General features: G+C 34.1%; 1 protein-coding gene and 1 long non-coding RNA gene across 3 annotated transcripts; both read right to left on the bottom strand.

Annotated features, from left to right (window-relative positions):
* Positions 1–20,984: 20,984 nt before the first annotated feature.
* On the bottom strand, positions 20,985–29,586 carry LOC128556434 (uncharacterized). Its single transcript, XR_008370659.1, has 3 exons — positions 29,088–29,586; positions 28,252–28,338; positions 20,985–25,650 (listed from the first exon to the last, which is right to left on the bottom strand). It is a non-coding gene; the product is annotated as an uncharacterized LOC128556434 (long non-coding RNA).
* Positions 29,587–59,637: 30,051 nt separating this feature from the next.
* Positions 59,638–67,782, bottom strand: LOC123553469 (uncharacterized). 2 transcript variants are annotated; one of them, XM_053541612.1, is made up of 2 exons: positions 67,662–67,782; positions 59,638–60,361 (listed from the first exon to the last, which is right to left on the bottom strand). In XM_053541612.1, the coding sequence occupies exons 1-2, from the start codon at positions 67,670–67,672 to the stop codon at positions 59,776–59,778; spliced, it is 597 nt and encodes a 198-aa protein (XP_053397587.1). In that variant the 5' UTR covers positions 67,673–67,782; the 3' UTR covers positions 59,638–59,775. The 2 variants fall into 2 exon arrangements, with proteins under 2 accessions (XP_053397587.1, XP_053397586.1); XM_053541611.1 differs by lacking the exon at positions 67,662–67,782 and adding an exon at positions 65,712–65,864.
* Positions 67,783–68,793: the final 1,011 nt, after the last annotated feature.

Here is a 68,793-nt window from a genome sequence, read left to right as displayed (position 1 = left end):
GCCTCATTGAAATTTGGCGTTATTTTATTCCTAACGCTTTTAATTGTTGTGAAATGTAGTAAATCTACATGTACTCTGACCGACAAACACAGTGAACAAAAACTCGCGCGATTTCATCCAGCCATTTGTTCACTTCATGTACCTGGTCATGATTTCCTCGTGCAGTCCGTGCATGTAAACCATGTGGTTTGATTGAACGATTTTTGCACATGTACATGTGTAATACGACACACAACCATATTTTCAGCTATTCTCTGAAAAAAACATTAGTTTTCGTAATGCCGAGGCTGAATTCTGAAGAGAGGGCTCAGGTTTTGGCTATGCTTGAATGTGGGCGAACGCAGGAACAAGTTGCTAGACGTTTTAACGTCTCTCATTCGACAATTGTGCGTCTTATTCGACGTGTTAGAGACACGGGAACGTCTATCGATAGACCACGTTCAGGTAGACCGCGTGTAACGTCAATACGACAGGATAATTATATACGTCAACATCATTTACGTGACAGATTTGTGACGGCGCAATCTACGTCACGTATAGTTGTAGGTAACCGTGGACGTCCAATTAGTCGACATACAGTGAGAAATCGACTCAGAGAACGCGGAATTACCTGCCGTAGGCCCTACCGCGGTCTAATTCTAACGTAACGCCACCGTCAACAACGTCTTATTTGGGCCCGCAACCATCGCGGCCAGCGTTGGCAGAACGTAGAGTTCAGTGACGAGTCGCGTTTCAACTTGTGGAACGCCGACGGACGTATCCGTGTCTATAGACGACGCCATGAACGCTACGCAAACAATTGCGTTTTGGAGCACAATCGTTACGGTGGAGGTGGAGTAATGGTGTGGGCAGCAATCAGCCATAGGTTTAAGTCCAAACTCGTCGTTTGCCAAGGTAATCTCACAGCCAGGCGTTACATCGACCAGATATTACGTCATGTAGTTGTCCCTTTATTCCGTCAACGTCAAGGATTAGTCTATCAGCACGACAACGCGCGACCTCACGTTGCACGCGTCACCAGGGACTTTCTACAGGCTAGAAACATTAATGTTTTACCTTGGCCGGCGTGTTCACCGGACTGCAATCCGATTGAACGGTATCTGTTACGCAACTGGTGCGGCTCTATGAGGCGTCGCCTTGCTGCTGTGGTTACTAGCAGAGGTGGCCACACGCGCTACTGATTTTTCTAATGCAATTTCTCCGACCGGGCTATTAAAATTCAAGATTTAAGCATAATGCGACAATGAAATGATTTCTTATTGACCATAAATTCTTGTAAAGCATCTAATTTGCGAATGGAATTGTTCTTTTCTAATTTTGAATCACGGTTAACGAAAAATTGTATACCGAGTTTGAATGAGGCGTTTCTTTATCTCGTCAGTGTATATTCAATGTATCCTCGAGATCCAGTTAATTTTCAGAGAGAGAAAATATAGCTTCTCTGGTCCCAATCAGTTATATCGACTAAAAAGTCACTACTGATTTGTGAGACATGAAAACAGAGATTTGAGTATATATATGCAAATGTTGAACCAGTACGAATGTGTAGTACAATTCGGGCTCGTATATAAAGCAGTATCGAAACTAATCTTATTGGGTTAGTGGACTTGCTGTGGCATGTGCGTGTTCGTTTGTACTGCTAGGCGCTTTGCCGTAATTGGTCTGGTATATTGTGGTGGTGATTTAGTTCGTATTAATTAATTCTCTCTACTATATAATAATTTATAATGCGAACTTGTATCCTAGCGGATCTCACGTATGGGAAAGTCAACTGTTCTGAATATAATTATATCCCTTAACGCAAATTTTCTATATATATTCAATGTATCCTCGAGATCCAGTTAACTTTCAGAGAGAGAAAATATAGCTTCTCTGGTCCCAATCAGTTATATAGACTAAAAAGTCACTACTGATTTGTGAGACATGAAAACAGAGATTTGAGTATATATATGCAAATGTTGAACCAGTACGAATGTGTAGTACAATTCGGGCTCGTATATAAAGCAGTATCGAAACTAATCTTATTGGGTTAGTGGACTTGCTGTGGCATGTGCGTGTTCGTTTGTACTGCTAGGCGCTTTGCCGTAATTGGTCTGGTATATTGTGGTGGTGATTTAGTTCGTATTAATTAATTCTCTCTACTATATATATATATATATATATATATATATCCCATTAAATGTAGCCTGGGGTACATCCCCATCCAAATAGGGGAAATTTACATTACTAAAATTAAAATCATTCCTCTTGTCATAAATTTTGGTATGTATAAAATTGTCGGAAATAGAGAGATGTAAATCTAGAAATGAAGCAGTAGTATCTGAGTTGTTAGTTTACTAACAAAGACTAAACCACCTCCAAAGCTACATATAACTCAGGCTAAGGCATACACATAACGTTAAGAAAGCATTTCTTTTATTGGAAAAACTCTAAGAACTGTTGAGAAAACACGAGCTTTCACCATTAGTGACGAATGCCCCCGAAGCGTGCTCAAGAATGCTACAGTTGTCTGCGCAAAATAAAACCTGATATGTCAAACTGTGACCTTGTCCTTGACCCAAAAGATCCGAGTCATTGACACGACATACCCTTCGGATTAGATGAAAATTTTTGCAAACTTATTTTAAAATCCCTCCATGTGCCAAAAAGATATGGACCGGAAACGAAAATAAATCACACATCGTTTTGTAACATTGACTTTGATCTAAAAACCATTGGTCTTAAGCGTGACACATCTCAATATGGTTAACGTTTATGTCAAATTATTTTCAAATCCCCTTATGAATGTTGAAGCTACAGCCCGGACAAAAATTTACATAGTCGCACGCGCACACACGCATACACGCACGCAAACACAGACAGACGGACAATGCGATTTTAATATGACCACCTTCGGGGACATAACAAAAAGATTGTAAAGGCAGAATTTCATGTTGTCAAGGCTGGTGTTTCATTGCTGTCACATCAAACTTCTGTAGATTTGAGCACTGTATCTGTAATATAGTAACATTCGCGATACATGTACATGTAGAACTATGGAGATACAAGAAATGAAACTATGGTGTATCTGCGAAGGCAAAAATATTTCGGAATAAAATTATACAAGCTCTGCTCATGCATGGTTTGGAAAATGTCATAAACATTGCAGGTGGTATAATGGTGTATGGAAAGGACGAGCAAAGTCACGACAAGTACCTTCTGTGAGGTTAATAGAGAAAAACCTTACACTGATTAAAAAAAATGAGTGTTCGAGGCAAGTCAGATCAACTTCTACGGATAAATACTCTCTGACAAAGGAAAACTAGCGAATCATCGAAAGTCGAAGTAATTAAATGGCTTCAACACCAACAAACGTGTCTAAAGTGCGATACTTCTTGGCACGACAAACTATGTCCCCAGGTTTAAATTAACTCCATGAGATGCAAAATTTGAATAAACAGAATCGTAAGAAATCGTATTTCAACAACTGAAACAAGCCCTTACAAATGCGCTGATGCCTTATTACGAACCAAAAAGAAGAAATGGAACTATCGGTAGATACATCTGGCGTAAGGGTTGCAGCCATTCTTAGTAAAGCAAATAGATCATCGCATATTCGAGTTGACCTTAAAGACCAGTGGAACAGAGATAGAAGCAAACTGAACATTTTGAAAGTTTTCAGTATTGTTGTGAGACGCTATCTTTCTGGAAAATCTTTCAAACTTATTACAGATCACAAGCCGTTATGAGCAATATTTAACAATCCAAAGGACAACCAACCATTTAGATAAGGAAGATTGAAACTGTGTCTTGGTTGATATGATTTGCACGTGTAATACTAACAAAACTGAGCAGAAACGTACAAAAAATTCAAATACCGCTGACTACATGTCGCGTTATCCTTTAGAAAACACAGACACTGAATGTATTCAATCAATTCTCACGGTGCCGAAGCCATGAAATTACAAGAAATAGCCTCAGCAACTCGTGATGACAAATTACTGTAGAAAGTAATGCAATATGTCAATTCAAACACCTGGGATAAAGTATTACGTAAAAAAATGAATTTTACAACTGTGACTGACAATAAGATGAGAACCTCCTATAATGTATGGTCATATGTTACTTGGAAACGTTGTAATTGATTCGTTTGCAATTTCAAATAGGGTAAAGTTAAGATTCCTTTTCTGATAAATATATCCATCAAATCTATTTCTCAAAACTTTGAGCATCATTTTTTGTGTTTCATTTTAATTGTTGCTTTCTTATATTATGCAATCAAAACAATAGATAAATTGATTTGATATCAGATAAATTTAATTATCGTTCAAGCAATATCAGTCAGACCAAGAAGATGATCGATACTATATTACTATACTTGTGACTTTGTCTTTTCATAGTTAACAGGAGTTTGATACAAATAGGTTTAGTAATTGATCATTAGATTTCTGTAAGCATTCTGGGCTTTGAATTTAAATGGCCATATGATAGCGTATGTTACAATAATAATAGTCATGCATTAAGTTGAAATACCTTGTTTTTCTTAACGAACCGAGAAAGACAACATCTCTTTTTCTGTGCGCACTATTATGTGAAGGCAGTAATCCCCACCGTGAAGAAAGAGAAATAACACGAATGTCATGACTTCATACGCAATAAAAGAATAATGTAACAATAGTGATAACGTGTAAAAGTATATATATTTAAGCTATTAAGCTAGTGAATACAAATTTGCATATAAATATATTGTTCTAAAGGAGCACAAAGAATATCATCTTTATAGATAACTATCATTAACAAATTTACTTTGACCCGATGATCTTCTCTATAAACTAAGCAATAATCAAAACTTGCAATGAGACCAGAACAAAAGCACACTCATCAGAAATTAATTTGCATAACATTCTATATTCATGCAATACCTTACCCCATGAAATTATATTGCGACAAGATAAAACGGGGCAAAAACAAGTATTCCAGTTCGACCGCTCGTTTCTTAATAAAAACACCAAATAAAGTATATAAAAATGTTCACATTAGCTTGATGGAAATTTCATATTGATATATATATCGTAGTTAAATTTCCTTTGAACATAATATTAGCATAATTTTAATTAATGAGAATAACTTTGTTATAGCAGTCTAATATATGGTCCTTTAAACTAAAATCATGTATTACCTCACTCTTCTACATCGTGACTAACATAGTAAAAAGCTTTTTAAATGTTCCAAAACATAAAGTAGAATGACAGTTTAAGTACTCCCTCCCTCTCCCACCCCCACCCCCGAATATAAAATATTTGTCCATATATACTTGTTATCTAAGCGTGTATTGCAGTTTAAGGTAACTTAACATGGACAACCAAGATGGCGTCACGAAATTGGGGTTGGTCACATTATTTACTCGTATAGACGATATGCTGCTACAAAGGTCTAAAGATGCATTTTAATCATTTAATACACACATATACAATTGTAAAAATGCATATAATTTATGAAATTATAAAATTAATATTTTTGTGCGCATTTTTCGGAAAAGTTATGTATCCCAACTGAAAATAACTTATATCCTTATATCTTTGTATAAGTCCTTCAGATGCTCCACCTATTAACAAAAGAACTTATCCATTGAGTTTTATGCTAATTGCCCTGGAATTTCGTTGGTAAATTATAAATCTCTATATTTTACACCCTAAAAGGTTGAAACCTGCCTGCAGTATGAGGGTCATTTAAAAAAAATTCAAAGTACATGTAAGTTTACTTTGTCCTTATTTTTGAGACTTTACATCCTCACATATTTAGAGTTTTGAGTGCTGTGTTCATTTCTTAGTGATTCTACATTGTTTGTATTTTAATTTTACAAGATTTAGCTTACCAAAAGGTTCCTTCTAGCGCATATTAAATATTCTTTTAAGGGATCTTTAATAAAATAATTATGAACTATGTGTTTTGTTAGTTTACGTGAATTCTTATCTATTCATTATAAGAATACTTAAAGTTATTTCACACAAACATTTATTTAACTTAAAAAAAACAAACACCTTTTGATGAGCGATCCTACCGGACAATAATAACTACCATATCTCTGTCAAAATTTCGGGAATCAATGTCGGCAGCTGTGCTAGTGGCACAGATCAGAATTTAGTCGTATGTTTCCCTGTTTTAATTAGCAATACAATGGAAGAAAAGATCTGCCATATGCCAGTAATATGCCAGTAATTGCATTGCATGAATGGATACAGCTCCAGAACCACTAAACCAGCAGAAAAAAAGGGTTTTTTATGTAAGTCGGCACCAACAAACTGATGGATTTGAAAAAAGTGCGTACAAAAAGTTCACAACTTAAAAATTAGAAAACAATTAATCAAAATGCATGAAATTACAAAGTTCGAAATATTTATAGCTCAGTAAAGTGAAGAAATGCATTATACAGTTCTAGATAAAAACAAGGGAAGTAATTGAAATGTTGTTATCCGTTGATGGTACGTATCGTGCAATAGCATTCACAGACAAGTAAAAAATCTCGAATAACTTTATTAGTACAGTATGTTTTGATGGTTATACTTAAAATGTCAAAATAATAAAGTTGGTATGAAATAAAATCGTAAAATAAAAACCTCTGGAAGCAGCAAAGAATGCAACCGAGGAGAATGATAGTAGACGATATTTTTGGGCGGGAGTCTATTTTTAGATGATGAATATTCGTTTAGTTAATCTCGATTCTACAATATGACATGTAAGATTTATGAGTTAGATAGTTTAAACTAAATTATTGTTTTTTGTAGGTCTGTTTATTACGTAGTTGTATTTCACTAAAGATTGACTTAAAGATGCGTAAAAACACATTGGCAAAGAGGCTATTTCTAATGAATATGCATGAGTACAAAATGGCGGCGCCTACTGGAATTCGGATGCCTTTGATGATACTCTTGTATTCATTACCTGCTCAGTCAAGTGTGACATGTTCACCATAAGTGTTCCTTCTCATGAGAAGGAACAATAAAACCGTTACAATCTTTTCAATATGTGTCCTAGTTCAAATGTGCTTGCTACTGTTTGATTAACCTTCAATTTCAAAACTTCACTGAGAGTGGGTCTTTGGCCACACTAAATTAATGTATGTTTAATGTAATTGATAAGTACATTTTCTTGATTTTCTGTTGCCCCCCCCCCCCCCCCCCAAAAAAAAAAAAAAAAAACACCAAAAAACAGGTTCAAGTAAAGTCTTTTGAAACCACCCCTCGGGTGAATTTTTGTTTTAGTTTTTTTACGCCGCATAGGCCTTGGTCTATCATAAAGAATACACCAAATTGTTCATAATAAATAGAAGAAACTATTAAGACAGGTTATTCCCTTTTGGACAACACATTTTGTCTTATATCACATGTGGTCTGACTGTTCATGTTCTATTTTGTAAAAGATATCAAACTTCTTTTCCAAAAGTATTTTGTCATTACTTTTCTTATCATTGTGCGTCTAACATGTTTGTACAGGTACTCCCGATGTTGAAAGTGTTACAAACCATGTACATTTTAAAAAAATGCAAACATTGCAAAATGAAAGTTAAAGTAGAGCTGTCAAATTGACAAAAAACTGTAGTATTTCAACAAATATAAAAGTAAACTATTTTTCATTTCCCGGAGTACCTAGATAAGTATGTAAGACACACAACAAAAACAAATTTAGAGAAAAAATATGTTTAAAAAAGAAGTTTGATATTTTGTACAAAATATAATGTGGACAGTTGAAGTACATGTTTAGTAAGACAAAATACATATTACCAAACAAGGTGACTTCTATATAAAGAATTTGCTACTTCTTCTGAACAACTCCGTATATATATGTTATGAATATTATGGATCTGTCGGGTATAATTTCCAAAATGAAAATTTACCCAACGGGTGGTCTCAAACACTTTACATGAACCTTAAATGCAGTTTTACAATTGTATATGTGTGTATTAAATGATTAAAATACATCTTTAGACCTCTGTAACGACGTATCGTCTATACGAGTAAATAATATGACCAACCCCAATTTCGTGACGCCATCTTGGTTGTCCATGTCAAGTTACCTTAAGGCATTACAGTTCAAATAACATGAAGTGTTCTTATATAAAGCCGACTGACCCTTTGTAATATTGACCTTAGAGATTGAGTAAAAAACATAGGGCTGTGACATATAACTGTTAAAAATGACTTACAAAATAAAAACAGTAACAAGAGAGTATAATACCTTTACGCATTTCGGTCCTATGTGACTTTGAGAATATATAGCCGAACACAAGACTAGTATACCTCAACATCATGCCTAATGTTAGTACTCACTTTGACCTTCGGATAAAGTGAACAAAGCTAAGAAAAGTACAGTATTTACGAACTGTTAGACACCTTGTGACCTAGCTCTTGAAAAAATTGGAAATGTTATGTGCAAAATAAACATCCAGTTTGTGATAAATTCCTCAAAAAAATACATACCACAAATGGGGCATAGTGCTACCGAGAACAAGAAATTGTAATACGTAAAGAGCTCTTTGAGTCCTCCTTGCTTCCGCCTGGCCCTGACCTTGATGAAAGGTCTACAAATTTTCTGCAATGCACATAACGTCACAATGTTGCGATATATAATTCTAACACAAGTTTTGTGATATTATATTTAAACCAAGTTTGAATAGGTTAAGAGAACGTATAACAGTTATTGCCCAAACAAAAGCAGTACTGCTTTCAAGAAACATTTGGACCATTTCTAACCTTAGGAGTGGAGAAACTGACAAGGTTTTACACTGCACTAAACAACTTTATACCATCTTATTATGAAATCAAAAATGCTGAAAAGAAAAATGCTGAAATTGACCATAAAGTTTAAATACGAATTCTTTGCACGACAGAAGAGTACTTGTACAAAATTTGATAGAGATTGTATTTGGGTAAACAATTAAGAAGTAAGTTTATGACCCATTTGATCTCTCCAACCATTTACTGTGAAGGTAGGCCGACGTTGTCGGCTTGTGTAAAGTTTAGAATATATCGACATAGGGGTTACATTTATGGCCTAGAAAAGGTAGTGTCGGGACACGGACATATTTTTGATGCATTGTCCAATCATGAACATTATCTTGAAGATAAAATTAGGGAAACCATATACTGCAGTCCGCATTGTTGCTATATGTATTCATTCAAAGAATAGGTCAGTTTGGAATAGGTTTTAAAAAGGCCCGGATTAAAAGGTGTCTAGATACGGACAGACAAACTGACTAACGGGCAGACAAATAGAGAGAGAGAGAGAGATAGAGAGAGAGAGGTCTAGAATTTACTTACTCACGATGTGATCATGATTAGAGTTACACGTTATTACAAAAGCCAAGTACGTTCTTATATGAGAACCGAACGACTGAAATGGAATGCGTCAGGGTCATGTTTGACCAGGGCGACATATGATACATAGATGTAAGGTATGACATGTGCATAAAAATATCTTCTTTTATTGTTCTTTGTATGGCGTATAAACCTAGTCGGTCTCGAGAAACTAACAAAATCCATATATTTCTTACTGTTGTAAAATAACAAACATATTTAACACCTACAAATTAAATTTCATTATCAGACAAAAATTGTTGCAACGTTATGACTTGTTTCAACATTTGCCAGCAAAAATATTGTTTTCCTGTCTATATTACATGTTCTTAGATACATAAAATAGTTTCGGTTATGAGGAGCTCCCAATCTGACTGAAGTACTTGATCTTCTAAACGAAGATCTGAGAACGACCCATTCACATACGTCTTCTGTATATTTTGGATTTCCAGTATTGCTATTTTTATTTTAACCAATCAGACGACTTGTTCGAATGCCAAAGAGTAAGAAAAATATGCGGTTATTTCAGGGCTCGAACCCGGGACCCTTCGCTTACAAAGCAAGTGGCCTACCGACTGAGCTAACCGGTCATCTGACACAATATGACATCAGAATTGTAAATATTAAAAGTCAAGGCTACAGGTAGATTTGCAAAATGTTGTAAGCTAGGCTCTGATTGGCTAGCGAAAGGGTCGTCAGAACGAGGCCATGAATAGGTCGTTCTCAGATCCTATGCGTAGCGTAATAGGATATGTACTTTAGTCAGATTGGAGGAGCTCCTTTAAAACAAATGTACATGAGACAGTAGAATATATCATAACAGCTTATATGAAAAAACAAAAACATTACAGAAGACCTGTATGAGTGATAATTGTCTTTGTAAAGTCCCATAATGTCTCTGGTATTTCTTCAAAGAGAAGAAATAACAATACAAATATCACGACTGTTTGATCTAGACTAGATTGTAAAGTTATTCCGAAATGCTGAAATAAAGTATTACTGGCAATTAAAACTAGTACAGTATGTCTACCACTGCTTAATTATGAAAAAAAGCTTGTAGAATATATAACTTTTGTGTCTTGTCAAATAAAATTTTATGATCAATTCAAAATGAGTATTTTCCAATTCTGTTTATTCTGTTAAAATATGATATTAAAATATTTAAAAATGTATACATAATAGCCACACTAAGAAGGCCGTGTCAAAAACTTTAATTACAATTCAGTGTTGCATTTGCTAAACAAAGATATTATGATGCTATATCATATCAGTACCCAAACTGGTTTAGTTACTTTATACATGTATTTTGAGTACGTTATCCTTTGACCAACGAGAATTACAAAATGATTCTATAAAACTTGGAAATGAAGGTAAAAGACAATTTTGTTAAATGCGTAAGAAAAGTATTTTCAAAGTCCTCTCAGAACTCACTGGTTTATCTTCGTTGACTAAAAAAGGGAATTCACTTCATTTTCAAGTACTGCGTCTGAATTATCTCTACATATACACCATCGATCAAAAAAGATACATTCTAGAAACTAATATTTCAGTAGTTTATATTTTGACTTATCTTTGCACATACTTGGGGAAAACATGATCGTATCAAGAAATGTAAATAAGGAAGAAAATACAAATTTGTACCTACTACTAAACACATCTTCGGTTAATAACTTTTAATAATCACTTATTAATAATTGCAAAAATATTAGCTGAGCAGAACATGAGTTGATATAGCTGAAATATTACATGAAAATGGAAGTAAACCTCAAGAAAATTTAACTTCAGCTTTGTAATATTTCTTCCACATATGATATAGTTATAACCAATATGCAAATACTATAAAATGATAGAAGGATTGTACTCAAAATACAGATTATATTTATAACTTAAACAACTGTAGATAATAATATAATTAAGACTTTTACCACTCATACAGGTATGAATGTCCCTATAAATGTGTAAATAACATTTTATCTCACAGGTTATTCTCCTTGACAAAAAATATACCGTTCTTTGCTATAAAATATAATAAATTCAAAAGTTTTAAGAATAACAAAATTTTTCCTTTATTTGATGATTATTTGATAGAACTTTATAACACTTACATAAATCTAACAAGAATAGCAACAGTAACAAATAAAACATTCCATTCCGAAAAGAGATGACGTTTCAATATACTCTAACAACTATTTAACAGAGTGTGAGAAAAGGTTTCGATCGAATGGTTTTCAACGAGATTATCAAAACTGATTGGCATTAGCAATAAATGTTATCTATATCCTACTTAGCATTTAAAAACAACTAGAACAAAATTCAAGTATCTTTATGATAGACTAATTTAGAAATATTTCAGATATATTAACTTTTACTGTACATAAAGTTAAACTCAGTTAAAAACAGAGCCAATTATTATAATGAACATAATTAAATGTTACCTAAATATAATATAAATCACCTGGACAGTTAAAATGCATTAAATACTTTTGAAAGCTTTGACTTGACAACAAAAATCTTTTTAGTATTCCAAAAATATATCGTACGCCCTAAACTAGCACAAATAGGTATTAAGTGACAAAAGTTAAACTTGGAAATTATTTATCTGACATGTGCTTTTTAAAAGCTTTAGGTAGCGGAAAGTAAAATATTAAACATTTTACATGAAAGATAGCTACAGATATTTTTTTCAAAAACTAAATGTATTGATCATTTCTACATGATTAAAAAACGATCATCATGAAGAAAATATAAGGAATCATATCACACAATATAGGGACATTCCTGCATATAAAACAAAATAAATAGACTAAGTAATAAAACAAATATATACAGCATGATATGTCGCTTAAAAAGTACATAATTGATAAATCCCACTATAAAAATATAGATTGTAAATGAAGTAATATTTGATCCACATGAAAATGAATGTTTAGTAAATTATATTGCTGTTTACTTAACCTAGTGTCATAATTATAAGTGAAAGTTATTAGTACATCTTTATCTATTAGTAAGGGAAACTTCCATTCGGGAAGACAACCACTTGGCTTTTCCCTACTTCCTGAACAGGAAACTTGATACTAAATATAGTAACTTGCTTCCCTTTCGAGAAGTAAAATCACCAATCACCCTTTTTTCACTTGTTTTATTCAAAAGACCCTCTGCAAAAGAATATAAATGAGATACACCATTGTAAAGTTGAGAAATATGTCTAAATTTTTACCGTTTAATTGTTTCGGAAATATCCTAATAAAAATTATATTCAAGATTAAAATTATCCAATTTCAAAATTTCCTTCATTGGAAACTTAACTTTCCGATAGATTTATATTGAATTGCCTGTCTTTGATAGAGTATTTAAGTTACACAAATGAGTCTAATAGTTTTTAAATACCTTTCACCATTGCCCTGCTTGATGATTTCAAACAATATGATATTTCAGGATGCTTCAACACTTACTCTTGATAAATACACTGTTTATACTGGTACACTTGCAGTTTTTGTTTTAAATTTTATGTTACTTAAAATTATACTGGCAAGAAATGATTTAATGCAATAGTATGCATCATTAAAAGCTTCATACGGACAAAATATGAATTTTCTGAGTGAAAAGGGGGTCATCAATTTAACTGTATGCAATTCAATGCAAGTATTCATGACTGTGTTTCCCCACTAGGATAGTATCATTTCCCGTTTGTGAGGCTTTGAAATAAAAAAAAATATATAAAAGTTAAATGATTTAGGGATTTAGGACAATAAAAAAATCTGAACGGTAGAAATTTAGATAATGTATCTAAGTTTACATTGGCATATTTCATTTAATGACTGCATGTATACTCTTATGCACCGTACCTTTTGGTGGAAACAAGTCAAAATAATGATGATTTTGCTTCCCGAACGGAAAAAAACAAGTAACTATGTTTAGTGACAAGTTTCCCATTCGGGAAGTAGGAAAAAAACGTAAATTGATTTCCCGAACGGGAAGTATCCCCTACTGTTTATTCAACACTTCTCATGAAGATCCTTTTATATATATAAGACACTTTTATCTTTCGCTACACTTCACAAATCGCATAATGCTATACAATCATTCGATCTATATTAAGAAGATTCCTTGGAAGCACAGAATGCAACCAAGCATCATGTTTTTTTACGAATATCGTATTAAATTTTCTGGAATTTGGAATACATTTAGTCTAATATATTGTAAATACAATAAAGAAAGTTAATAAATGGTTTGAGCAATTTTAAACTATACCAATTGTACGACCCACCCTCGCTGCTTTAAAAAATCACACAAGTGATCATGATATGTGCAAAACATTATTTGTTTGTAAAATGGAAGAAGCAAAGTACTTTGTATCATTTTATAAACTTTTAACGGTTCTCTAATTTGAAGCTACCCGCATATACTTTCAGATACCATAATTGTAAAACTTTCCATATTCAATAGTTCGGTATCAAAAGTATCTCCAACATTAAAGATAACGAAACAAATGAAATCCGTTAAAAGTAATCGCCATATTTTTATCTTTATTTGCTTATCACTTGAAAAATGTTTTGGGATGAGTAACCTCCATTTCGAAATACCTAGATTTGGTCAACGTCTAAATATATCATGACGGTAGTTATCATGTCACTTTCAAACATGCAGCTACAAAAATGTGTAAGATAACTCCAATTAACGATAAAATATCTAACGACTACTTAGATCAATGCAATTTACTTATTTCGATTGGTATTTACTGACTTTTCCCAAATAAGGTTAAGTTTTAAAATAGATAGGATCAAGGGATTGCATTTTTCGATTTTGTTGTAATGTTAACGCATTATTTACAAAAAAAAAATTCTAAATGTCTGTACAATTTCAAAAGTGTTAATAACTTCATTTGAGTTATGATCGCAAAAAAAAGCAGTATGACGTGTCTCTAACTTTGTGTAATTCTGTTTTACACACATTGCTCTTTATTCATTAGATATCTTGACTTAATGCATAATAATAGTTCTTATGTCAAATTTGTCTGTTTTAGTCTGCGTAAAAAGCAGCATTTAAAACTTACGTCTATACTGTGTAAGCTTCATTAACGCATAGTAAGCGTATCACAAACTTCAAAAGAAAGATACTTTAGATAAAATCTACACAACAAATAATAATAAAAAAAAACAAGAGGACCATGATGGTCCTGAATCGCTCACCTCTTCCCACATGACCAAGTTTTGAGTATGACGTCGTTTTTTCTATTATTTGACATAGTGACCTAGTTTTTGAGCTCATGTGACCCAGTTTTGAACTTGACCTAGATATTATCAAGATAAACATTCTGACCAATTTTCAAGAAGATCCATTGAAAAATATGGTCTCTAGAGAGGTCACAAGGTTTTATTATTATTTGACCTATTGACCTAGTTATCGAAGGTACGTAACCCTGTTTTAAATTTTGACTAGATATCATCAAGGTGAACATTCTCACTAATTTTCATGAAGATCTCATGAAAAATATGGCCTCTAGAGAGGTCACAAGGTTTTTCTATTTTTATATCTACTGGCCTAGTTTTTGACCGCACGTGACCCAGTTTCGAAACTGACCTATATATCATCAAGGTGAACATTCAGATCCATTTTCATGAAGATCTATTGAAAAATATGGCCTCTAGAGAAGTCAAAAGATTTTAATAATTTTAGACCTACTGACCTAGATTTTGACCGCAGTTGACCCAGTTTCAAACTTGACCTAAATATCATCAAGATGACTATTCAGACCAACTTTCATACAGATCCCATGAAAAGTATGGTCTCTAGAGAGGTCACAAGGTTTTTTAATTATTTGATCTACTGACCTAGCTTTTTAAGACACATGACCCAGTTTCAAACTTGACCTAGATATCATCAAGGTGAACATTCTGACCAATTTTTATGGAGATCCATTCACAAGTATGGCCTCTACAGAGGTCACAAGGTTTTTCTATTTTTAGACCTACTGTCCTAGTTTTTGACTGCACATGACCCTGTTTCGAACTTGACCTAGATATCATCAAGATGAACATTCAGACCAACTTTCATACAGATCCCATGAAAAATATGGCCTCTAGAGAGGTCACAAGGTTTTTCTATTTTTAGACCTACTGACCTAGTTTTTGAAGGCACGTGACCCACTTTCGAACTTGTCCTAGATATCATCAAGGTGAACATTCTGACCAATTTTCATGAAGATCTCATGAAATATATAGCCTCTAGAGAGGTCACAAGGTTGTTCTATTTTTAGACCTACTGACCTAGTTTTTGACCGCACGTGATCCAGTTTCGAACTTGTCCTAGATATCATCAAGATGAACATTCAGACCAACATTCATACAGATCCCATGAACATTGTAGCCTTTAGAGAGGTCACAAGGTTTTTCTATTATTAGACCTACTGACCTATTTTTTGACCGCAGGTGACCCAGTTTCGAACTTGACCTAGATATCATCAAGTTGAACGTTCTGACCAATTTTCATGAAGATCTTGTGAAATATATGGCCTCTAGAGAGGTCACAAGGTTTTTCTATTTTTAGACCTACTGACCTAGTTTTTGATAACACGTAACCCAGTTTCAAACTTGACCTAGATATCATCAAGGTAAACATCCTGACTAATTTTCATGAAGATCTTGTGAAATATATGGCCTCTAGAGAGGTCACAAGGTTTTTCTATTTTTAGACCTACTGACCTAGTTTTTAAAGGCACGTGACCCAGTTTCGAACTTGACCTAGATATCATCAAGATGAACATTCTGACCAACTTTCATAAAGATGCCATGAAAAATGTGACCTATAGAGTGGTCACAAGCAAAAGTTTACGGACGGACGCACGCACGCACGCACGCACGGACGCACGCACGGACGACGGACGACGGACACCGCGCGATCACAAAAGCTCACCTTGTCACTTTGTGACAGGTGAGCTAAAAACTAAAAAAAAACCGATGACCTCTTGTGAATTTTGCGAAGTTTTCTTGTTGTATTAACCCTTATCTTAAAACAAATAATTATTTATAATCATGCGTTAACAATTGAAGAAAATGAAGCTAACGACTTATACATTTCCAATTATAATTGCCCAAACCATAATTAACGAAAAATGAGCCAGAGAATTAGCATATTTTTCAGATATTGTGTCGTATCTTTCCAATATGTTTTAATAATGAAACATACTCGTGCGCTCGTAAAACATTATTCCATTTCAAAATTAAAATTCCACATTCAAAGGAAAACGTTCTGATCATGCCGCAGAATGAAACTGTTATCAATAGCCTTGCGGATTTCCATTTTTCTTTCCACTTAACACGAAGTAAACAAGCCGTTAAAGGAAAAAAGATATTGCCATCCCAGATTTGCAAAATTACCATACACTTTATGCTTTGACTATTACATTGTGTTATATGTTACCAAAATTATTAGCTGCTTAAACAAAGTCAAAATTGAATGTTACTATAAATAGCTACGTAGCAATCATTATTGAAACGGAAGAGAACCTAGTTGTTAAATGTTGAATGTAATTTGCCATAATTTCAAATGTACTGACCTTTTATAAAACGAAAAGAAAGGACAGCGTAAAAGCTACAGACATCGAATGATTCAGTAAACGAACCAAACATGGTACCATGTCTTAATTCATAATGGTCAGTCACAATCTACTAGTCTTTCCTAAATCAAACAAAAATAAAGAACCATGTCTTATTTCATAACATAGCATCACGATGTACAAACCTTCAATAAAACAAAACTTAAGGTTAAAACAAAGACTAAATATATAATACCTTTAAAATCAAACCGCGATCTGTTAACTGTATACAATGTACTAACATTCAACATAAACAAAAACAAATGCAAGAACAACGGTTTCACGAAATTATTGCTTTAGAATTATCTTTACGATTGTCACGGTGTTTAATGTTATATAATTATTATTGTTCCAAATGCACTAACCTTAAATAAAAACGGATATAGTTAATTACATTAATGACCTAGAAAACGTACACAGTCGCCACGTCTATATATATTTTCAAGTTAGAACCTAAAACAAACTATGTTTAACAGTCAGTACACCGGCATTGTAGTTTTTCAAACTTTGAAAACAAAAACATGCTGGAAGGTTGTTCTGCATGTCTTAGGAAGTTTTCTCTATTGTACACGCCTGGTAAACAACAGAGCTACCTCTTCCAGAGGTATACGGTAAATCGCTCTGTCGAAACTTCCAAGCTAATGCATGTCGCGATAAAAGTACGCCAACAAAGGTGTCACCTTATGTTTTGCAGCTTTACAATCATTGTATTGAATATCAAAAATCTGCGAATGGTAGGCGATGATGACTTGATTTAACTTTACAGAGAACTTAAAGTCTGCTTATTTATTCTTGATTTGTGGTTGTGGCGATATTTATCAGCATGCTGATTTAGAGGTGAACTGGGCCGTTTCGTTATGAAAGCACTTTCATTGTCTGAGGTTTGTATTTAAACTGATATCAAGAAGAAGCAAACCGAGTAGGCGTGAGATAGCTGTAAGGTTTGCAATGCATTATGCATTTGGAAAAAAAATGCATAAAAACGGGAGATCCGATGTTAACTTTCTTACTGCTTAAGCATGGCTGAACAACTTTGTAAAGGACACGGAAACGAGGTGATTGCTAACTTGGCTACTGGAAAGCAAAGAACAAAACGAAAATTAGATCAGAAAACTTTAGAAACAAACTATAACGCCATCATCGAATGTGAAAAAGGTCTGAAATCAAGAAAAAAAGATGACCGCGTTGGGAATCGAACCACGGACCGCCGCGGCAATAAAGACATTTTCCCGTCCTCGTACCCAAAAGCGCTATAGCAGAGGTAGTGAATAATGACTTCAAAATTACCTAGAGTAAAAGCGTGACAAACGATTTTCGATTTTCATCGTAAAAAGTAGTAAAAACAGCAAATTCTCATGTGTTTCCGTAACAAAAAGTTTGTCAGTAATCAAGTTTTAAAGCCTTCTTAAGGGGACGCATATTGCTACATTCACAGTTCATACAGAAATGCGGAAGGGGTGCATATTCAAGAAATCGATGGTGGGAAAATAAAAAACATATTCCTAAACTGATATAATACTGATGGACACCTGTAATATTCAGTATTTTGTGGATAAGGATGTGGTACTATGAATGTAATAGGAAAACAGAGGTCTTTGTGAATGTACATTCAACACAAAATATTAAGCTTTTGTATAAGGAAAAAACAGGTTTTTTACAATAACAGTGTCCCAAATAATGTTGAAGGGATGAGATTTTCTTTCCAACACACCAGGTTTGCTTAAACATGTAAAAATTTAACGCCACGTCATTTCAGCTCGGGATGGACGCCATATTTCTCATTGATAAAAATGTAAACAAAAAAAATCAGAGTGGGATTAGCATTGCAAGGGCATAACATGACATTCTACACAATGAATACCTTAGAACAGATATCTAAGATGCTACACAGGTCAGGCGGGTTAAATGCATAATGGCGATCACTTGAAATTCATCTTGAAAAGGTGGTTAATTTTAGTTTACTTACATGGTTTTTAATTTTCTCACGACTTCTCGGCGATTCACTGCAAATGTATTACTGCGCCGGACGAAAGGTAACTCTAATAAACAACGGGAGACAACTTAGGTGTCAGCACGTGTACGATTTTTAAAAAAACATGTCGATGATTATAATTTCTTATCAAATAATGAATCCTATTCAGATATTCGTCTATAATATTAGAAAATTATTTTATTTCTGTGGACATTTGTCAAAAAATATTACTTACATTGGACTACTTTGCGCATCAAACTGGTTTCCGGCTTCAGTTTGAGGCACTTCCGTTATACTTTTTGACAACAATAACAAAACACAGTCACTTATAAACCGACTGCTACTTAAATCAGTGTAAGTAAAATTGTTGTTACAACGTTATACATGTTCGGTACGTTATGAGATAAAGTTTATCTTGAACTGCATAATCCATTAATTACGTTTAGATGATATTGCATTTACAACTTATTTGACCCCATCTTTTACGTGAATGACAGCATTCTCCTGCAACTCGTGCAAACAGAGTTATGAAAAGTATGGTGGAGAATTCAAGGACAAATTATAAAAGACATTAAAGTGAGGATAACTGTATATTCGTCCAGTTTTGATCATTGACATGCCTGCTGTGTATTAGTAACTTTTGTGAACAAGATTAGAATGTTACTTTTGCACATATACACATTGATTGGACCTGTCAACCAAATTTCATACCTTATTTTAGGGATTTTTAAGACAATACGTTTTCAAAAGTTTGTTGAATGTGTTTTGATATTTAAGTGCATTGTAGTTCATGAATACCAAGTTAAAAATTAATAATGGCAACATTTCTAGGCCCTTATTGTAAGCCACTAGACTTCTGTAACGAAACATGTTTAATGTATTAAGGGGAATATACTCTTTTAGTTTTGGAATGTGGCATTCCTTGACCACCGTATCTTTTCTTATGCACTACTTTGTAAACAAACTAAATAATGTGTTTTAGCTTACATATGCGAAATGAAAAGCAAGACAGTGACCATATTTCACATTCTTTCTTTAAATTAGAATCTGTAGGACATTGATAAATGTTTGGACAAGGTGAAGCACTATTATTTTCGCACCAAAAAGTCTTAATTGTTGACTTTGAATGTACACAATAAGTCTTATGTAATTCAACAATAACTTTCTTGTTTCAGTTTTCTCATTTTTATTTTAGTGAGCAATCCCTTATGTACTTATAACAGTTGAAACAATATCCATTTCATGTACCAAAACCTTGTACTTTTTTGCAGGTAAATTTTATCATACCCCATCCACTTTTTTCTAATTTCAAAGTATGCGTCCCCTTAAGAAATATAGCATTTATTTCAAGATATCCTAAAAACATATTTTTTTTTGTTGTCGAACGATTTGGAGGCACGCCGCTTTGAAAATTTCTGTGTACATGTCTGTGAATTAATTGTTTGTGTTTTAACGTGTTTATATTTAATAATATTTGTACTGGATTATGATTCATAATGGTTTGCTATTCATGTCTTTCTATTTGATGCTGTCTTCACCAAATTCTAGTAATTATAGTTGTGTTTTTCAGCGTTCGTTTTTTATTTATCATCGTATCATACACACATTTAGGTAAATATGCTAATATATTACGATGTAAGGTCTATAACACATCATGCCCTCGAATCATCATGTTCAAAATGGCCGCCATTTGGATGGCTCGAACAACGGAAAAGTCGAACTAATTTCCACGGGACCCTCGAGTTCGAGCCATCGAAGTTCAGCTGTATGAGACTAAACGTATTCATTTTTAATTTCAAGTCAAATGGTTTATCGCGGCCAGAAATTTGTACAAACCGGACAGAAGTTGCGAAATTGTCATTTGTGCAGGAAAGAAGCGTTTACCATAATGTCCAGTACTGGACAGGTATAGTTACCATGCACGGACACAGCCAATTTTCTCAGAGGGGGTCCGATCACCTGCCCCCCCCCCCCCCGACCCTGGAAATTTTGAGATTTAGCACTTCATTTTTTGCATTCTGGGACAGTTTTATGGACTAACCTGTTAAATTCGGGAAAAAATGATAAACATACGATAAAGCCCGAAACGCGTGAAAATGTTCCGAATGTAAATCGGGTGAAGTAAGCGCTCTATGTATGCGTCTAGATTGATTAAACTGGGCGAGTCTACTTACTTATTACTTGAGGATGAAAAAAAAAACGTGTTTTTAAATGTTGCTCTTAAACAAGGGTGGCGGTTGAACTACTATAAGTACAACAACAGTTAATTCACAACAAATCGTACGGTATGTTTTATAATCAGTAGAAGCTAGTCGTATTTACGCTTATGAGACCTGTTTCACCCACAAGTAAAGAATTCACAGGTCCATCATGAAATATTTTCCCCAGCACGCATATACTTGTCCTATTCAAAATGATCGCGGCCTCATCGGCCTCGATCAATAAGAGACAGCTCTGTCGTGAAGGAGATAGTCATGTCGCCAAGAAGATAGCTCTGTTTTCATAAGACAGCTCTGTGTTCATAATTTTAATATTATATTAAAAAGATTTACGACATTTACGTTAGGCTATCCTCTTTTGAAATAATATGCAATCACTGTTCAATTGGATATACATTTGTATGCAGCTGCCAATTATTGTTTTGATAAAGATTTTCCATAAGGCTATAATTGTAAATTTTGATTAGTTGCACATTCTGTTAACTTTTTCCCAGGTGACTTTTGTGATAGTTCGATAATCGGCGCCCGTCGTCTGTCGCTGTCTGTCTGTCAACATTGATCTTGTGTATGCCACAGAGGCTGTATGATTCAATTGATCTTCATAAAACTTGTTCAGCATGGTTTTCTTGATAAAATCTAGGTCACTTTCGAAAGCGGGTTTTCTGGAGTCAAAAACTAGGTCCCTAATTACAGTTGCGCTGTTATATTGAATTTTTAACAAGGTCATAAACGGTCCGCTTTTATTGACAGGCGGTACATAATAGTGACACATGCGATGCTGGTGATTTATGGTAAAGAAAGCTTTTTCAAATTGAAAAAGCGCGAATTAAAGCCCGCGCGTAACTGTCTTTTTGCCGTTTGCGAGAAATTTCATGCTAACGAACTTAAATGACTTCAATCAAATGCATCTAATTGGTTCAGATAAAAGATAGATTGATAGAAATGAAAATAGAATTCCAATTATACAGAAAGTCCGTAAATTTAGAATTCGATCACTCTAGTCATTGTGTCAGTTGTTGTATATGTAATCGAGATTGCTAATTTAATGCGTATGTTGTCGACACACGAAATGCATGAGGATTTGCTTCTGTCCTATAAATTTTATTTAGCTAGTAAATCAGCATGACTGTTTAAAACTTCAGATTTTGTATTCACAAGTGCATATGAACGTGCTAGTACAATGATGAAGTCACAACGACTCTGATATTTGTACAAAGTACACTTTATTAGCTCGCCTGTCACGTAGTGACAGGGTGAGGTTTTGTGATCACCCTTCGTGCGTCGTCCGTCCGTCCGTCCACAATTTCCTTGTGAACACGATAGAGACCACATTTTTGTATTTGATTTTAATCAAACTTGCACAAAACTTGTATAGGCACGATATCCCGGTTTCTTTCGAAAACTGGCCAGATTTCATCTTTGGTTCCAGAGTTGTGGCCCCTTAAAGGGTCAAAATTTGCCATCTTTGGCTTGTGAACATGATAGAGACCTCATTTTGCAATCAGCTTTAATGAAACTTGTACACAACTTGTAATGGCGTAATGTCTCGGTTCCTTTCGAGAACTGGCCTTATCCTATCATGGGTTTCAGAGTTATAGCCCCTTGAAGGGCCAAAATTTGCTGTTTTCAGCTTGTGAACATAATAGAGACAACATTTTGCAATAAACTTTAATAAAACTCGCAAACAAGTTGTATTTGTATAATACCTCAGTTCTTTTCAAAAACTGGCCTAATCCCATCTTGGATTCCAGAGTTGTGGCCCCTTAAATGGTCATTATTTGCCATCTTTGGCTTGTGAACATGATAGAGACCTCATTTTGCAATCAACTTTAATAAAACTTGCACACAATTTGTAATGGCATAATGTCTCGGTTCCTTTCGAGAACTGGCCTAATCCTATCATGGGTCCTGAGTTACAGCCCCTTAAAGGGCCAAAATTTGCTATATTTTGCTTGTGAACATGATAGGGATAATATTTTGCAATCAACTTTAATCAAACTTGCACACAACTTGTACTGGTACAATATCTCGGTTCCTTTTGAAAACTGGCCAGATCCCATCGTGGGTTCCTGACTTATGGCCCCTTAATTGTCCAATATTTGCTTTTCTAATATATTGTTGTAACGGCCTGTACTCTGTATCTTCTGCATGCATAAACTGATGCATGATTACCTCCCTTGTGTTTATTAAAATGGATTTATCTCAGTAAGTATTTATAGGACTCATTTGAAATTTCGTTATTGTTATTAGTTAGACTGAGCCAATCAGGGTAGACAACTATGGAATGATTTTATATCAAATTTCCTCCCTTTGTTTCAAACTAAAATGGGTGTATCTCAGTAACCAATAAAGATACTGATTTGAAATGTCATTTATGCCATCAGATGGACTCGGACAATAAGGGTAGATAACTTTTGGCTGAATTAATGACAAATTATCTCACTTTATTTTATGTAAATAAATATACCTCAGCAGCATCAAATGAGATTGGCTTTAAATGTCATTTAAGTCTCCCAGGGTAAGGAATAGTCATGCTAGTACAAAAATGCACTATTTAAGCCAAGGACCCTCAAACTTGGTATGGCAATTGGATATGACTAGTATGTGACCCATAGGTCAAAAGGGACTGTTACAAGAAACTATTTATCTATGCCAAAACTTGATCTTATCATTAAGAGCAATGGTACTCAGGTAAGCGATATAGGGCAATCATGGCCCTCTTGTTAACCGGTACGTTCAAACAAACTGGCCGTGTCCTCAACGAAAAGTAATTATGCCATAATTATATTAAGATTTGATTTTACAAGTGTAATACGTAGTGTAAACAAGTTTTAGAGCATCTGGCCTTAAGGTTGGCGTCTTAAAAAGTACAGTTAACCATTGCTTTTCACAAGATAATTTCACGAATTGCATTTTCTGTAACTGAGTTATAGAGAAAATAGCACATGCCGATTCTAAGAAATACAGTTCTGGTTAAAACGGCACTAAATACAAAACAAGCAAAATAAATATAAGAAAATATTAAGCAATATGTATTATACAAATGCTGTATAAATACAAAAACGTGATAACTGAATTGTATCTCGTAACTGGACATAACTACTCTCTTGTAACATGCAAAACTGCTCAAAACTGTTAATGCAGCACAGAGCTATCACCTTCACGACAGAACCGTCTCCCACAATAAAAAAATGACTATTTTTACTCCCAAACCATTTTTGGTACATTATTTAGTTCCAAATGCATTGTATACTTTACAGCTATTTTACGCCTACTCGGTTTGCTTCCTAATATCAATTAAATAGCATATATTTCACAATGAAAGTGTTTTCATGACGGAACGGCCAAATTCACTGCTAAGTCAGCTTGCTGGTAAATATCGCCACGACCACCAATTAAGAATAAATTAGCAAACTTTAAGTTCTCTGTAAAGTTACATCATATCTACATCGCCTACCATTCCCCGATTTTTGATATTCGAGTACTGTATTGTAAAAATGCAAAAACTATGATGACACTCACCTTTGTCGCGACATGTACTAGCTCGGAAGATGCGACACAGCGATTTAGCGTATACCTCTGAAAATGGTAGTTCTGTTGTTAACAAGGAGTGTTGTAGTCAGTTTTGAAACATTAGGAAGAACTCCAAAAATTCAGTGAAAAGATGTAGCTGTAAATGTATCAAGTGATATACATGTTTTATCATGACAGACAGAATGTCAAGTGGTCAATAGAAATAGAAATTGTAAACTTAAAATAGAAACTTCTAGAAAATTTCCCTCGCTACAATATAATTGTCTGTCCGTTTAACAGTATGTTAAGGCAATCTCATGAGTTGCAATATTTTTGTTCTTTAAAAGGTAGCATAGTACAGAGTAATAAATTTGATCTAAACCAACATAAAGAATACAAATAAAATCAATTTGAAAGCAAGTTTTGTTATGAGAAGTTTTTGCCATATGACTTTTTTATCTTTTGTTTAGTATGGGCTTGCGGGTACATAGGATTGTAATAACGCATTTTGTATTTACTCGGTCGTTTGTCATCCTGGTGAAGTTCCTTAAGCTCCTTCTGCTGGCGGGCTGCCATGTTACCGTCATGTGTGCTTTCCACGGCTACACTTTGTTCTTCTACAGTTTCATTGACCATATTAGTAACTTTACTCCCGGTTGAATATTTTGAATGTGCCATTTTTATTTCACCTTTGAAAGTAACTGGTAGATTGTATCACTCAGGGCTTTATAATCGCTTAAGATGTAACGCTATTTAGTCAGATGATATATAATGTAAGTTTAAACATTACAGCTGAGAATGAACCTTTTCGAAATAGTTTGCCTTTGTTTTGCTATCAAAGACAACTTTCTTAGAACTATGTATTTCAAGTCGGAGATGATGTTAATAAGGAATCTATATTTCTATCTATGGTCGGTAGGAGTTCGAATCCTGGCTGCGGGCTTTTAAGCTAAAAATACAATATTAATTTGTTGGCATATTAATTTACTGTTCAGTTGCTTTTGCCAATCCGTCAAACACCTGAAACGAATAAAAAACGTAAACATAATTTTTTTCACCTTTAGCCATACTATCATAAATCTAATATAAATGCACAATTGTTTTCTTTTTCAGGTAGATTAAATGTTTAATTTCCTTCCAGTTAGAGCAATTATAGATTTCTGCTATAAAACATAATCAGTGGTGTCAAAATGAATTTTATTTTCATAACAAATTTACATATTTTGTGTTTCGTTGAAAGTGATTACCGCAAATGAACATCAGCAGCTTGCAACAAATATAAATACTTTATACATTTACTATTACAAATTAATTAGATCTACTGTAAACTGAATTATAAAAGCAAAGTAACTCATCTTTTATATTTCATTACATAAATAATTGCCTTATGCTAATATTCAACGAGAATAGCCTATTAATTTGACTTCTGTGTATTTTTGCTAATGTAAAATACTGCTGCCAATCAGAAGTAGTCAAACATACACCACGTGTGCAACAATTTTGTCTAATCATTTACACGTAAGAGCAGACTAAAACACTGATTATTGTCAAAATTTTACATATATATTCATGTCCGTTTAGGCAGTCCTGCACGTTTATAAACCGGAAGTATTGGCGAAACGTATTTATATGGAATTGGCGGAACGTATTTATATGGAAAACAAAACAAAATGCCTGGTCCTTGCACAGGGAAATGAAAATTGGTTTATAACATGTGAGTGAATTTATTAAAGCGGCAACGTTAGACAAAATATGCTATTAAAATGTTTGACACATTAAGTACTTCTAAATGATAATTAACAATAAGCGTTTCATGTGCGGAGCTCTTTAATCATGGATAAATATCTCAGAAACAAACACATGGACAAATACATTTTATTTCACCATTTTTATGGACCATATGTTTATTTAAGACTGTGCGAAGATTAATTAAAATCTACATTTTAGAAAAAAATCCAGCTAGCGAAAATGTCAAAACTTTTCAAATCAGTCTGGCAAAAAAAAAAACAACAAAGAAAAAAAACACAATCTATAATTTGTATTTTTCTAAGTGCATTCTGAAGTTTTAAAAATCAGGATTTAATCAAGTTGTACATTGTAGACAAACATCAGAACGTGCAGAACTACCTTAAATAATGTTATATTTATTTATGGCCCCCACTCTCTCCAACATATGTAGGCTAAGACAATTTCCCTCCAAAAAGATACATGTATGTTAAAACGGGCAGCTTGTTGTTCCTTCTCAAGGGAAGGAACACTTATGGTGAACATGTCACACTTGACTGAGCATATAATAGATGCAAGGTTACCGTCAAAGGAATCCGATTTCCCGTAGGGCGCCACCATCTTGGACTCATGCATATTCATTACAATTAGCCTCTAGCCCAGTATGTGTTTACGCATAATCAAAATTTATTTCAGTCTTTAGTGCAATACAACTACCAAAAATAACAGAACAACAAGACACAATAATAAACTTTAAATCATGTAACTCCTCAATTGAATATATCATAGTAAAGAAACGAGATTAATGAAATGAATATGCATCATCTAAAAATAGACTCCAGCCAAACAATTTTACGTAATGAAATTGTCCCTGGTCACGTGATTTTTTTAGCTTCTAACGTGTCAGATGTGCAAGTGATTTCTTTTGCGTACTTTCTTACTCTTCCTGATTTTGTTTCGACTCGTAAATACATGTATGAATTTCTTTACAGGTACCGGAATTGAAATACAGACTGCAAGACATATGCTTCCAAATTGCATAATATGTACTGCACTTACTTATAGATCTTGGATTATGATAAAATTGTTAATACTTAGATTAGTTCTTAAATAGTTAAGTTTGCACCAAAAATGACAGAACATATTTTTTTTCATTGCATTATTAAACATTTGTAACATTATGCTAAAACAATATTCCTTAAAAAGAATATTTCATATGCGCTAGAAGGAACCTTTTGGTAAGCTAAATCTTGTAAAACACAAATGATGAACCGTCTAAATTAACCGAGTGGGTAATTTTCTGTAAAATTCATAATGTGGCCTATACAGTGATCGTGTATTGTTCGTTTTTTTTCAATCAAGGCAGAGGGAAGCATTCTCAGAATTATTGAACTAAAACTACTGTCATCTTACTGTTACCTTGACATTTGACTTACGGACCATCAGTACTTCGGGAGTCAATTGATAACCACAAGAAATTGTCACATGAAGTTTGGAAGTCCATGGATAAAGATATTTTTAAGTCATTAATACGACATCATTCTCACTGCCACGGTCATTATGACCTTTACCTTTGATCTATAAAATTAAAACCATTCAGTGACCAACAGGATCACCATTATGAAGTTCCAAGTGTATTCCAGTTATTCCTGGAAACCATTTTAAATCTCAGGATCAGCGTTACCTTGCCCTTAAATCCACTAATGCTCAAAACATTGAGGGTTATTTAGTGACCACAGGCAATCATTCTATGAAGTTTGACTTCTCTGTTTAAGGTCGAAGGGTTTTCTAGTTACTGGTGTAGAGCCGAACGGATAAAGCGGTAGAAAGACCGACAAGAGCAAACCTGTTTACACACTCATCTCTAAAGTGGGTATACGTATTGAATAGACTTACCTTGAATGTTATAATAAACTATATACTAGACATTCACCAGAACTTTGCAGATATTTTTACAAGGGCACTTCTTTAACGAGCTTGTTTCTGCAAAATGCAAAAAAAAAAAAAAAAAAAAAAAACATAATAGATTTTGTTGTTCGATTTCTAGTTTAAGGTATTTGATCCCTAATAGTAAGATTTAAGAAATGGCATTTGCTTGGTACTTTTCTAAAGCTGACCGTGTTTGCTATTGTGTTGCAAATTTTTAACAACTTTGACCGTGCCGTTTTTTATTGATTTTGTATAATTTATGGAATTTCCTCAAGCTCAAATAGAAACAAATTTCAAAGTGATGGCCACTATTCAAAACGTTTGCAGATAATTCGTTTTACAATTAAGAAATATCAACCTATTGTTAAAACACAAAATAAAATTGCCGATATCAATTTTTCAAGTAAACGCATTTAATGAGACAAATTTCTAACTCTAACTTTGAAAAATTAAGGTTGAATCCTGCAAGTCTGTTTTGAATTTTGCTCACTTCATTTAGAAATAACATTGGGGCAGAAGTAAAACCTACCTACATTTCTTCCATAATATTTGATCTTAAGAGCGAGAGCAAAATAGAGAACTTTTACCGCATGTAACTCAGTATTTTTAAAGATGTCTAACTCTTCCCCTCCTGTTTTAGAAGTAAAATCACTTGAACAGCAAGAAATAGCTTATCTAATGTAAATTGTCCACTTTTTGTACAATAAATCAGTAATAAGTCTTAAAACAAGTAAAAACTTAGTAGAAAAAAGGAAAATATGGAGGAAAAAATTTTGGTCCCAGTTGGGCTTGAACCTACGCACCCTGAAAATTGCGGTCAAAGTAGGTTTATTGTAGGAACTGAATACTCTTCAAAAAGGAGATGCTCTATTATTAGGTAGCAGATGCCGGTTTTTTCTAGTACCTCGGACTTCCGAGCGATGTGGCCAAGTCAGACGGCTTCCGATATCTTACGAGATGCAGACCTGAAAATAAAAAGAAACCTGTTTACATCTTACTTGAAGAAGAAACAAAATACATAGTAAACTTCATACAAAGCATAGATTTTTAAATCCACAAGCCACCTGAAAGATAATTTCAGCCCGCGAAAATACATGACATTTCAGCCCAAATTAGCCATTTTTCCAAGTGGCCTTAAAATGTTAGGGGAAATGATAGAGCCAAATGGCCACATGCATTCTGTACTCAGTTTCAAGTATTACTTGCAGAGCTGAACAAAAATACCTGTCAACAGATTACTTTTTTCACTATTTTCAACTGTGTGAGGCCTATATGATATTTGACAGTTCACGAGAAGCTGAATGCTGATAGTGGTATATACACATTTCAAGCAGTTATACGAAAATAATGCCATCAAGCTTACACTCGCATCTGCCAGAATTTCTGCAACATACCATTCTTAAACGTGTTAATCAAAATCTCACATCAACAAATATTTCAAACATCAAAACAGCCTTCACTTTAAGGTTTTATCTCTAATGACAGATTTTGATCCTGGACAATTCGAACCTGTGGCTGGAAACTACCAACTGCTACCTTAGCCTAGTACCTTAATGGAATAAAACTGCTTCCCTATCATTACACAATTGGATGACAGTCTAAATGGCATGCAGAAAATATAGATAAAAATGCATGTTCATGCGACATATGTGTCACTTAGCAAAGCAGGTACATGTATGTTACAAATTGAAAGCCCAGGAATGGTAGATCGAGTAAATCAAAGATTTTATTAGCATTATTTCCTACATTGAAAATTGTATGTATAAGATAAGTACAAAGTGCTTTAACTGTACAATCAGGATTATCGCATTTGTTTCACATTGTTAACACTCCATCATGTATACGATAGCTGTTTAGTCTCCTTAGTGAATCTGTAAACAAACGAATAATGACAAAGACAGTTAAGGGGTTTAATATTTTGTCGATTAAAGCTAACCACATATAATATTTATGTAATTCTGTAATCGTGATATTTTTGACATAATACTTTGTTGTCAAAAGAAGTGCCAATTCAATAAACTTAAATGAATTCAATTAAGAAGTCATATTAGCAATGCTAGGAATGCAGTGCAAATCCCTTCCCCTTTCACATTACCCCATTGTTCATAAATAAAGGAAATATAAGTGAAAAAATCAAGTAAACTTAAAAGAAAATGTCAAATTAATTCAGAGAAATGTCTCAGTTGAAGTTGATAGTACAGTATCGTTCTTGATGAATTTTCTTTTCTTCAAATTGCCGATACCGCTTTCAAATTTTGTCCTAAGATGTTTTAGTCAGCATGGAAAAATACAGCTAAGTATTTATTACAATATACGTTTTTTTTTTGTTTTGTTTTTTTCAAAATATGTTTGCTTTCTCCTCTGTTTCAGCCTTTTGTATAACCATAAAAAGTTCAGGTGTGCAGACATTGGACCACGAGCGCGTTAACCTGAGAGATTAAGATTAAAAAAGCTGACCTTTAACACGCTCCTTTAATTAAGATGATAAACATTAAGCTAAGCTTCATCATCAGACTAACCACAAGACGGCCTTGTTTCTTTTTTATATTCGTACGTGATTATTGAAATATAAAGACATATGAATATAAAGATATATTGAAATACAAATATATGATGAATTCAATCCATTTGAATTGCACTGAAAAGGATGTATTGTGGCAATTTTACGTTATCATTTTTTTTATATTTGTCCGCGCTTCAAACGTTGTATCGCTGAATAAACTACTAATCACGTTCCTTTTGTTTAAATGACAAACAAATTCAGCCAATTAACAACTGTTCAGAGTTGAGATCAATGTTAGCAATCATGCCTGCCATTTAAACAATCATATGATAATGGTAAAATCGTGTAAATTAAATCCAACAAGAGCTGTCTCCATAGGATGACACATGCCCCCGATGGCACTTTGAATGAATAGTTATGGCCGATGTTAGAGTTTAGGACCTTTAACCTACGGACCTGGGTCTTGCGCGCGACACGTCGTCTTACTGTGTCACATTCATGCGTAGTTATTTTAAAATCCATGCATGAATGACAAATATATGGACCGGACATGCCCATCATTGCACTATCATGAAATATGACCTTTAACGTCTAAGTGTGACCTTGACTTTTGAGCTACGGACCTGGGTCTTGCGCGCGACACGTCGTCTAACTGTGGTACACATTCCTGCCCAATAATTTTAAAATCCATGCATGAATGACAAAGATATGGCCCGGACACGCCCATCAATGCACTGTCATGAAATATGACCTTTAACGTCTAAGTGTGACCTTGACCTTTGAGCTACAGACCTGGGTCTTGCGCGCGACACGCCGTCTTACTGTGGTACACATTCATGCCCAATAATTTTAAAATCCATGCATGAATGACAAATATATGGACCGGACATGCCCATCATTGCACTATCATGAAATATGACCTTTAACGTCTAAGAGTGACCTTGACTTTTGAGCTACAGACCTGGGTCTTGCGCGCGACACGTCGTCTAACTGTGGTACACATTCCTGCCCAATAATTTTAAAATCCATGCATGAATGACAAAGATATGGACCGGACACGCCCATCAATGCACTATCATGAAATATGACCTTTAACGTCTAAGTGTGACCTTGACCTTTGAGCTACAGACCTAGGTCTTGCGCTAGACACGTCGTCTTTCTGTGCCATACATTTATGCGTAGTTACTTGAAAATCCATCCATGGATGACAAAGATATAGACCGGACACGCCCATCAATGCACTATCATGAAAAATGACCTTTAACGTCTAAGTGTGACATTGACCTTTGAGCTACGGACTTGTGTCTTGCGCGCGACACGTCGTCTTACTGTGGTACACATTCATGCCAAGTTATTTGAAAATCCATCCATGGTTGACAAAGATATGGACCGGACACGAAAATTGCGGACAGACCGACAGACCGACGGACAGACGGTTCAAAAACTATATGCCTCCCTTCGGGGACATAAAAATATACACGCTTAGCAACGTCGGTACATAAAACGCATCCCGTAGTATACAGGAAAGAATAAGTTTAATGAAGATCCATCAAGCGGTTCATGAGATGAAGTTGTTAAAAACAGACATCTTTAGCTAGCCAGGTGCCCTCATTTGAGTGAAATTATGGAGAAGACTTATTATAATGCTAAAGACCAATTTTGATGAAGATTTCTCAAGCGGTTCATAAAAAGGAGGCACGAACAGGGAATTTTATCTCTATCTCCAGCAGACCTTATCCACATTTTAACGATGTGGTAGAGGATCTGATAATGATGCTACAGTGGTTCGTGAGAAGAAATAATTCGAAATTATTTCTATTTTTTGACATAAATAATGCAACAGATTAAGTTTGATGTAGATCCAAAGTAGTTCATGAGAAGAGGTCGTCTAATGTATTTCTATTTTTTAAATCTAGCGGACTTTTAAAGATTCACACCGAACCGTTTGAACAACCGGAAAAAGTACCTTGCAAGGATGCTACAGTCTATGTTTGTTGTAATTCTGACTAAAAAGATGTTTACACTGTACATAAGTCCATTGGTGTTGACCTGATGAAAAAACTGCAGGAATATACGAAACAGAGAATTCTATAATATTTCCGCGCTCCGCCATTAATGATCATGTAAACACCTTTGAGACCATCTCTCGGGTAAATTTTCATTTTGGAAATCAAACCTGACCCGTAATATTCATAACATATATATATACAAAATTGTTCGGAAAGGGTAGAAAATACTTTCTGTAAAGGTCACTTTGTCCGGTATAACATGTATTTTGTCTTACAACACATGTACCTCGATTGTTTACATTCTATTTTGCAGAAAATATCAAACTTTTTTATTTTTTCAAACATATTTTCTCTCTAAATTTGTTTCTGTTGTGTGTCCAACATATTTACCTAGGTACTCCAGGAAATGAAAACAGATTAAGTGGTATATATTTTGAAATATTGCAGTTTTTTGGTCATTTTGACAGCTCTACTTTCACTTTGGCCGCTGAATAAAGTGATGAAATAGAGGAAAATCCGTCGGGGCGTCATAAAATGACCTCTGAACGGAGGTGACCGCTGATCGGAGGTGACCGTTAGTACAGGTTTGACTGTATGTATGTTGTGGACGAAGGACCTGTCACCTATACTAACAACTCACCCTGAACATTCCATTTAGGTGAGCTAAACACTGGTAATAAATAATAAGACTACACAATTAAGAGATAAAACTGATTACTAGATTATACAACCTCTACTATACACAGTATAGGGATTTCCTTCTTTCGTTTTAAAGTATATCTTGAAAACTTGCATTATATATTATATCTTTGACTGATAAATATGGTAAAAAAAAATGTAGTAAATCTGATTTAAAATATATTATGTAATAACAACCGTGTGTTAAATGAAGAAAAAACGCGAAACCGAAAGTAAATGTGAATCACTTTTACATTCTTTCGAAAAGAAAAACAAAAACAATTAATATAATAAATAGTTATTACACGAAGTATGTTTCACTATAAAAGTGTTACCTTCTAGGCGTGCTCCTGAAAATCCACGAAATTAGCAGCTTAAGATATACTGACCCTTTTAACTTAGAAAGTAGGCTTGCGACACGAAACTATTTACATGCAATATGATATAATAATTATCTTTGTCAAAGTCCATAGCTACCTAAATCATATAAAACGTACAGTCGTCACTTCGGAGCTTCCGTCAGCGAGAGGAAAATAAGAACTTTTAAGAAAAAAGTGTTATGCAAATGTATTTATCAAGATTATATCCTCGGAAATATAATGACAAACTTAAGGCATGTGTGAAATAACAGTAATTCTGGTAACAAATATTAGCATGATATCATATGCATTACTCTTAGAAATTTGACATTTATGACCATTCAATTATTCTGTGTAGGTACAGAGGTATTTAATTGATCTAAATCGCAGGCAGTATGGCTAGGTACAAAACGGGGGTACTTCTATAAGAAACAGCAACATGTATGTATCATAATTACTTCATGCCATTTTACGAAGCGGAAGACATAAAAGAAATACGATATAAATGAGATACTTAGTTGATGTCAGTTGCAAACAAAAATGTAATACATGCGATACAAAACATATTAGCATCGCAGAAAAAGTGTGTGCAAAGTAAATATTGGGTACTCGTGTTTGCAATAAACAAATGTTATTGAAATATCTATAAATCTCCTTTAAGACATGTTACATATTTTCGTCATACATACCGTTAACCTTTCGTTGTGTTTGTCAAACGAAAGTGTTTGATGTTCTCTATGACTAATTATTTAGGCAATTATTTAATCAAAATGTACCAAAAATGAAAACTTCATCCCTAGTATCCATCATTATTATTACATATAAACACAAATATGCTTACAACATAATTTACAAACATATAAAAATTTCTATACAGTGTATATTAAATATAAAGTATATATTCATTACTGCAACATATAAATAATAGATGTTAGAAATGTATTGCTTACACATACTTATATATCAGAAAGGTATATAATTTTCTTTTGGTAATAAGATACTGAGTTTATAAATATGATATTAAGGCCAGCTAAATTGTTTCTGAAACAGAGCGATATTGTGATTGGTTGGTTAAGTCGAGTAAAAATGAATGTCATTATTTTACATCCGTTCCTCTGACTTAATTTGTGCCACGAATCATTTTGTTCAAGATGAAATCAACCCCTCAGACACCATATAAACTTATGTATTGTTGATTAGGAATCAACTGACATGTACATCTATTGACAGAGACCATTTTACATTATTTATGCACTTTGACAAACGTTCGTAGATCTTGTAATTAGGTTCCAAAAATTTCAGTTTTACAGACGTCCACCGTAGTGTAAAATGGTGCTAAGTGTGTACATAACCCTGGAAAACAACACCTTTATGCAACGAATGAATCAATCATTGACACTTCATTTGAAATTGATAACTGATACAATATTTTCGAAAACTGTTATATTTCTACAGGACATGTTTCATGAAAACTACACAGACCAAATTTCTAGAAGGTCACTTTGTTATAAGGAATGTATTTGAACATAAATATACATATTCATTATTTCATCAGGTTTTCTATATATCAAAAGAAATAAATCAACACTGTTATTTTTAATTTAAAAACGGTGTTACTATTGTCAGCATACTGGTTATATGACCCAGGGAAGTGCCTACGCCTTTAGTATCTTAAACAATGGTTTGGGTCCAATCGCTAGGGTGACTATGTCTTAGACTAGCTGACAAACGATGTAGAATGTCCTTTGTTAAAACGTTTAACTGGTGAGACCAAATATCTCATATAATTATATAGAATTTTCCTCTGGCTACCTTGCCTAAATGATTCGTGTACCCATGATTCGTAAATGATTTTAATTATGAGCTAGACAATTTCAGGGATCATGCAAATCCCTAAATGTTTCAAACTAACAATTTTCAACTAGCTCAAACTCATATAGGCTGGAGACTCTTTACTTGACTGGTCTTTTTGTTGAAGTTCCCGTCAGACAATGTCTTTGAATCAACAACATACGAGTCCTTTCGCATAGATGCTCGGCCTCTGTCCTCTCAAAGTCTATATGATTGCCCTGACTCCTGGATGCTCAGCGCCTATATGCTATCATATGTAGCATTCAACTACCATATAGGTATATCCCCGATGCCTTGGCTGTACAGTAATGATGAACCGTCTGTAAGCTGGAACTCTCTTACTATCTCAGTAGAGTATCAAACTCTTGGTCTCTGTCTCAGCTTCCCGATGCTCAGCCTGTATATGCTATCGTATATAGCATTCAACTACCCTTAAGGTAAAACTTCTATGCGCTGGCCCTACAGCTCGAAACCGTATTGAAATTCTGCAACTCTTATTTAGTCTATGAACTTCAAACGTCTTCTTTTTAATAATTTATCCGCCCTGACAGGGTAACTGCAATAGTCTCCTTATCAAGGTACTGGGATAAATTATTAGTTGAATACTCGATGTGTCTTCTACAACCGCTGGATACCGGAATGAGCTCTCTGTCATCAATCTACTTATTTATACCCCAGCAGACGTGCTATTTTTAGAACTTGTTTCTGATTGGTCCAAATTTAAACATAACGTTTTACAACGCAACGAGTATTTGCTCTATCAAATATCTGGTTCCCTTTAACTTTTGTATATGACATAATGTGCGAAGCTGGGACCCAATCATCCACATAATGAACCCAAATCAGCCACAAATGACCTAAATTCTATTATTAACAACAATTCAACAATAATTACAGCAATGATAGCATGAAAAGGGAGTCAAGCACTATCTGTGCTTATGTGTTACGTTACCAATATATTAAATATACAAATTATTCTGACAACTATCTCCCTTAATGTTATATTATTATTTTATTATTATTATACCGCATTTATATAGCACTCTATTCATGCACATGTACACGTTCAAAAGTGCTTCACAGAAAAAATTGCAAAAATACAAACAAATACGCATACAAAAATAATGCATTCCGCATTAACAAAAATCATGAATGTTAAACGTATAATTTAAACAAGATAAACACACAGACATATCTAAACGTACTTAAGTGACCCTAGGATAAAATATTGTTCTACGCTGTTTTATGAAGAAGAAAAAAACATCAATGTATCGGTCAGTTAACAAAATATTGTACAAGTAAATGGGTTTTTAGCAGGCTTTTAAAAGCAGCTAGCGTGTCAGCTTCCCTGATCTTGACGGGAAGTGAGTTCCAAAGCTTTGGAGCAGTGCACGAAAAGCTGCGATTGCCATACATCATGAATTAGTTCTTGACATAACCAGTGACAGCGTGTCTTGTGATCTTAGGTCTCTGACCGGTTTATACAGTTCTATCATATCCCTAATATAGGCAGGGGACTGATTGTGTAAAGCCTAAAGATGTGGGTCAGAACCTTGTACTACACCCTGTATTTCACTGGCAACCAATGGAGCTCCTTCAGAACCGGTGTTATATGATTGCGACAGGGCGTCTTAGTGATGACGCGAGCTGCCGTGTTCTGGACATGTTGCAACTTGTTATGTGTGCTGTTTGCCTTACCACTTAACGTGGCATTACGGTAGTCTAACCGTGAAGTAACCAGGCTGTTGATGTTAATTTAAAATAGAAACTCACTTTAGACACAGGCCCCATCTGACGGTAGCCTTATGGTATAGCATTATACAGTAAGAAAAAAGAAAAGGTAGGACCCCTCCAAATATTCATATTCTCTTATTCATTAATAGCGAGCTCGAAGGGCCTGTTCGAGAATCGAGGTTTACGGTAACGCAAGCATACTTTCACACTTGGTGATGGATTTGAAAAGTTTCGTCGGAAGTTCTTAAAAAGTGCACCGTAGCGGACAGGTACTCACAGGAAATACTTCTTTCCGCAGTGAATACAGAACTTCATTCAATTGCTAAAAATTATTCATCACTAGACATTAATGAAAGAAAGATTTCCAGTTGTTTGAAAAAATATTGTTTTCATTTAAAAGATCAAGCATCGGCCAGAAAATGGAAAAAAAAAAGTCATTAATAAGCAGAAAGCCACGGGAACGCGGTAATGACGTCACGACACCGGCTTTCCATAAATTTTGCAACGTATGATATCCACTGTTATAGGTATGTTGACACTAAATGTAGACTTTTTTCAAGTGAATAGGTTCTCGCGAATTCTTTTGAGTAGTGAATAGTTTCTTTTGACAAATAAATGATGCATATTATTTTTAGCTAAATCCGATTTCTTTGAGCTCGCTTTGAGGCTTTGCCTTATTTCATATTATATGATCGATTTCAATAGAATAAAATTTAAACGTTAGTTGTAAATATTAATTTCAACAAATATACCACAAAAAAAAGTTCAAATAAGTCCTATTTAAGCTATAAAATCGTTGTTGTACATTTTGCATCGAGTCCAACATTTGCTTTGCTCCGCTGTTTCCGGATCTACGGTGCGAATATCCTCTGCGATTTCATTGGTAAATAGGTATGGTTTGACAGATACCGGGAAAAATCGATATACCTCGGCTATATACCTTCATCGTCATTACTTGAATGGAAATGAATGAAAAAATAGCGACAAACAATAATAAACAAAAATGTCAACTCAGTTAGACGAACTAAGGAGCGCTGCTAAGCGTGGCCAAATCATTATTATATCGGGCCAAGCCGGCAGAGAATATAAATTTCTCAATTTATTTTAACGAAATTTTAAACCTTCAAAATTAGACATTTATCTTTGACCACCGCAATAAGGACTACAAATTCACTCCGTTGCAAACCGGATGTATACAAGCAGGGAAGATGTAGAAATCTGAAGTTCGTGGAAAAACGCTGATTTCTTTAAAAAGTACTGTAGTGATAGAGGTCAAACTTATGCCGTAGGTTTATTACAGTGATATCAATTAATTAAGTGTATCGTTTGAACCGTCCGTTCTATAATAGCTTCAAACCATATTTGGTGTTTTGGAGGTGTCCTACTTTTCCTGTTTTCTTACTATATAATGCTATACCATAAGGATACCGTTAGATGGGGCCTATGACTTTAGAAATGAATCCCATAAAATGAAATATAAGCAAAATGTGAAAGCTAATTTGATGCATACATTTCTGGAATTCGAGGGCACTCAGCAATGAAAGTTATTTAGGTTTGCAATAAATAATCACACATTTTTACCTTTAAAACTCGGATCAGTTTAAAAATGGCGACTGCTTTAAGGACTGCTTTAAGGAAATTTTAAAAAGTTTCCAGATGGCACATAGTCTATGCATAAATTTCCAGCGATTTCCCTTATATCCTTTCGACTACCGCTATCGTACACCGACGCACTACCCGAGACGCCAAATGCAGACTATATTTTTGGGGTTCTCCATTACCGCTACTGTTTTGCAGGCGGGCTACCGCAGACGACTAATACGTACCAGAAAAATGGGGGTGCTCATTTCCATAGCGCATAATGCAGTATTTGGGTAAAAATTGTATTTTTTCGCAATTGAAAATAGAAGGAATTAACAAAAATATACTACAGTTTTATGCTGCGGTAATTTTTATGTAAAACGGTTGCTACACTATGGTAGTTATGTCCATTGTGTGGTTATTGGTATAACTACTCTGTGGCACAACTTATAGTTTCTTGTTTCCTGCAATAGTCTACTATGGTATTTATATGCAGATAAAACAAACAGTTAATTTTATTTATTAAAAGTCACATATTTAAACGGCCACTGCATCACTGTGGCAGTACATGATATTTTGTGTGAATATGTATTAATACGCTGCGGCACTCTCTTTGGTTTCGCATGCCCTGCATTAAACTACTGTGGTAATCGGGGGAATAAATAATGCCTACAGGATAAGTTTTGATTACTAGTATATTCCTTTCGCATGGTAACTTTCTCAGCACTGTGGAAGTGCACTTAATTTCATTTAATATCTATAACTACACTATGGCCACTGCCTTAAAATTCAAGTTTCTCCACAAAAGTCTACTATAGTTCTTAGTAACAGGACGAGTAAAACTACACTGCGGCACTATATTGAAATTCGTTCTTCCTGCAAACGTCTACTGTGGTAATTATTTGCAGAGTGGTTTGGTTGCTGTACCACTTCCTCCCTATGTCAGCCCCTCCCCCTCCCCAATCCCGTCTAATAAGACATATGCATCCCCACTCCTATACCTAGATCCTCACTCCCTGTAATTACTATAAGTACTCATTTTTCCAGGCACCATGGTGCTTTGGAATTCCCTTCCAGTACAACTTGTGCAAGCCCCAACCCTGAACCAGTTTAGGCAGGGTGTAACCAAACTTGCACACAATACTTAACATGATAGACCTGTTTCTTTAAACTGCTTTTATCTGTAAATCCTTCTTGTTTTTAACACTATCAATTGTATTCATGTTTGCAATACACATCGTGTATTACTGTTATTCTCCTGTCCATTCTACTTTTAAAATTCTTGTACAGGCGCGCAGCTGCACGTAATACTCGTAAAGAGGAGTGATGCAGTATAAAAAGATAAATAGATAAACATTTAGTTAATAGTATGTATTAAAGAGAGGCTTTAAAATATTCGTTTTAGCAGATGCAGTTTCTGCATATCTTTGGAAGTTTAAAGTTTATATTAGAGGAAAACAAATAAGTAGAACTAACGAGGAAGGTTGTTGAACATCTGGTTGAACCGTATAGTGTTTCTAGACACATCCTTCTGGCACAGGCGTTCCTTGCCAGCTCAACCCATCTTTGTGGGTCTTTTAATTAGGGCGAAAATTCTTGCCATATGATTTGAAACCACAGAAATTAGTCCGACAGAAGGATGTTTCGGCAGGAATAATGTAATACATGTAATACATTATAATTCCTGGTTTCGGTTAGTACAATGAACAAAGGACAGCATATGACACGTCAAATTGAAGATGGAAACATGGTAGCTAGAGTATGGAAGGTTACCGTTCAGGAATTAGGAAACCCAAACAAACGCAGGTAGTTGATACCATTGACCGAGAGTTTGCAGACTCACATGAAATTATCTCAATGTCAGGGCGAACAAATGCTTGTCAGTTTTGCAGTATGAAGAAACTAAAGACCGCCGGTGGTCTCCGAACACGAATGTCATCATTTGGTTGTAAGCAGTGTAAAGACAATTTACACAGGTATAACAATACTCTTCTTATTAAAAAGTTGTATTGATCTAATGAGTAGTTTTAAAGATTTCATGGTATTATTGAGTCATTGCTATGTTACGTGAACTTACTTTCTTTTACTCCATGTATATAAATTGAGTCAACAAGTCGCTCAAACCCAAAAATGTACTCAAATTATCGCTCTGGGTCAAATTTCTCAAAATATTTAAGCATGTCAGAAGAGGAAAAGTCTGTTATTGCATTATATATTCGACTGCTCTTAACAGGTTAATCTTCTTAGTACAGGATAAAATGTTTCGAGAAATCCAGCCCTTAAGTACAAAAGCCAGTTCCAGAGAAGTTGTGCAATAATTGTAGTTGAAAATCAAAATGTCTTGCTTACATAAAAATATTTTATATATATATATTTTCAGGGTTAATCGCCGTGATCTTTTAAATAATACTTTCAGGCAATGCTTTCTTTCGTATCATGCGTCCAGAACTGGGATTGGCTAACTAAAGGACAAGTCCATACAGACCTCCAATCCGAAAACGTCCGTAAAACTTAAAAAGAGCAAAATTGGACACTCCAGAAAATCGATTTCAGTATATATAACCATTGCAAATCACTAAATGTTATAATTTGATACGTTTTAGTATTGCTCGTTTTTACTACATTTTAATAAGAAATCCCTACCTTCAATTTAGCTACATAACGGTTGCAAAAACTCACCCAGGAAGGTACGGTACATATTAAAATAGAAACACCCCGTAAAATGCCAACAAAATTATCTTGGATATCGACGAAGAAGAAATGACTGTTGACTAGCGGACATTAAGCACAAACTGGAGAAAGAAACAGAACAGTGTCTAAGATTAGGACAACATTACATGGTGTACACATTTTTACTATGTCGTGTGTATATGTACGTTATGTTTTTAGTACGAATGAGAAAGTTTGATTGATTCATCTTTTGATAATTAATTTTCACATGTAATATACTTTTCTAATATGAGCTGTCTCAAGGAAAAATGTGATTAGAGTTTTGAAATTCAATAAAAACATGTTTCATAAAGTTTGGCTTCTTGTGAATTTTGATACATTGAAATATGGTATAGAAATAATAATCATACAACCGGCATATTAAATATAGACACATAACTAACTTATTAAACAGTTCTACCGATGACATGTTTATCACAGTGAATTTTGGACATTTTATCTTTCTATGCGTCATTAACAATGCTAAATACCTTACCCCCACCCTCTTGCCTTTAGACGGCTATTCAAAAATACATGTATATATAGATTAACGGTTATTGTCGTAAGTTGTTGACAAAATTGTTTCATTCTTACTCAGTTTAAACGGACTACAGTACAAATTCAACAAAAAACAGGAAAATATTCATGACTTTTTAGTGAACTTTGTGTAACATTACATATGCTCTATGTTACCCTTTGCGATGATTTGTAAGTAATGAATGATCCTCATCTGTTATAGCTTTTACAACTTGCTTTCGTTTAAATTTTTTTTTCTGTCAAATGTTTTTGTTTGCTTTAATGTTTTACTTTTAGTCTCCTACCGTTTATTCCGGATCGGACTATAAGTAGACTGCCTATCATGAACTTTAGTCCAAAATACGTTGTTCAGGTTGTGTAGCATTTGATATATGATTCTTCTTACTCATACCCGTTCATAGGAGATTGCCTGTACTGTAGTGCTTTCATTCAGTTGTTAATTTTATTGTTTTATGTTATTATTTTCTGTTATAAAAATGTTTTTGTTGTATTATATACTTTTAGTCACCTACCAGTTATGTCAGCGGATCGGACCATGTAAACGCGTCAACTATACGTTATTTAGGTTCATTTAAATTTATTCATATTCATAATCTGTTTTTGTGGTGTATACGATGCAAGTGCCAAAACAAAACTCAAAAATGTCGAATGACACTTCGTGGTAAAACTTATAATAGTAGCTAAAAGTGTCTTTTTCTTAGTTTGTTATGCTATATTGACTTTCAAACAGATTTTAAAATAACTGAATTGATTAATAGCATTATATCTAAATTAGAGCGTATCCCAGTTGCGAGCTGTATTCCGTTGATACTTTTCTTTAAAGTCACAATTAAGGTATCAATTGTTTAATCATATAATGAAGAATTATAAGATCTCATTTCACCGAAAGCACATTCATGTACGGTTTTGGAAACAGATCATTTTAGAGTCTGTTTTTGTTTGAATTTACGGCCATTTTCAACATTATTCCAGTTATATCAGTCAGCCAGTTCAACTACTCATTGTTCCTGGGAAAGACAAGTACTAGACGCCAAAGTCCGTAAGCAACAGCCTACTTTCTCACATAAAAATCTTAGTCGGTAGCACAGCTCGAACCTGCGACCCTCCGTGAATTAGAGGATTCAGAGATTACAAGTGCACGAATGTATCTCCTACATTACGCACCCGGACTATAAATTCATATAATGAGTATACAAAGACACATGTGTAATACTGAATACTGTACAATTTTTATAGCATTCCAGAGTATCCATGCATTATAATGCATAATGCATGGAGCTCAAAGTCAAAATTACCATTGCGTACTTTGGGATAATTTAAATGCATTCTTACCTAAAGTTTGAGTTTTAAATTTGAAAAGTACAATACTTCCATAGTGATTTACACACGTCTAGTATGCATATGGAAGAAGCGATGCGTGCATATGTATTACCGTTGCGGCGTAAAAACGATGAAGCGTTCTGTAGAGAATTACCACAGTGTATATACATGTATGTATGTTCCATGTGCAATAACAATTTAAAATATTACTGCCGTAGTGTATAAATGTACATTATTTCTGATTACCACAGTGAAATTTTGTATTTCATGGAAAAAAGTTCAGAACTACCGTAGTGCCAGAGTGAAAGTAAAGGTGAAAAGTCTGCAAAACGCATCAGTGGCAGACCCGTGGTTTTCAGACTTCTAGAATGCCGGAGCCGCATAATGCAGACGTAGTAAAATAGCTTTAAATACCGTAGCGTAGAAATGAGTAATTAATTAAGTTTTAAAAACTGAGTTTGGTAATTACCGCGACGAGCAACCATCAAAACTAATGGGTATTTTTGGAGAGTTATGATCCCTTAATTGTCTAAAAAGGATTTTCTTATCAACAAATTGCGATAACAATGATTTTAGAACATTATTGCGCACGAAACGTTTGGTTTTGTTTTTAAATTTTATGGAGACCTGTAATTTGTTGCGTAATATATATTTAGTATGTCATATGAATGATTTAAACTTGTTAGTTTAACTGATTCTATACCGTTTTGTTAATAACATAAATGAAAGTTTACACTTCAGATCAAATTCTGCAATAAATAAAAAGCATTCAAATTCCCCCAAGATACAAAGAAAAATTAAAAAATTCCGGTAGTCTTACGCTGTACGATGTCGGTAATCTGGACCCTCGTTTTGATGGTACGTTTTAGGCGTCTGCGGTAGTCAGTTGGTGTATGATAGCGGTAATAGCGACCCCCGTTTTTATGGTACGTATTTGTCTGCTATGGTAGCCGAAAGGATATAACGATGATAATGTAATGTGATTTTATTAACTATTTACAGTTTAAATGCAGAAAGAAATAACGCTTGCAAGGAGTAAATTTTTTAACTGTCCCTCTAAAGCTTCCGTAAATACCACACTTAAATCGAATGTAGAAAAAAAACACACACACAAACAACCATAAAAAGTACATTCACTAACTAACATAAACTTAAAGTAACTGAATTTGATAACTTAAAAGCCTTACATTTCGGTTGATATATTAATGATCCACAAAATAATCACATAAGAATAAGGTTACTGATACTGCGTAATTGTTACAAAAAAAAACACACTGTCAGTATACTACGTTCTAGTTTAATCACCTATAGTTAGTTTTACTACAATCCCATTGAACGGTCTCATATTAATGTATCGAAGTACGGTTTATGCGTGTTTCCTTTAGTTTCGAAATATGGCAGAAAGGTAATAAAATGTTGACGCAGCAGGAGAATAACAGCATTTTCAGTATTTTTTTAATATTTTATTGTAATTTACTATTCTGAATTTAACATACATTTCGGACCGCTGTGGGGAATGGTATTTATGTTACTGGTTTAATCGCAGGAGATCTTTCGTTCTTTCTTCAGTATTTATATTTTACATTACAACTCGATCTCGACATTTGGTCAAATAGGTTGAGGGGATGAAGAAGGGCTAGATTCTTTTTTATGGCAGCCGATTTTATTCAAACTTATTCAAAATACTTAAGAAATAATTTATAGCAGAATAGTGTTCTGGCACTATTTATACGATGGGCGGTTATATGTCGGCGGTTATACGTCGGGATGCGCCCTTGTATAATTATTTTTACTTTACGAGTGTATCAATAGTGTTAAAACATGGTTTTGCTATATGTCATTTCGATTCTAGAATGCCCTTAAGCTAAGACAGTAGATAAAATAAAGTAGCGCTCTTTCTTGGTCGCAACAAAAACATTGATGTCTGCGCACGTTAACCTGGCGTCATTCTAATGTAAGTGTATTTTAACAGATACAAGCATATTAGAATAATGCATATTATTTTTAATTCAAAACTTCGAATAACTATGCATTATTTACTAGGAAGTCTTCTTATGTACAAGAAATAGCTTTGAAATTATGAGCAGGCCTGGTCCTATTCGTCTATAATTATAATGCAAATTAATTTTACTCTTTTCGTGGGTGTTTTTGCGGGTTTGCTTTAGATAATGAAAATGTGTTTTTATGTAATGTCAGGTTATATTAATACATATGTATTGGGTCGTTTGAAAATTCATACCCTCTCCACATACACTGAATATCAATTTTATGGATATTCTCATTTACCTTTAGACCAAAAAGTAGTGATGGGCCGACAATCGGCGACAATCGGATAATCGTCGGCGTTGCATTCATGATCGCGATCGCCGACTTTACTTTTCTCTGAGCGATTAATTACTTGGTACCCTAAACGGATAATTTAGTTTTTTTCTGACCTTTTTCTTTCCGGTATTTACGGTCCTTTGGGGGCAATTACACCAAGGAAAACTACTCTACGCTTCCATTAAAGTCTCGAAAGAAATTGCGGTCATCTTTACTGCCCACATTTTGGGATATATATGGCTTTTAGAAAATTCAGCCGGGAAAACCATCATCCCGAACTCATTACATTAGTATGACAGTATGCATAGAATGCCGTAACACTTACGCAAGCAATGGTATTTTTGATGTTTAGTTTTGTGATATTGAAAACATTTCAGTCGTTAACTAAGAATTAATAAATCCTTTTTACTTGTTTGCTCCAAATAATTTACAATTCAATAACACAATATCACTGGATATGTCCCTGGTGAAATTAAGACAATTTCCTTATTTGAAGATTACTATCTTCACAAACATCTTACTTTTACGATGTTTACTTACTCGTGTTTATGAAGGGATACAATAGAAATAGGATATCTAATCTCTGTGCGGTTCATTTCTTAAGTAATGACATAAAACATACACTGTGAAGAGAACTTACAGATATGCAACTAGAATAACCGATTATCCGATTATATCCGATTAATCGAATCGGTTGGCTTGTCCAATTATGCCGATTAATCGGTTGGCAGATCTAACCGATTTGCCCATCACTACCAAATAGTCAGTTTTTTTGTTTGTTTGTTTTGGGTTTAGCGCCGTTTTTCAACAGTATTTCAGTCATTTCAACGGCGACAGTTAACCTAACCAGTGCTCCTGGATTCTGTACCAGTACAAACCTGTTCTCCGCAAGTAACTGCCAACTTCCCCACATGAATCAGAGGTGGAGGAATAGTCAGTAAAATGACATCTATATATACTAATCCGATCCATAATCCTAAGGCAGATTCTGTGATTCAAAAGGCCTAAACAACACTGATACCAATTACGAGGGTGACTAAATGAGTCCGTTTTAAAACGTAATGAAATGTCAAACAACCCATATATCACCTTTTACCAGTTAAACGGAACTTACAAGAAGAACGATTCCGAGGTAGCATGATGTCACTCGCATGATGCCACCGTACCATCTGTTCAGTTCTGATTTTGAAATGGAAAAACTCCCTGTACTGAGCAATTATCATGCAGGAAAACTGAAATTTTGTTATATGTGAATGAGTTCGTCTCAGAAACATTATACAGGTTTTCATTTGTTGATTTTTTTCGGCGACGCCGTCTAAATTCGTTTTCGTTACCTATGCCACGTGGCTCCAGTTGGCAAATCAAACTACTTGATAACGCATTATAGATAATTTATCAAAATGGAAGATTTATGCAACACTCTGCCTGATTGGACGAGAGTGTCAATTTCTTTCACTCTGTTGATTGTGCTACGCTGAGTGAAATGTAGATAAAGCGTTTATCCTAAACGACGCTGTTCACAGTTTTAAAGCTAACTTTGGCTCAGTATATTTAGCAAGAATATTGATATATCTCAAAATGATAAGTAAGTTTAATAAATATGATAAAAACCTGTTCAAATACCAACATATATCAAATTAAAGAAAGAGCTGAATACGATCTGCGTATCACATGAAAAAGAGTGTGATAAGAGTCTTTTATTTAGAGAAGTGCTTTTTAAAAGATTTTCCTTGTTACAATTGTCGTCTCTGTATGAAAAGGTTTCTTGCTTTTGTGACTTATTCAGATTGCATATTAAAATGAGTACTTGTTTGCTTTGATATATTTGTTATAAATTATTTAACTGATTTATTATATATGAATATTTTTCTGTAGTATGGTATGCAAATATTGAACTCAGCTGAAATCTGTTTCATTATATATATGCTATATTATGACTGAATCTCATTACACTGAAATGAAGGAACGCTGCATACAGTTTATCTATGTGATATGACTACGATTAAACTTTGTTTATGAAACAGAAATATTGAAATAATTACAATTGTATGTTTTGCTTGACCTTCATTTTTTATAGGTGTGACGTCATTGTCCAAAGACTCATGAATAGCGAATATGCATTTGTTAAAACGGGATCAGTTGGCCTATTTTAGAAATAAATAAAAATAATAAATAAAAAAATCCTTTAATTGATTTTTTCTCATGTATTCTAATCAAACTTGATTTGTAGCATCTTTATTAGGCCCGCAGCCAACTTTGTTCAGCTGGGACATTTGACCCCTTTTAGGGGATACTAGAGCTAAAACTAGAAATGCCTTTATACAGCGTCTCATGAACAGCTTGGTGGAGCTTTGTCATACTTGGTCTGGAGCATCATTATAAGGTCCTCTTCCAAATTTATTTATATAGGAACTTGGGCCCTATTAGGGACCACTTTAGCTAAAAGTAGATATGCCTTTCTTCGCATTAACCAATAAAATGTAATGGATTTTTATCAAACTCGATGTGTAACAATATCGTAAGGTCTCCTGCTATTTTGTTACAAATGGGGATAGGGACCAATTTAGCTAAAACTATAAACACGTTTAATGACCTCTTCTTATGAACCGCTTCATGAATCTTCATCAAACTACTGCTGTAATTATTCGTCTAAGGATAAACGAAACAAAATTGCAACCCTACGAAACCTTTGCGAAAAATTAAAAGAGAACCATTTAAATTGTTAAAGTGTTTAGTTTTGCAATTTGAAAAATGTTAGATGAAAGATGAATGTTAGATGAAAAATTCATAAACTTCTTTCCTTATTACAATTCGCCGACCATCATTTTTAAAGATATTTCTTGTTATCATATGTATAACTTTGCTTGATCCAATATGACTTGTGCACTGTTTAAAATAAACAAACAAATCTACAATATGCGTAGTAGCCATGGTTTCCGCGTACAAATAGGCGATTAAAATGAACCTGGACCTGTTTGAATATGATGAGTCAAATAATAGAATTAATAGGCCTAAAAACTGGGAACATGTACAAGTTTTCAAATGATAGACTAAACTTAAATTCATTTTAAGACTTATGACATCGACTTAAAAGAGAAACACTATTTTTACTTTGAAAAACTTTTAATGATAAAAGGCAAGTGTGTCATTTAAATGAACTGATACTTTCTTATGGGGTTTCAGATTAACAATGTGACTGCATTTTGAGTTCACAGCTGATCCTTTCTACTGAGATAGCCGTCTTTGTATATTGGTACTCCAATGAACATGCGACAATCACTTGGAAAGACATTCGTATATGTTAGCTCAATTGTTTGTATTTGACTGCGTCTCATTGCCTCTTCAAATATTTCAGAAGTGACGACAGATAAACGTAAAGTGTATTTCTTTTTCTCAATGTGTGTAGTTTTATCTACTGTAAACTGTTGAATTATAATTGCACAGGTCTTTAGAATGAGACCGCATACCTGCAGTAAAGTACCCACATCTTCATGTGAATTTATTCCGTTAAAACCACTGCAAAAATTAACAATTCTGTTATTATTTTCCTCAAAATGATACTGTATATAATTTGAAAGACCCTCGGTAAAAGCTTTTGACAAAACTGTGGCCTGCTGTTCAGTAATATTCTGAAGTTCTAAATTATTCAATTTTTCTAATAACTCTTTCTTCGCTTCACCTAACTTTAATAGTTGATGAATAGGTAAAGGGTCTACGGAATAATCGTCAATATCATATCCCTTTCTATTCAACTCGTCCAACACGTTTAAAAGAATTTCTTCTGGTGTAATTATTTTCCCACCAACTGAATCGTTGTTTTTTGAAGATGTAGCAGATGGAATAAAAGGAAAATTAGCTTGAGTTTCTTTCAAGTTTATTTGCTCATGAGTTTCGTTTTCTTCACTTTTACCACTCTTTGCTATCTCCGGAAAGTATTCTGAACTTGGATGAAACTCTTCGTCTATACAGCTTGATCCTGATACTTCGCTATTTTCTTCATTAAATGCAAAATTGTCATATTTAAACGTTTTGGTATCCTTCAGGCACTCATCTTCCTTAGGTTTATGTCTGTCTTGTAGAATGTCGCCTAAGTCTTTTCCAATTATGTTTTGTGCACTTTCCGTTAAATTATTGATCCAACCGAAGCAATAATATACTTGCAGACAAAACCATGATGCACATTTGGATTTTGACATGTTGTAAAAATCAAAAGTAATAATTTAACGCTGTGACCTCGTCTAAAAATCGGAAGTATTTATTTCATGCTCCTCGACAAAAATATAATAAATACGTTTCAATTTTGATATATTTCGTTGTTTTCTTTTTCATCTTTATATCGAACCTGCAAGTCAACAATAAAAATATTATACTTTACTCTAAAAGAAACTAAAACAAGATTGTCCTGTAAGTTCCTTCAAGTATAGAAACTATACATATTTGATAAATGTCTCATCACTTACGTGTTTTCAGTTTGGTCTTTGAGTACATATTTTCCAAAATTACAAAACAATGATATCATCCGAGTACGTCTGATATATAATGGATGATAAAAATCATAATAAATTTTACTGTACTAGGTATTAGCTACACTTCTTTTTTCCTTAAAGCGATATGATATTTTTGCAACAACAGCACATATTTACTGTAACGAAATAAAATGTGAAAGATACGATGCTTGTTTTCTGTGAGCTAACACAAATATCGACAAAGTACATATTACTAGGTAATAAAATCTATACATGAATCCTTTGGAGGCATAGAAGGTAACCAAGTGAAATAGCTGACTCGGTTTGATTGAGTCTGTTTATGAAAGATAGTAGAAAGCAAACACCGCTCACGCCCCTATACCTAAACCCACAAATAAACAATGACACAATCACCGTAATTAATGCTTATTTGTATGATTACATGTGTGTACATGTGTAATTAATACTTTAGTAATTGCCAGTTTCTTACAAGTTTAAATATGGTAATTTATATCATTCTGTTCTGTTCTATATCATGATTACTTTTGCTTCTTGTTTGAAACTGCTCACTGAAATGTACAACATAACCAACCAGCGACTTACTCCAACGATCTTAACGTACATTGACATTGGTACGTCACAGCGTTAACATAACGTATACACGTACATGAAGGCGTACATCGAATACTTTAAACAGACATACTGGTATACAAGCACAATTTTTATTATTCTGGCAAAGGCCTCATTGAATAAAATGATAAAATATGTTGATTTCTAGTATCTAACTGGTGAAATATTATCAAGGAAAAGATAAAAACCTAACATAATTTATTTATTTTTTTTTGCTGGGTTTAACGTTGCACCGACACAATTATAGGTCATATGGCGACTTTCCAGATTTGAGGAAAACCCCAGGTGCCCCTCCGTGCATTATTTCATCACGAGCGGGCACCTGGCTGGGTAGAACCATCGACCTTCCGTAATCCAGCTGGATAGCTTCGAGCCCACATCGATGAGGGGCAAGTGATTTGAAGTCAGCAAAAAAAAAAAGAGATACCAAAGTGATTAGATTATTGATGTGTTCTACAACCAAATAGATACAAATCATGTAAACATTTTACCGAGGCTCATAATGTACTGTATACTCCTTAGCCAGTACGAAACACTCGAGACAGTTAAAAGTCAATTAAAGCCGTTTTTGTTGGGTTTGACGTTGCACCGACCCAATAATAGGTCATTTGGCAACTTTCCAGTTTTGATGGTGGAGGAAGGCCCCATGTGCCCCTCCGTGTAATATTTCATCACGGTCTGGCACCTGGGTAGAACCACTGACCTTACGTAAGCCAGCCTGATAGCTTCCTTTATTAGACGACTAATTCAACGCCCCGAGTGAGGCTCGAACCCACATCGATGAGGGGCAAGTGATTTGAAGTCGGAAACCTCAACCACTCGGCCACGTTGACCCCTTTATTAAAGCAGTCAGTTTTTGTAATTATTGTGTTATTTCGAACTACATATATATACTATTTAATATACCATAGAACGTGAATCATTAAATTAAATGTACTCTATTTATAGAGTTAGATATCGAAAGTAGAAATACATTTTTTTAATAATACATTTGTACATTAAACATCGAAAGTGCATTTTTATCGCATCATCATAAAAAGCAATAATCAAAATCAAATATTTCTTTTTTAATATACAGTGCCAAAATAATAGTTTACTGGAAATCGAAAGAAGAACAATATGCATTGTAATATCCCATATCTAAATCGGTTTGATTAATTGTTCGTACAATTCGTTATCTTATCTTTACTGACAGACTTCAACCAAAGTTAAGAAATCAACGAATTAATGTACTTACTTTTTCATTGCTCATGATCAGCACAACTAGGCAGTAATATCGCATGTTTTGATGCGAGACACAAATATAGATTAGATTGTGAAATTGTTTATTTGTACTCGGTGGCTGAAGTAGGATGTGTTATCTCTGTGCAATCATGCTTGTAATTTTATGTTACTACCTATGTATAGCGAATGACTTAATATCCTTATATAAAAGTAAATCAGCTAAAATAAGCCGGCAATATGTCAAATTAAACTTAAATATACGTTTGCTTGAACTTTGTCAAGTAGTTGTAGACTACAAAATACGTAATAAATAGAACAAACTCAATATCCACCCCCCCCCCCCCCCCCCCCCCCCACACACACACACACACCGTACGGGAAGTCAAAGTTCTGAATACTAGCTTTTAAAGGTAATAAGCATGTCCTGTTTCATTTTGAACAATCTAATCCTATAATCAAATAGTCTTATTCCAAGCGGTCTCTGCCCGGAGATGGTCTTAAGCACAGGTTTGACTGTAGTTCATTTATAGAAATTGAAATGATTATAAATTTTTTTGTGTTCATGCAGTCGATAAATAGATACGTTTTGCAATCAGTACTGAGTTATGTGAAATTGTAATCTCAAGGACGGGTAACAGGTCGGTAATCAATATATTTCTTTGATCTGCCTTAGCACAAAAGTCTCATTGCTTTAAACCTTTTCACACGTTTATCGATAAAAAATACTATGAAATACAATATCCTCATTAAGTTACACAAAATTGTCAAAGATTATGTCCGTTTCTAAAATAGAATCATGAGTTCGTGCACTTAGATAAAGAGTTGTTAAGAAATCATGTTTAACTGCCATAAAATATCTCTATACATTTTAAGCATACACACTTATACGAATTCTATATCACTGTTTACTTCTATTCTTTTTTCATTGCAACAGCAATAGTATAAGTTATGAGAAAGTCAATATTGATTCTGCTTTGTCAAATTGAGTTATATTCCGAAAACGATCCTGATAGTTGTACATGTATATGATAAGTACAAGGGACACAATTCAATTTACCGTAAAGTTATTCTCACACACAGTTATTGCCTGTCGCGGACAAACGTTAATTCAACATTTGTGTCACAAGGCTGAAGCTTAATGTGTTTAATTACAAGCGGGCCGTAAAATATAAATAAACTATTTCCACCATACCCGTGTTTTTCATTTTCTTTTATGCTACATAGCACCTTATTCAGTCATATTCCTATAATCCTATCCACTGTACCGTTATCCCATTCCGTCCTATACTCATCCAGAGGAAATAGTTTCGTTTCATGGACATAGTCATCACCAAAATGCAAATATACTAAAAGATATCAATAAGTAAACAAAACAAAAAAAAAAACGAAAGTCTACATTTAATTTTGTGTGAATGTACTTTGCAGAATGAATATTGGCATATAACTCAAAATATATCTTACTCATCTAGAGATTCTGATTGACTGTAAGATAATAAGCCCGGCATTGGTGCTGAAGTAAGTCCCTCATAGTTAAATCTGGGTGGGGTGGGGTTGTTGTTGTTGTTGTTGTTGGGAGTGTGAGTAAAAGATTGACTGTTATAGTTATATATTGCATAGCGCAAAGGCAGCGTCTCAGGGCGCCAAATTCGCCACCAACAGGTACAGACATAGAGCATCTGACTAGAGGGACAGCGTGAAATAAAGCTTCCAGAAATAGAAATGTAACAGATGCATGTCTGTCCGGCTAACTTATCCTAGCTCTTTGCGAATAGACAGTCTGGTTCTGTAACGTGTATAGTACCGACGCACGCGAAGCCGTCTTCCCTGAGAAGAACCAGTATTGGCCTATTAGTTAGGTGGGAGATACTCAAGGGCATCTCAGAAATTTCAAGCACCTTGAATTGTGAGATTGGTCTTGGACGTGGGTAAATGGGCCAGGAGTTCTGCATGCCGTCGTACTAAGATAGACATTCCATCTACACTGCTTATCATTTATGGAAGATATAAGCCTTGTACGTAATGCAATATTGACATGCATGGTTGACTCCAAGTTGTGACACTGAGCAAGGTTAATGCAATTCTTTTTTTTTTTTTTTCTTGTTTTTTTGCACATCGACTTCACAAACTTTTGCAAAGAATATTCTAGACTTTCTGTTTTTGCTCAGTAATTCTAATATTAGTCCCCCACCAGCGAGTCAGCGGGGGCAACTTTCTTTTTGTCGCCATTTTGTCCGTACGTAAGGCTGTTCATCATACAAGTGGGATCATACGATAACATAAGATGCAAGCTATTTTTCCTGAAACTTCGCTTGGATTAAGGGCAGTTAGAAAAAGTTCATATGCTTTTATTTCGAAACTGTGGAAAACTATTACATTATTTCACGATTATTAAACCCTAGCGCCGTCACCAAGAAGGAGTGGCAAGGGAATGAGCTATAAACATTTCCGTGGTGCAGCTATCACCGGTTTCAAAATGTAAACAGGTGAGTAAAGTTTATATTTTAAGTTATATAATCGTTGATATAAATTATTTCAAAATTCAGAGAATGTAGTGCAGCGTATAATGTCACAAATTGACATACGGGCCTTATTTTATCTGTATTATAAATGCAGGTATTGCATCATCTTTTTGTAAATTTTTGAGTTATTGAGGTAAATGTCAGATTTCACGCATGAAATACCTCTTATATTTTTCTGTATTTCATAACATAAATTTCCATGTAAATTTCATTAAATTCTGTTCAGTAATAAGAAAGTTGATATTTTATAAACTTCAGTAATTTATGTTTTTATCCCCAAAACCACTATAATGGGCCTCAAATTGTCAATTTAAATTCGCGCCAAAGTAGTTAGATTTCCCGGCTATATCGTGAATCCCGTGAAAATGACAATAGTCATAGCTCACGGCTTAGCCGTGAATCCCATGAAATTTAGTATTTGGCGGGACATTATCCTTTAAATAGACTGGACTAGATATGCCTTGCGCACACCACCTTACGACTTTATAGACGAATCTATGTCTGAATTATTTTCTTGCTAGAAATTTATGCTCGATCGAGGTAAGAAATTTATTTGTTAGATTTTTGTATGATTTTTGCATTACGATTTTTATTTGGTAAATTTTTGTGCATTCTACAGAATTCTGTAACATTTACTTTTCGGCATGTGATTTTGGCTAGTTTTGGTATATCAGGATGATTTATTAAATTTTTCAGACTTTTGTAAATTATTTAGAAAGAGGAATCTAAAACGTTTCGTTTATATAAGATGTTAGATTTATACTGAAATTTGTATCGTGATAATTGTAAAGCACTGTTTCAAAAACTTATGTCAAACATTTTGTTAATTATGGAACGCCATTACTGCATTGTATTGTTATGTATAAATCTATATGGCAAGTCTAGTGCCATGTTTGTAATATATTATTGTAATTTGTAATTGTGTGCCAGTCTATAGCACATCTAATTAATGTCCGTTGTAGTGTATGGCATTATATATTATATGGATGCCAACTATCATATAACGTTTGATTTACATTGAATTTTGTTAATTTGTAGTTGTAAATAATGGCTGCAGTTTATCATGTCCGTATCTATAATGTTTCCTCATATACTTTTCATATCATGTCATACTTTAACTTTAGTCTTTTAAGTAAGTAATCTTTGTAATAATGGAAGTAATAAGTGACGTATTTTAATCATGTGACGTTTGAACTTAGTAGCACATATATTTTGTATAAGTAGCACGTATTGTTTATGGGAGCCTACGGAGGTATGGTATACCCAAAGGAGCAGTTTTATGCCCTGACTTATTTGTTTTGCTATGGTGCTTACCATATGTTATATATTTTAGCTTCTTCCGCCAGACGATTTTACCTGGTGATGTCATAACCCGGAAGTACAATGCCCGAGGTTCACTTGTCTTCACTCGCCTGGATGTGATATTCCCAGCGCAGAGCTTTCGTCCCATGGTTGTGCCGTAAACCGCAAAGACGATGATTTTTGTTATCCTCTGAAGTCAGCTCAGGGATGCAATCACCTACCACCATAGGGAGCCAATACGGAATCAACGTATTCACGGTTTAAAGGGACTGTATTTTGAATTTAGAAATCTGTTTTGTTTGTGCTACTTAAAGTTCACAATTGAATTAAAGACCTGTGTCACGTCAGATTAGAATGGACTATAAGAACTTTTGTATCTAGAGATACTGAACTTTCTTTTTTTTTTCTTTCTTCTAATCAGTTTTTTTTCTTTTCATATCTATTCATTGTTAATAATCATCTTATGTAAATAAATTTGTAAATATTGTAAAGGGAGTTGATTTGTTCTGATGGTTACTGTCGCCGGTACGGCCTTTCCTGTCACATATAAGCATTATTACTACAGGTTGACTTAATTTCGTTAAGATAATATGTATATTGTGGTACCAAGAGCTTTTCTCCTGATTCCGACGTTTGTACATTTTGACATCTGTATGCATTTAAACTAAATTTTGAAGTATAGACACTTTATAATTATGTGAACATTATCGCACTTGCAAATGGTCTAAATGTGTATGATACTCACCCAGACATACATTAGTATTAATTAAATGTCCTGTACATGAACTACACCAGCATTTTTAAAAGTGGTGGCGCTTTAATTTCAGTGATGTCGCTATACAGTAGAAGTGGCGCTGTGGCGGACGGTTAGCGTTAGAACGTCTGACAAAAAAATAAGTTTTATTCATAACAAATAAGGTATCATTACAGGGATTGTCAGTTACCTTTTTGAATCTAATATTTTAAAGTTATTTTGAAGCATGTGTATGAATAATGACTGAACGACTAGTTATTTAATCAAATTATAAAACTTTTATATATTCATGTATCATGCAGACACTGCTGTTTATCCGTTGCAGACGGGAAGTCTCGAGCGGAAAGGGAAACGTAGATCTCTCTTAAAAACTTAAAAGAAGAACAGTATCTTGCCAAGACTATTTCTCCGAAAAGATTAATTCAAATGAACACACTTATTTTACTGAAGGCAAATTCTACAACAAGAACACTTACTCCGCCAAAATACCGTCACTAAAAAACTTTGAAAAAGTGCTTAATTTGGTCAGCGATCAAAAAATAGGTCATAAACTGAAATCACATTCCAAATAAAACAAAACTTTCGACAAGTCAGTCGCTGTCAAATCAAGAAACATTTTAAGATACAAAACGATTCTAATCATGACAATGAATATGGAGAGGTACTTGAAAATATTATCGAAATGGAGAAATTGTATTAATTTGGTGCACGTGAAGACTCTGCCATTAATTAGGCAGATAAGTCATTTGATTCCATTCTTTTTAACAAAGGGAAAACCATTTCAAAAGTATTGATATTAGATGTTCTGAAAACATTTGAGAAACAAAAATGTAAAAATTGAGTTTCTGTCATTTCACGAAAATACCACATGCTAATCTCATATGTATGTACTAGATGTAATGAAATGACTCAATGCAGATGGAGTTCAGCAGGTGAGATATGTATAACGATACATTTCTCGGGCGAAAATGGCCATATGATACATTATGTGGCGTACACTTTTATTTCGGAAAAGCTTAGCTATGAAATATTTTCTTTTCTGTGTGTGTTTTATTGATTGAAGAATTGTTGTTTATATATGAGAAATAAAACTTCAATTTGTTCAGGTCTTAAAGAAGATAGACGTGTACGTTGGTAGCCACATGAGCAGAAAACGCATGGCATAGCCACAGCGCCACCGCCAGTGTACAGCGCCATCACTGATGCGATAGCGCCACTACTTTTAGAAAATACTGGCATATTTCTTTTAAGGGAGATTTCATTACTGCTGATGTTTGCCTGTGTAAGTATCATACATATTTAGACCACTTGCATGCGCGATAATGTTCTTATAGTGTGTTTATGCATCAAATTACAGCTCGAATGCAGACATGTTTTTAGGACATTATAAATAGCCCACATACCCTCTTCCAGGGAATGTGACACCAGTTACTAGACATGCTTTGAAAGGTAATTTTAATGCCTTTCAAATTCATTTAGTCCCATGGTCCTCTCATGGGGATGGGTTGTAAATTTTGTACCATCGAATTATTAAAGAAAATCCACTCCTAGCTTAATGAACAACCAACATACACGCTGTCACGACATTTGACACTATTTATCATTTATTGATTAAAAGATAATTTTGATGTCATTCATATGCCACACTTGATGTCATAACGAGGTCAGGAAAAGAACGAAAGCCGATGTCAGTACAATGGGAGAGGAAGATAGTGAGATATTAGAATGTTAACAATAGGAGGATGGTAGGATAGCGATGGCAGGATAGCGATGGTAGGACGGATGCTAGTATCTCATCCTATCCACCTACCATTGTTACCTTATCATCCTACTTTCGACATCCTATTATCCTACCATCGCCATCCTGCTATACTGGCATCCTACCATGCCACTGCGCTTTAACAAATAGGCGATGGGTGATGGTAGGATATGAACAATACAGTATTCCATATTATTTAGAAAATAAAAAATTGTTATTCCGCTTTATGAACTGCGCGTTGAAGACCAGAAAGCTCTCTGTAAAATAAAATACATTCTAAAGGTAACTTTTTGGTCATTTTCTGTTACAATAGCAGTATTTGACATATTCACAACACGATGGTTATAATAGCAATGGAATAATTTACCTTATTATCAAAGAGTCAAAACGGCCCTACAATATATTTTGACAATCTTTCAATAAATATTTGCGTTTTCTGGCTTTCGTCAAAAAATGTTAAGGTAAATAAAATCTGGAAAGTAGATCCCTCGGAAGCACCGAGATCAAGGCAAATAGTGAAAATTGCAGACTCGGTTTGATTGAGTCTGTTCATGGGCAGTAATGGAAAAAGCAGCCTCAATTCGGAGTTTGTAAAATATTTGTACTCATAAGTGACTTTTTATGTGAATGAGTGAGGGTCAGTTTCAAAAGTTATTGCGTGACCCCTAAATGCACTACCCTTATTATATCCGGCATGAAAGGATAAGAAAGTATAGCTTGAGTTTTATAGCTTGATTTCTTGAACTATGTGTTGATGTTCACGAAAATTGGATTAGGAATAAGAGCAACGTCTTCGCTAAATTGTCTACATTTGGTAAGGATTCTGAACTCTTCTTATCAAGTCATAATAGGACGATCTTTCAATAACTGCCAAAGAAGAGAAAGATGCGTAACGAATAAGCATAAAAAGTTATGTCAGAAGGAAGGCATTTATGTCTATAAGGTAATCATCTTTTAAGCTTTGTATAATTTTATTTTTTGACTAAGATTTGCACATTTTTTAACACGAGATAAAAGTTCTAAATATTCGGAGAAATCCATTGTATATTTAAACAGCATTTTCCCTTTTCATGTATACTGATAACTAAATTTAATGCAGAATAAGATTGTTTTAATATTTTGTCTAAAAATCATACGGAAACAGTTCATACAAATAGGAAACAATTCTAACGAGAAACAAAGTAAAATTTGACTATACTGATCCGGTATCATTTTGTTTAAAGAAAGACAAAACCTATGCACTTGCACGATAGTCTTTTCTGTATATATAACCGTCCATATAAATAGGTACACTAATAAACATGCGACAGTCACTTGGAAATACATGTGTGTACGTTAATACGGTACTTCTACTAAGCACAAAGCTCATTGCATCTTCAAACATCGCTGATGTCACGACTGCAAGCTCAAAGAAAGTAGATCCATCTTTAGAATTATTCCGATGGCTTTGCGAAATAAAAATGCTTCTGTATTTGCGTAATATGTCAACTACTTGTTCCACCATTGATTTTAGTAGCAGATTTTCATTTCTGATTGCAGAACTTTTCCCAGGATGTCCTACTATGTTCCCGCCAGTATGTATGTATTTGTTGTTGTGTCTACTGTTCAGATGATTGGGTTGAGAATACTCTGAAACCTCATTTGACTCCAGAACCACATCCATTCTTTCAAGAACTGCATTCATCACATTATTGACATATTTTAAAACTTCTAAAAAGTATTCACTAAAATTATCTTTTGCATCCTGAAATAGTTCCAGCGCCCCTTTGTAAAAATCATTGCTATAACTCTTTTTGACGAAATTCAGTTTTGACAGCATACTGCAAAGTAAACCAAAACTATGGTTATTAAACATATTATTATGTCATAAAATGAAAATCTAATTTGGACTTGATAAATGATACAGGTAAAATTACTTAAAGTATCATTCAGTTAAATTAATACGGACTCTAAATCATGTAACGATTTATACATTAAGTGTCTTTCTGACAAACATCAATATTATGTTCTAAGGAAAGACATGCCTAGTCATTTAATGTACGATACTTACACTTCTCGATCGCATATGTGTAAGTATCATGTATGATAATTTATAAAACGAGTGTATATCATATAGGTCTGAGGTATGGGAACGTCAGTTGTTCTAAATTTCATTACTATTAATGAATAATTAATTTAATTATTTCCCTTAAAACAACTATCTCTATAAATACATTGTATCCTTTTAGTGTAGGCTATAAGCCAGATGATTGTGCACTTTTTAGAAGAGTTTTAAATTTGTATGATTCTTGCGTATTGTATCATAATATTACAATTTTGATGTAGAACCCATCGCTGCATGAACTATTTTACAAAATTTAGACCGATTTTTAGGAAACTTTACCAGTGGAGATTTTATTTGTACTTTTCATAACTTTTTTTATTTTTTGCTCAATTCTAAAAATATCTTGTACAAATATTTGTCTTTTAAATGCCGATGCGACACATATATTTGTTTGGTGTTTGTTGCAAAATTATTGGAGCGTGTCGAACTTTATTGATTTAAGCAATTCTGCATGTAAAACATGTATACATTGACTTAACTTGTAAAAAAAAAAATCATGTAAAGATTAAGGTTGGAGCCGTGTCAACTAGAATTAATACAAAAATGGATAAAGTGTCAATGTACGCATAAGTAGATTGATCTGAAACTTTTTAGTTGACAATTTCATTGCAATTTTTTTTCATACAATGTTCAGAAGCTTATGACAAAAACAACTGGACCGTGACAAATAGTATTTATTGCAAGTATGCACGTATTCATTTGTAAATATTGACAAATACTATAAACAAATCATGCAGATGATAGCCATTAAGACGTTCATATGAAATAAGGCAGTTTCAAAGCGAGCTTTACGACTTTGTTACTACTCGAAATGCGCAGATTCTTGGTAAAAGTGTTCAAATAAGGAAGGAAGGTAGTAATTCGCCGTTTCTGCCTCTGTGGTCATACTGAACACTGACTCTTGAAGTAGTCTGTGACAGTATATAGTGCTATTTTCCCGTCTAGTTAAAATTTCGCGGGGAGGACCTTGGACCCCATCTCTATTTTCTACTCTAGTTATGCAGCCGGGAAATGTGTACATTTCAACCTGATTCTCTCAAATTCTTTATCAGAGATGTCTTAAAATGCACCATTTTGTCTTCTATAATATCAAAATACTCTTGGGGAGGACCCTTGAGATCCTATCTTTACTTGTATACCATTATGCAGGCGACTAGTGCAAACTTTTTAACCTTATTTCCTCCATTTTTTTTCCGAAGGTTGTTTAAAATGCACAGCTTTGACCCCGAACACAACCCTCTACGTGAACTCCAATTATGTAAGCAAGTAGTGTGACATTTTGCTCAGATTTTTGTCTGAAATCGCTTGAAACTAACACAGTTGTATTGTATAGTGTCAAAACTTTTCAAGACCGCAACTTAGCAGACGAGTTGTGTGTACATTTCTAAAACGTTTTGTCGAGATTTTTTTTTCGGAAATAACTAAAAATACACCATTTTGTCTTGCAGAATTTCAAACAAAATCTCAGGATGGGCCCCTGTAACCCTGCATTAACATATGGTACAACTCCACGTGATTTCTATGGTTGAAGAAAAAAATGTTTAAATTAACTGATGACCTGTAAAATCGTAGTTTGTACCTAAGCCCATATATGAAACACTATAGCGTAGTCACACCCGTAATTGTATAGTTGATAACAACAAGTTCAGTTACAAGGTTTACTAAAACTTATATTCTTACTTAATGTTTACTCATATAAAATCAAAACAGAAAAAGGTGACGAATCTTAGAACACAAATTTTTATAGCACATAGACTGTATCTTGGGGTCTCACAATTAGATCTCGTCCAAAGGACTTACAGTAAAACATCTTTGATTGGCATTTAAGTTATAATTTTTATCTACTTTGGTGGCATGGCAGATATTACACATCACGTACTAGCTAGAATATTGATTAGATAGAGATCATATATACCACGTCTGAATTAACATATTACTAAAGTTACGAATTATGAATTTAAACGCACGTGATAAAGCATGAAAAATACAAGGATACTGTTAATAAGGAACATGAAGTAGCACACATATAACATCTGTTGTTTACAACATTGCAAAAATAATACGTGACCCGGCAAATTGCCGGTTACACGTTTAACTTTAAGATAAAATTGAAATGCAATATACATGTAATACATGTACATTGAATGGACGTTAAAAGTAAATAAAATCAGTTACAAAACAATAATTCATACACACATTATAATACAAATATATAACTATATTACAACTCTTTTTCCGAAAGAATTCTGCCTCCGTGTTTTTTCAGGGCTGGTCACGGCACTGATGTTTTAATCATGTCTATTTTATAAAAGATAAGGGTGAAGGTCTTGCTTATTATCGTGTCACCCTTTTTAAAAGGGCTAGCCAATTTGGTTTATGAGACACATTTATTGTGCGTATTAATTGCCTCCAAACTCCTAGCACTTTGCGAAGGGCCGGGCGGATAGAAGTCGGTAACCGTTCATCTAACTTGCTCGTGGCTCACGAACCGGCCTTTTCGGAACGAGTCCCACGACAAACATCCCCCTTCGACCTCCTGATCCCGAGGAGGACGCCTTAACCACTGTGCCACGGTCACCGGTAAGTGTCGATATAAAGAACATGAAAATGTGAATAAATACAATGGCCAATTCCAATGACAATCGTTTTCATATTAAGCTCACTATATGCATGTATGAAGACAAGGTTTTGACATGTTCATTTGTAACAAAACATTTTATACTTTGCGATGCGGATATTAAAAGGTTATTTTTATTTATGACATCTGACCTTGATCTGAAGGTTTAAACTTGTTCTTGACACTGAGAACAAATTGTTGGATATTTCTGAAGAAAAAAAAACTGAAATAACGGTGCTGAAGGCAAGAATCTGATATATGTCGGACATTGACAGCCAAAGACAGTGTATAGAGACGGACAGACAGACAGATTGAAATATTGAAAAAAGCTCGTAGAACACGAAATGCCCCCCTCCACCCCTTGATGCATTCAGTAACTGCACAATGAACAGAACCTATTGGTCATTGTGCACTGAACGTTTGACGTTCTGACATCAAATCAAAATAAAGGGTCATTTACCAGTCATAAATGACCTCTAGATCAAATCTGATTTAGACCAAAGCATTCTCTTGTTATTTGACAAAATATTTTAACTGTTCTGGGTCAATGTTTTACCTTTGATCTACTGATCTCAAAATCAACAGGGGTCATCTGCTGGTCATGATCAACCACCCTATCAAGTTTCGTTAATTTCGTGATTCTAATCCTAAGCGTTTTCAAGTATCATTCGGAAACGCTTCAACTGTTCCGGATCGCTGTGAACTTGACCTTTGACCTACTGGTCTCAAAATGAATAGGAGTCATCTATTGGTCATGATCACCCGATAAAGTTTCGTGATGCTAGGCCTAAGGGTTCTCAAGTCATCGTCCAGAAACTGTTTGACTGTTCTGGATCCCTGTGATTTTTACCTACTGATCTCAACATTGACAGAGATCATCTGCTGGTCGTGCCAAATCTCCTTATCAACTTTCAAAATCCTATGCCAAAACATCCTTGAGATATCATCTGGAAATGGTATACCTGTTCTTCGTCAATTTGACCTTGACCTTTGACCTACTGACCTCAGTATCAGTAGTGGTCATCTGCTTGTCATGATCAACCATTCTATTAAGTTTCGTGATTCTAGGTCTAAGCGTTTCCAGGTTATTGTCCAGAAACTGTTTAAATGTTCCGGGTCACTGTGACTTTAACCATTGACAAAGTGACCTAAAAATCGATAAAGATCATTTGCTGGTCATGACCAACCTTCTTATCGACTTTCATAACCCTATGCACAAGCGTTCTTGAGTTATCATCTGGAAACTGTAGACCTGTTCTTCGTCAATGTGACCTTCTCCTTTGACCTACTGACCTCAAAATCAATAAAAGTCATCTGCTAGTCATGATCGACCTTTCTTTTACGTTTCGTGATTCTAGGACCAAGCGTTTCCAAATTATCGTCAATAAACTGTTTAATTATTCCCGGTCACTGTGACCTTGACCATTGACCTACTGACCTCAAAATCAATAAAAATAATTTGCTGGTTATGACCAACTTCCCTATGAAATTTCATGATCCTAGATTTAAGCGTTCTTGAGTTATCATCCGGAAACCGATTGTTCAACATAATAAAAGACCGACAGACAGACCGACCGACTTCTGAAAAACTATATACTCCTCCTTCTTAGAACGGGGGCATAAAAATAGGGCTTCACAACTAATTAACATGTCATTTACTACTTACAACATCGTTCTCTGAAAGATAGCTAAACAAAACTATTCAAAAATCAAACTTTAAATGTACCATTATAAGTGTTGTCCAATTTTTCTATAATTTTACAAATACAAGGACCGTAACTCTCATATATGCATATCTATTTCAACTTTTAGCCACAAGACTGATTAACAATTTCCTCCGACATACATTTCGCATAAAATGTTGGGAATTTGTATTTCATAAAAAAAAGTATTTGGTGGGTTTTGTATACTAATACCTTTTATAAATGATTTAAAGGGGCATAACTCTGACCCTTATTATTTACCATAAAAGGCTTGGTAGAGATGGGTTCTACATCTAAAGTGTTCCGTTATAGATAGTAGTATTGTTTTAGATAAAGATCAAAACTCTTCTAAAAAGTGCACAATTCGGCCATATTTTCAGCCTTATAGCCTACACTATTTCACGGAGAGAAAATTTAGCTTCTTTAATTTGGTTATACACACACGACAGAAATGAAAGTTACGCATCATAAAATCTAGGATCATGTTTTAATGTGCGTTATGTTCAAACTACTAGCATATGAAACTGATATTAAATATTTCGTCTAGTCAAATTAAAAAAGATACGTATAATAATAAGTAAAACATGTCAATATAAGACAATCCTGACTGAGAGACAGCTACTTATATTATTCATTAGTATAAAATTCATTTTATGTGACTGTCGTTTTATATTATGTATTATTGTAAAGGCCATTAGGAAAGAATACTTACGTTACTTGTTATTATTTTAAAATTAGCTACTTACAACATAAACCAAAAATAATATTCCTTAACCACTTCAACTGATACCACATACATGAAGTTAAGACTTAATCCCGGACATGAAATGTGGTCGTAACTGACATGGATGGCTAACTGACAAAATAAAACTGCTTATGGCTATATATATTTTGAAAGTAGTAAACGAAACTAACTATAAATAAACTTAAACTTATATTATTATGATATCACAATTCTATATCTGAAACAGAATGAACAATATCTACAATACAAACTCATCATGTTGGTTAGTCATTATTGTGTAGTACACAATAAAGCACCATAAAACTCAGTATAAATTTGTACTACTACAAAATCAAAGACATTTGTGTTGGTTTATATGACACTCTACACATTCATTCAGTTTATACATATTTAGCCAAGTCTAATACTTTTCAAAAGGATACTCTATACACTTAAAGTTAATATCTGAGGTTGTTACTCTTTCAAGTACATGGCAATTACTTATTGTTATGGAGATTCTAATTGCTGATAAAACCTAATAAAACAAAGAGCTCCATTTACCTTTGGTTCAGAAATAAATTAACGAAACTGGATACTTCAGTTTTAGAGTGTTTTAATATTGATACAATCAAATACATTAATTTACAATGCTATGCAAGTAGTAAAAATATTGGAGCTACTGTCGTTTATTCAAGTTTTAATACTTTTTAGTTTTATCTTTTGTAACATGTTTAATCAGCTGCAGTGCACCTGTTCGTAAGGTACATGCAGTTACTAGGTTACCATTAACACCTTCAGGTGAACAAAACAAGATAAGAAATGTGTTCAAAACACATCATTTTCGGGGATCAAAAAGTCAATTCTTGATTGTTACCTAAAGAGATAGCGCAGCAAGTAGCTTATTGTTGTTCTTCGCACTGACCAATAAAGGCCTAGTACATAAAAAAAAATTAGTGAAAGATTCTAGTTTGTTTTTACAAATACGATATAAGTAAAAAGTTAATATACATGTCCAAGATATGAAATACTTCACCTTCTTACAAAAAAAATGTACTAAAAACTTCGTTCAAAGCAATTCAAACTAAGAAAATGACACGGATGTTGATAAAGCAAGTTGAAATATGAACCCCTAATATTCCCTCTAGTAGTTTTTAGGATTCTTTTTTTCACGTTTTATTTACAAATTATTTTAAAAACATTCTCACATTGTTATCAAAGGAAAGAATCCTATGAATATATTTAAAGATATATACTGGAAAATAAGGGAAAACTAAATTAAATGAGCATAAACATAGAAAAAGAAATAGTAGGGCATTAGTGCAGATGAGGAATAAAACAAGTGAAACAGTTCAGTCCGGCGAAAGTGAATATAAAAGCCAAAACGGCCCTTTAAACGAAACTAAGTTACATTTTTTGATATTTTAGGACTAAGTTACATTTTTTTGATATTTTAGAAACATATTTTGATTAAGTTTTGCCACTTATATAACTTATAAATTAAATGAACTCTGTAGAGTCCTGTTGTTGTTGTTTTTGCTGTTGTTGTTTTTAAGAGAGCACTTTCATTAACCTTTACGTTATGTCATAACTAATATACACTGCTGCATATAACAAAATTGAAAGATGTTTCTCAATAATGCAGAAAGGGAACTCTTCCGATTCGAAAGTGCTGACACATTAAAAAAACTAAAATAAAAACTATTGACTTGTTCCAATGTTTGTTCGGTACAAATATATATATCTGAAATATCTAGTGTCTTTAGTTTGGTGGTATAAGAAATGACGCGACGTTTATTTTTAATCTGAGCTCATATATCATAAAAACAAAAGAAAATAGTTTAAGATCGATCATACATCTACTTGATTATTTTAATCAATACACACAGGTTCATAAAATGGGATCCCAGCTCAATCAATTTAGACCTTTGCTTTTAGCCATATGTTAAAAAGATTAGAAATTAAAACGACTTACATGTTGTACATAGTTCCGTGTTATTTAACTGCGAAAGTTTAGGCACTGGTTTACTATTTGTCTAATGCCAGCCATGTGCGTCATATTGCAGTCATGGTTACATGTTTGGTACCCGGCGCTATACTTAATAAGGGTAACAAAATGGAAACGTAGAATAATTTTAAGGTAGTTAATCACATTTTGGTCAAGAAATGTATTAATAAAATAAATTTATTTCGAAACTACCTGCGATTTCAATTTTTTGTTGAAATATCCCAATGTCTATTAAATGGAAATGTAAAACAAGAAATTATGTTTAAATCGGAATAAATACTAAGCTTTTTAAATATTCCTATATGGAAAAAAGAGAGAATGTTGGGATGTGATTACAACATTTTATTACAACAATAAAATAAGCATTTCTAGTAGGACTCAAATTATATGTAATGGGTGTAACTGGTCTCTGTCTTTCTTGAATAAATCTCTAATAGAATATATGAATAACCTGTTGCTTAAATAAAACTGAAACTGATTTTTTTTATTAAACGTTTATTTCTATACAATGACATATTCAATTGCGTTGTATATTTAATTTAACAAACCTTAAAATATTAATCATGATGTAATGTAACAAGAAATATCTTTAAAAATGATGGTCGGCGAATTGTAATAAGGAAAGAAGTTTATGAATTTTTCATCTAACATTCATCTTTCATCTAACATTTTTCAAATTGCAAAACTAAAGACCGCGCTTTAACAGTTTAAATGGTTCTCTTTTAATTTTTCGCAAAGGTTTCGTAGGGTTGCAATTTTGTTTCGTTTATCCGAATAATTACAGCAGTAGTTTGATGAAGATTCATGAAGCGGTTCATGAGAAGAGGTCATTAAACGTGTTTATATTTTTAGCTAAATTGGTCCCTATCCCCATTTGTAACAAAATAGCAGGAGACCTTACGATATTGTTACACATCGTGTTTGATAAAAATCCATTACATTTTAGCGGTTAATGCGAAGAAAGGCATATCTACTTTTAGCTATAGTGGTCCCTAATAGGGCCCAAGTTCCTATATAAATAAATTTGGAAGAGGACCTTATAATGATGCTCCAGACCAAGTATGACAAAGATCCACCAAGCTGTTCATGAGACGCTGTA

The sequence above is a fragment of the Mercenaria mercenaria genome, chromosome 4 (assembly GCF_021730395.1).
Source record: "Mercenaria mercenaria strain notata chromosome 4, MADL_Memer_1, whole genome shotgun sequence".
Classification (NCBI taxonomy): domain Eukaryota; kingdom Metazoa; phylum Mollusca; class Bivalvia; order Venerida; family Veneridae; genus Mercenaria; species Mercenaria mercenaria.
Note: the sequence above shows the minus strand (reverse complement) of the source record. Positions and strands in the feature narration are given on the sequence as shown.

What these genes read in the sequence shown, in the direction of transcription:
- LOC123553469 (XM_053541611.1), bottom strand. Translation starts at nt 65,764, where the DNA reads ATGTATGTGGTATCAGTTGAAGTGGTTAAGGAATATTATTTTTGGTTT. An exon ending in TATTATTTTTGGTTTATGTT is followed by an intron (nt 60,362 to 65,711) that starts GTAAGTAGCTAA and finishes TTTACTTTGCAG; the next exon opens with TATGCTGTCAAAACTGAATT.